This window comes from Danio rerio, chromosome 14, assembly GCF_052040795.2.
Source record: "Danio rerio strain M-AB ecotype USA chromosome 14, GRCz13ab, whole genome shotgun sequence".
Lineage (NCBI taxonomy): Eukaryota > Metazoa > Chordata > Actinopteri > Cypriniformes > Danionidae > Danio > Danio rerio.
This window is the reverse complement of record NC_141034.1, coordinates 13778494-13850582: the sequence shown is the minus strand read 5'-3', so window position 1 is coordinate 13850582 and position 72089 is coordinate 13778494. Positions and strand designations below refer to the sequence as shown.

Below are 72089 nucleotides of genomic sequence, written 5' to 3'. Positions count from 1 at the left end.
AATAGCAGGATCTGGTGGTTGACAGTGTCAAAAGCAGCTGACAAGTCCAGCAAAATGAGGACTGATGATTTAGAGTCTGCTTTAGCCAGTCTGAGATCCTCCACGACCGAGAGCAGGGCAGTCTCAGTTGAGTGGCCTTTCTTAAAGCCGGATTGCTTGTTGTCCATGAGATTGTTTTGAGTAAGAAAGTCCAGGACTTGATTGAACACTACTTTCTTCAGAATCTTGGCCATGAATGGAAGCAGGGATTGGCGTTATCATTTAAAGAGCACCTATGGTGAAAAATCTACTTTTCAAGTTGTCTGGACAGACATGTGTATAAATAAAGTGTATAGACCATTATATTGGGGTGATATAAACACATTCAGTCCTTTTTTTTAAATTTAACATAAAAACGGTGGACCAATTGGAGCTGTTTTTAGATCGACTGTAACTTTTACGTAGGAGTGCGGTCCCCGCGCCCAACAATATTGATTGACAGGCGTGTGTCACCATATCATCAGTTTGTCGTTTCACGTCCGCCATTTTCAGCGTGTGAGTCAAAGCTGTGTCGCTAGAGAAACACCCTTGCTCTATTTTTAGATGTAAGGCTCAATGGGCTCAACACAATATCAGCATCCGGTAGGTTTGCAAACGTGTACTGCGTCTACCTTAAACTTCAGCCGTTTGCATTTATGGAGGTCACAGAAGCTACCTGTGAGTGTGATTTTAACTAGGTGCAGCTGGAAGTGGGGCGCCTTTGCCTCACGTGGTGTCTCTTTGTTGCTGTGTGTGTGTGTGTGTGAGTGAGGGAGAGAGACACCTTTGTGCTGCTGTCTGTGTGTGTGTGTGTGTGAGGGAGAGAGAGAGAGAGAGAGAGAGAGACAGTGCATGCTTATGTGTGTGTGTTTATACAGACTGCTTGTTATAGGCTGTCTGGACTCTGTATAGCTGGGTGGTTTTTCGGTTTTGTTCTCCCCCCGCTCGTTAGTGGGAAACGGGCGCGGAGGGTAGAAAACGGGCAAGTCAGGCAGCGGGACAACACATGCTGAAAATGAGCGGGAGCGTTCGGATTCAGGCTAGAACCTGGCGGGATTCAATATTTAGTCCCTCGCTGATCTCTAACAGTTACCAGAGTGCCATGTGAACATGCGAATGTCCGTGTCTGGTGTGCCATGTCACGGCTCTAAGCGGGTCATCCGGTGCCTCAGTCAAAGTTAATTCAGTGTGCGTGGTTATTAGTCTGTGTACAAGCTCGGCACTTTAAACTAGCACACTGTTGTCTGAGAAACTATACAAAAACACAAATGATTGTGTACTCTCTGCTTGGCCTGTGGCCGAGGCTGAATGCTCATCTTCTCATGCAGCGTCTCTGTCTGCCTGCTTGTTTCCAAACACAGAGTGGGCGAGCTCTTGGCTCCGCCCCCTTGTTACATTGGGCGGGAATTTGAAACTAATTTTCATGTGAAGCTACACGCCCCTAAAACAGCAAACTGTGTACACGCCCCCAAAATAACACTTTTGAACACATTATAATAAAAACATCTGAACTGTGTGTTGAACTGAACCTAAACTGGCACACTCAGAAGAGCCTTAATAGTAATATTAAATCATAAAAAATGGGTAAACTATGTGCCCTTTAAATTACTATTTTAATGGTTTTGTTTGTGCCTCTTCCTCCTTAGGATTCTCCCTTTTCTTTTTCTCGATTCCCTTTTTTTCTAGCATGATTCGCTTTATTAGCTTTCATATTCCTCACTATTGCCGTGGTTATCTGAGGTCATCTGGGCGTTTGGTACTGCTGTTTATACCATGCTGCTAATGCTAACGCTGGTGTTGTTGGCTATCATACGGATGCCACCAATCCAGGTGTTTAAAGGGGACTGCCCTTTTTCACCAGTGTGCCGCTTTGTGTTCCTCTTCAGTCATTCGTTGTTTATTTGTTTTAGATGTATTGATTTGGGTTGACATTTAGTGCTCTGCTTTTGTTTTGTGAATATTATTTTTAGTTTGCTTTTTGTTGTGTCTCCAATTTATTTTAAGCATTTATTTTGTTTTTGTTACTTATATTTTCTTTTTGTGGGATTATTATTATTATTATTATCATTATTTTGATGAGTGTCAATTGTTGTCTGGATTCAGAGTGTGTATGTGAGCTGTTGTAATCACAGCTGTAGCTGTCTCTCTACCAGATCATAGAAAGTAGATTTGTAAACCTAATTGACCCACTTATTGATATGTCTTTAATTTATTTACTTCGGGAACTGAGGCTTCTCCTGGTGAATGACTGGTCTTTTTCCAACTGGTGGTGGTGTTTCTTTACCTTGTGCTGTGGGACACTGAGTGCTTGAGAGTGTGATTCGAGTGCACTGTGGTGACTGCTGTGGAAAAGTCACTCTACTTGTATACATTTAGTGGGAACTTTAATCCTGTGTTTTTTTTATTGTTGTTTATTTGTTGTTATTGTTTTTTTTTTATTTAATGATTTGAAGTGGGAGTTTGTGATGCATTTTTACAAACTAGTAAATCTTTACATTTTATCAAACTTAATATTTTTGTACTTTTTGTAATTACCCACATCCCTGTGCCTTTTCTGAGGGGAAACGAATCTGTGAGCTTTTATAATCGAGTTATTTCCTTGGGTAACTTCAATTATTTAAACATAGTTCTAGCTCATCTCCATACCCTCCTCACACTAGGATCATCAATCATCTTCAATTGTGATCAAGAAAAGTGAGTTTTACAAGTTTAAAATGTTTTAATACCATGCATGTTTGTAATAAATTACACCGATTTACTTCATCACCACAGCCGCGTATCAGAACAATTATAAAAGAAGATGCTGCAATCACGGTTTGTGGACATTAAATCAGTTTTATTTTTTATTTTATTTTGTACACACACATGCGTGTGTGCGAAAAACTTTGTAACGACATTGTGTGTGACTCATCATTGCAACAAATACTAATTGGTAAAGTTCTTACTGTAGTATTTCTCACCAACATTACTTAACATCTGCTTCCTTTATATCTGTCTGTTGTCTGACGCAGCCAAGGGAGGAGATTTAGGCACACAGAAAGGCAGGTAGAAATGGTGGGTGCCTTAAAGGCGCAGTACAACAAAACCGCCTCCTGGTGCAAAAATGTATGAAAATAGAATCTTATAAATGGTATAACAAAAGATCTGATGGGTGTTTTGAGCTGAAACTTTACAAACACATTCTGGAGACACAAAAGACTCATATTAAATCAGAAAAAAAGGGTAACCTAGGTGCCCTTAAAAATACTTTCTCTTTTTCTTCCAACAACATTACAGTGTAAATCAAACATATGAAAGTTATTTTGAAAATATTTACCTCAATGTCACTGCAAGTTTTTCATTTAGCTTAATTAGGGTCTGGTAATTTATAAACATCCATGTAATATCAGGTTCATCAATTGACAGCAGGTTTTCCATTTGCAGTGTGCTTATTCTGAAGTACTGCTTGTATTGTTCTGGGCTTGTTTGCAGCTCCTGAACAAAATAATAGTAAGCCCCAAATTGTTGTCTTTTTTTTATTAAGAGAGTGTACCCAGAAGCGGTTGACTTAAAAAAAAAAATAAAAAAAAAAATTAACAGTGCAGCAGTTTTTTTTTTTTTTTGTTTGACAAAATTTAATTTTTTCATTTGTTGTGGAAAGAACAAAGAAAACAGGACATTCAATTAAAATTTTTAAGTATTACAATAATTTATGATTTTCTTTAAAATCCATTGCAATGTGGATATATAATATAATATGCAGATTTTATAATATCAACAGTTATCAAATTTATTCATCAATTTTATATTTTCAACTTTGACAACAGATAGAACATAACCAAAACATAGTGCAGCTTATTTTAATTGACTAACGTTCAAAACTCAGCTATAAGCAATACAAAATCTAATTATTCATTATGTTAACTTACCCATCTTGAAGAACCTGCATGTAATCTTGAGCGAACGTGCGCATCTGGGGCCTCATGTATCAACGCTGCGTACGCACAAAAACTTGGCGTACGCCAGGTTTCACGCTCAGAATCGCTCACGTTTGGATTTACTAACAATGAACTGAACGTGGGAATTTGCGCAAGTTCACGGCAGGTTTCTGGCAGGCGTACGCACATTTTTTGTGCGTGTCTGTTTTATTTCCATTGGCGACTCCTAGAGGCAGTTGTGTTAAATTCTTCTCTACAAAGTGTCTGATCCTTGCAATGGCGTCTGTATGAGACGGGTTCATATAGTAGGTATGTAAGATTTCCATACCATACAGTTGACCAGCTAAACATTAAAGCACAATTTGCAGCGGTCGCCTGTTTTCCCAATGTAATCTGAGCTATCTACTGCACGCACATTGCTATAAAGACACTATGTGAAGATAAATTTGCATGCGTGAATCAGAAACATTTCCATTCAATAAATGTGCAAATAAAATATGATGCACAAACTTATTGATGATTCCTACTTGTCTTTCTCGTGATAAATAGTGGGCAAAATCTGATATGTAGCGGGGAAAAAAAGAAGAATGAATTCATTAGATGCTGGATTCGAGCCGAGTTATGCTCGAACGTGTCAGTACATGATCATATGCTTCTTATGAGGTGCGCCACTGAGACTGCGAAGGGTATTGCAACATTTTACAGATATAAACCACACTATTTCTTTTTTAAATGCACTCAGTGCGATGTTCAGACCCAACTGTGTTAACCGTATCAGCTAAACTCTCCCACTCTATTTTTTTTCTTTTGTTGTTAATTCCGCCGAACAAACTTGCAAATAACACCGCTTTTCTCCGGTCTACCTCCGAAAGCAGCACCTCCATTTCACATTCTGTTCAAAGTTTCTCTTTTTGCTTGCTTTTGCCATTGCTTTTTCGTTGGGTTTTTACATTAGCATAGTCATTAGCATATTCATACGGGGGAGGAGGCAGGGAGGGGTTTTGTGCTCGTGCATGTTGCGCTCAGTTTCACGTTCATTCGGATGTACAAAAGAATATGCGTGAGACTCGGCGTACGCAGTGTTTCATACATCTGAATTTTTTTCTGCGTACGCACATTTACAGCTTTGTGCGTACGCAATGTTTTAGTAAGATTTCCACGCAAGTCTTCGTACATGAGGCCCCTGGTGTGTGTTGCCTTCAAGCTGGCATGTACGCATGGTGTGTGACCTGCTTGACAGTCATTTTCAAGATGTCAGGAAAGTGTGGCAGCAGCTCAGGGAATAAAGCTTAAACCAAGTAAGTGTGAGTTTTTTCAAAGCTGAAGTCCGCTACCTGGGATAATGTCGGCAGAAGGAAGTAAAGTTGATTCTGTGGACACCGTAGCTGTCAGATCCTTAAGCCCAATACTGGATAGCATCAGATCACTCTTGAACAATTCACTGATTCCTTGCTTCAGCCACCTGTATTAGCTTTCCATAACTTTTCACTACCTTTCATATTGCATACAGACGCGTCAGCTCTAGGGCTAGATGTGGTATTATACCAGAAACAAAATAAGAAACTACATGTGATTGCTTATGGTTCTCAAACTTTATCTGCAAACAGTTGGTCCTGCCTGAAAAAATAAATAGAAAGTTATGAAAGAGCTACACAATAAAATTGGCCATCAAGCTACAGACCAAACTCTCATTCATGAACATTTCTTGTGGCCACATATGCAAGCAGACATTGAGTATTATGTCACAAAAACATGCATAGGTCTAATGCAGAAGAAGCCCTGTTATGAGACAAGATCTACTTTAACAAGCATTGTTATGACCCAGCCTTTATAATTGATACCCGCCGGCTATTAAAAACAGTCCACGCTTCTCAAATACGGATGTCCATGCGTTTAGTTTATTGTACACTGTGAAAATTAAGATAAACAAACCGTATGTTTTACACAAACACAATTAAAGGGACATCAAAATAAACAAATAATGTAAAACAATGTTTAGTTTACAGTGTTCGCCTAATAAACAGCTGTAGAATAAGCAGGAGCATTTAACAGGTGCCTGCATTAAGATCTCACTCTGCTATTCATACAAACTCTCGCAGGTTAAATCAATCAAGAAAGATCATGTGACCTCCAACTCAAGCCAAATGGAAACAAGGAAATTTATAACATAAACCAATATGATTTTAAATAATGAAATAAAAAAAACAATAAAAAAACAAAAATATAAGCTGACCGATCAGCATCAGCTAACTCAGGGGCCCCTGGGCACATTGTCTTGTAAGGCCCCCTACCTGGCCGCACCCCTATAGTTGAATTTAAAAAATAAGAATAATATAATAATTTTTAAATAAAATGAATATATAATTTGTTGCCCACATATTTAAATAAATGATATATAGTACATATGTATTTATAGTCTACAAAGATTTAACTTATTTTTCAAAGCATTGAATAAAAATACTAGTAAAACTATATATATATATATATATATATATATGTATATATATATATATATATATATATATATATATATATATATATATATATATATATATATATATATATATATATATATATATATAAATCTCACACACAATACCTCTTCTCTCCCGTCTCTCTCCTCTTCTGGGCCTTTCTCTTTCTTTCTCTCTCCTTTTCTGTCTGTCTCTCACACGATGAATCCAGTCTGCGATGCGCTGCCGTTAGCCTCCTCCGCCTGGTTAATGCTAGCTTCTCATCATTTAAAGTTACCATAACGTCTTCTTTTGTACCCCCATTCTCCTGATCATGGGTCTGTTTAAAGATGGTGTGTATGGAAAATGCCTCAATAAAGATGCCTCCTCTCCTCTTTCTCTCGCGTTTGCTAAATCCACTTGTCCACTCATTTTTGATCTATGACAGATATAACGTTACACTAAAGTCCGCTCAGTTTAGTGCGGGTTATTACAAAACTGACGTTTCGGCGCTTGACTAATTACAGCATTCTGTTTAGTTAACGAAAAAGGGCTGTTTAAATATAATAATAATATTAATATGTGATCACGATTTTTTTGCTCAGAGGAAATACAGTTGTCTGAGCAATATAGTTTTTGCAGAGAGGGAGGCACCTATAATAAGGCTAAACATTATTAAATACCCACGAGACACTTGTGACTTTATATCACATTTGCATTATTTTATAAAAATGTTTCCTTCCTGTTAAAAATAAATATATTTCCAAACTTATATGTAATGGGGAGAAAAAAAAGAGCACGAGTTCAGCTGATGGTGGATTCGAACCGAGTTTATGATTAATTGCGTCAAAAGATGATGCTGTGCGCCTTACAAGGTACGCCACTGCGGCTGTAACGATTAACAGCTCTTTACTCATGTTGTCTCTATCAATCAGGCATCGATGGGCGTAAACTCTGAATAGCTTATTCCAACTAGATGTGCTATTTGCAATTAGCCAAAAAAAAACACTCCGAAATTGTCTTTTTTTCTCCCCCCTCGCAGGGGCCCCTAGTGCGCACTACATACTTGTAGTGGTTAATCATTTCACCCAATTCGCCCAAGCATATGCAAGAAAATTCAAGCCAGGTAAAAAAGCTGCCGACTGCATATTTAATGGTTTTGCTATAAACTTTGGCTTCCCCTTCTGCATCCAACGTGATTAGAGTGGTAAGTTTCATAACTCGATCTTTGATTAGCTCCAAAAATAATATGGCATTACCAGCTGGAGAACAACACTGTATCACCAGCAAGACATTTGCAAGTCGAGCACTGTAATGGAAGTTTTACAAATGTTGAGAATGCCCATAGAAAATCAAATATAAGACTGCTTGAACAAGCTTGTTCATGCTTATAATTGCACCCACTCGGAAGTTACAGACTTTCCTTTTTATCTGTTATGTAGACGGTCTCAAAGACTGCCTTTTGACATGCTGATCAGGTTGAATTCAGAAAGACTCGTTTGTAATCGTAGAGAGTGAATGTGTGTTCAATCACGCTCACCTCTCCACATACCCCGACAGCGCGCCTCGGGTTTGGGGGGGTATATTGGGCTGCATGGCTACAGCCATTTGTGCACCGAGCCTGTCGATTACCTAAAAATTTAAAAGGCTGTAATGCTAGATACCGACGAGTGATCTGGGCGTTGGCATCCTTCATGGAGTGAAGCCTGCCCAGGAGGTAATTGCGGAGAGTGAGAACGGCCCACCTGATTGCCAGGCACTCCCTCTCTATGGTGCTGTACTTAGCCTCACTCTTGCTGAGTTTGTGACTAATAAACAGCACCGGCCGTTCCACTCCCCTCACCTCCTACGAGAGAACCGCCCCCAGTCCCCGATCGAACACACCCATCTGTAAATCAAAGGGGAGAGCAAAGTCAGGAGCGTGCAATAGCGGCTCCCCGCAAAGTATAGACTTTACCTTCGAGAAGTCCTGTTGGCACTGCTCCGACCATTGGACGATATCCGGTCCCTTCTTTTAGGTGATATCAGTCAATGAGCTGAGGAGCGCCGAATAATTAGGGACAAAACGCCTAAAATATCCTGCCAGAGTCTCACCTCCTTTTTGGTTTTAGGTCTCGGACAAGTTGCAATAGCTGCAGTCTTATCAATTTGGGGCTGCAGCTACCCGTGACCTAAGTGGAAGCCCAGATACCTTACCTCCACTCGCCCAATTGTGCACTTCAGTGGTTTTGCCGTGAGCCTGGTCCATCTCAGCACAGACAATACCACCCTCAGATGTTGCATATGCTGGGTGAGGGCCAAGTATTTTATCCATCAGACGCTAAAACGTCACCGGTGCCCTGAACGGAAGTGTCACAAATTAGTGTAATCCGAACGGCGTAATAAAGGCAGTTTTTTGGTGGAATATTGGAGATAAGGGGATCTGCTAATATCCCTGTGTTAAATCCAATGTCGAGTAATACCAAGCAGCACCTAACCGGTCGAGCAACTTGTCAATACGCGGCATTGGATAGGTGTCGAATTTCGACACAGCATTCACTTTGCGATAATCCACACAGAACCGAACCGAGCCGTCCGTCTTGGGTACCAAGACAATCGGACTGGCCCAGTCACTGTGGGATTGTTCTACTACTCCCATTTTCAACATAATACTCAATTCTTCCTGAATCACTTTTTTCTTGTGTTCAGGTAGGGATACGTCCAGGTCCTAATGACCACGCCCAGTTCGGTCTCGACATGGTGCTGAATCAGGTTAGTACGACCGGGCAGGGGCGAAAACATGTCAGAGTATTCACGTTGGATGTGCCGGATGTGCAAGGAGCTGGCTTGCTGAGAGATGATCGCCCCCAGTGACTAGGGTTGGGTACCGAAACCCGGTGCCATTATAGCACCAGTACCTTGGTAACCGGTATATACCAGTATTAAATCAGTGTATGAATTTTGGTGCTGCGGCATAGACGTAGGGGGTGCATGAAAAAAGGCACACATAGGCGTTGTCAAAGAGCTTAGAATGACCAAGAGGCGACACTCTAGTGTAATTTGGCAAACAGCCACTAGAGGGCACGGTGGCCATTTTGGAATGAAAACTCCAATAGAACAACAGCATATTATAAGTCTGTAAAATAAACTATTAAAAGTGCTGATGATTGTGATAACAAGTGTTGTATTGTCGTCTTTCAGGTCGTACCTAAGCTGTAATGCGCTTTTTAAATAAATAAATAAAAAACAAAGCAGCTGCTTGCTATTGCAACAGTAATGAGATCCAATGGACGGCCGATCACTTTCACTCCAAAATGGCGGAATCCGGGGCTGTTGCTGGGCACTGCTGTTGCAATGGAATGTTCTATTAAGTGTCGCCTCTACGTCATTCTAAGCTCTTTGGCGTTGTGTCACAGCATCACTAAACATTTATTTCTAAACAACCCTGAGGAATACGGAATCAGGCGATTGTTATTGTCACAAGGGAACAGACGCATGCAACGCGCGCGCAGTACAGCGCATTCAGCCTGGTTTTCCAGCGGTTTCCGGTGAGCGAGAGCGACACTCTTCAGATCAACACGCGTGATCACGTTTCATCCAATTTGCTTAAACTAAGCATTCTGAAGCTCATTTTACAAGCAAGGATTCTTACACAGCAACTGTCTTTACAAAGGTTGCGTGTAAAGCGGAAACATGTTAAACTTAATGACACATTTGGGGGCTCAAAGGCAGAGCCTCTCTCGCATCCTTTAGCTCCCTCCCTCTGTTTTCGCGGCACTTGCTATCTGTGAAGGTGCTGCGCGCATCAGTTCCATGCATTCGTCAGAAGTTGACGCCCAAATTGACACAGGTAATAAAAAGATTAAACTTCAGTTCCCCTTCGGTTGGGGAACTCCAGTGCTATAAGTGGATTTGATGTTAAAATCCACGTATGGGAGGATTCGGTTCAGAAGCCGCTTGTTTGAAAGAGTATTGAACGAGCGAATGAAAACAATGAATTGGCAGCGTAAGCTTGCACAGATGTGCTTCATTGCCAATTATCCCAGCATATAAGCACACCTGGCACCAGCAAACGCCATCCTTTTCGCTTCAGAGACTTTTCTGATCGAGTCGATGAGGGTTCCTCCTGCTGTGATCCAGCGATACCGAGTGAAAGAGAGCATTCTCCTGGTCCAAAATGTGTACAACGCAGCGGCAGACGGTCGAGCTGGGTTTTCTCCTTTGCCTGGCGATTCTTTGGGTCCGGTCCTCCAGAGCGGTGCGTATAAAGATGCAACTTCACAAAGAGAGCAACACAGTCGTGCAGCACGTCCTTTTCAGGACGGCGCTCCGACTGTGTGTTTGTGGATGCTGTGGGTTTCTGTCCTCGAGTGATGGGCACGGGCACTGCGTTACATGCTCCAGCATGTTAATGCGCTGCTCGCGAGCAGTTCATGTCATCATTGCGATGCCATGACTGTTGCGCAGTAAAGATCGTGGCTAGCCTTTGCAAAAGGGCAACCCACCCCAGTTGTCCCCTGTTCTGCAGCGGGCACTCTTGCACATCTGAGGGTTCAGCGTGAGATAATTCGTCGGCCACGGACCTCTCGCTCCTCCAAGCGGCTCCATCTAAGCTTCGGGCGGGGGAAGCGATCCATCTAACAGATGGTAGCCCTTACGCTCGATGACACCGGAGGCCAGACATCCACCGTGGCATAAGAGGGTGGGCTTTCATTGTCCGATGATGATCCAGACCCGCTCGCCCCTTCGGGCAGGTGAGCGCTGTCAAAACGTATCCTGAAACGGACATGTTAGCCCTGCTTTCCCGGGCTGCTTCGGCCGTGGGTTGGAGATGGTTTATCCCTCAGCTCCACGGCCGGACCGACTAGAGGGCGCGACCACTCTTGAAGGTGGAGCGGCCAGGGGGTACGTGGCGATTCCTCAGGTTGAGTGCGCGATGGCGGTTAATCCGTGCGGCGCCTCTTCTTGGCGGGGTCCGCCTCGTCTCCCATCCAAAGCCTGTAAGTTTTCTGCATCCCTCTGAGCCAGAGCTTACAAAGCTGCGGGCCAGCCTGCTTCCGCCTTGCATGCGATAGCCACCTACCAGCGCTAGCAAGCGCAGGCGCTGGCCGAGCTGCATAAGGGTAGGTCCAACCCAGGCTTATGAGCTTCAGACCACAGCCGACTAAGCTCTTCGGACTACTAAGTCCCCTGCATGCGCGTTGGGGAGGACGATGTCCACACTAGTGGTCCAGGAGCGCCACCCCTGACTAAAACTTGGCTGATATGCGCAAAGTCGACAAAGTCCGCTTTCTTGACTCCCCCATATCCCAAGCTGGTCGGCGACACTGTCTGCGAATTCACCCAGGAATTTGAGGCGGTGAGAGAGCAGTCTGATGGGTGATGTCTTATCGGCGGGTCCATAAGCCCGCTCCGCCCGCTGTGCCATCCATACCTGCTCCTCGCCGAAGGCGCCCACCTATGAGAGCTGCACCGCCCCTGCACACGCCTCTGGCGAAGCGAGCACGTCGAGCACCTCGGAAGCAGGCAGCCCCCCCCCCTGCCCAGAACACCGGCAACGGACTGCGAAGGGTCCCTGGGACAGGTCATCTGGAGAAGAGGGGCCCCATTTCCAAAGGCACCTTTTACTGCCATGAAATGAAAGGGCACTTTTCCACTTCCCCGAATGTGACAGCCCAAAATCTGCCAGTCTGAGACACTGTGCTCTCTAGCTCGCAGGTTCGGTGTGCTCCGCCAGTGGCTCACAAGCGCTGGGAGCCCTACCAGTCTGGGACGCGCCGCTTCTCAGCTCGCAGGGTCTACATGCTCCGCCAGTGGCTCACTCCTTTCTCCCAGCCCCCGAGCCCCCTCTACGGAGTCAGGGTGCGGAGCCAGAGCAAATCGCTCTCCTCCAGCTCTTCCGCGGGACCCTAGCGCTTCCTGGATTAGCACACCCGGTCTGTGCTGCCCCACCTCTGGTACGTCAGCGGTTGTAGCAATGCCGCCATTAGCGAGGGCTCCGCCTGCCTGGTTAGCGCGGGCCAGCCCCTCGCGGTGGCTCATACGCACAATCAGACTCGAAACGACCCCCCAAGTTCACGGGCGTGTATTTCACCAGGGTCTACCCCCTGTCCGCCCCTGTCTTGCGAGGGAGGATTGCTGCCCTCCTAGCAAAGGGTGCAATCGAGCCGGTTCCTCCAGCCGAGATGGAGAGCGGGTTCTACAGCCCGTACTTCATCGTACCCAAAAAGAGCGGTGGGTCACGGCCAATCCTAGATCTGCGCGTTTTGAACCGCTGTCTTCACAAGCTGCCGTTCAGAATGCTTTCGCAAAAGCACATCCTCCGATGCGTTGGTCCTCAGGATTGGTTTGCAGGTATAGATCTGAAGGACGCGTATTTTCATGTCTCCATTCTTCCGCGCCACCGCCAGTTTCTGCGGTTGCGTTCGAAGGTCGAGCGTGGCAATACAAGGTCCTCCCCTTCGGGCTCTCTCTGTCTCCACGGGTCTTCACCAAATTTGCGGAGGGTGCCTTAGCGCCCCTTGGGTCCGCATACTCAATTATCTCTACGCTGATTTTAGCCCACTCGCGGGAGTAATTGACTATGCACAGTGACGAGGTGCTCCGGCATCTTCGCCTATTGGGGTTGCAGGTCAACTGAGAAAAGAGCAAACTTGCCCCAGTGCAAAAGATCTCTATTCTCGGGATGGAGCTGGACTCGGTCACCATGGTAGCGCGCCTCTCCGGAGGGCGCGCTCTACTGTTGCTGAACTGTCTGAGGGATCTCGACAGCAAAATAGTGGTCCCACTGAAATACTTTCGGAGGCTCCTGGGGCAGATGGCATCCGCTGCGGCTGTCACGCCGCTCTGATGGCTCCATATGAGACCACTTCAGCACTGGCTTCTAGATCGAGTTCCAAGAGTCTTGGTTACTGCGCTGTGTCGCCGCACCCTCAGCCCCTGGAAACGACCCCTCGTTCCTGCAGGCCGGTGTGCCTCTGGGACAGGCGTCCAGTCATATTGTTGTTTCATATGCTTCCAACATGGGCTAGGGAGCCGTGTTCACTCTTGAGAATGGAGACTCCACCCCAAGTCTGTTCAGCTGATATGGGCGCGATTCAGGGAGGCCCAGATGGATCTGTTTGCTTCCCCTGAGAACGCTCATTGCCAGTTGTTCTTTTCCCTGACCGAGGGCACTCTCAGCACGGATGCACTGGCCCACAGCTGGCCTCGGGGCACACGCAAGTATGCGTTTCCCCCAGTGAGCCTACTCGCGCAGCTATTGTGCAAGGTCAGGGAGGACGAGGAGCAGGTTCTGCTAGTTGCACCCCTCTGGCCCAACCGGACCTGGATATCAGAGCTCTCCCTACTCGCGACGGCCCTCCCCTGGCAGATCCCTTTGAGAGAGGACCTACTTTCTCAGGGACAGGGCACCTACTGGCACCCTCGCCCCGATCTCTGGAACCTAGACCTCTAGAACCTAGCCCTAGATCTCTGTGGTCCCTAGACACGAGGAAGACTTAGGTAACCTGCCGTCTGCTGTGGTTGATACCATCACTCAGGCTAAAGCCCCCTCCACGAGGCGCGCCTACGCCCTGAAGTGGAGTCTATTCACTGAATGGTGTGTCTCTCGCAGAGAAGACCCCCGAACTTGCCAGATCAGTGTTGTGCTCTCTTTCCTTCTAGAGAAGCTGGAGCGCAGGCTGTCGCCCTCCACTCTCAAGGTTTAAGTTGCCGCCACCTCCGACATCACGATGCGGTAGCAGAGGCGCTAGGGGAATTATTCCTACTCGCCCCCCTCTCACGCCCTCTTGGAATCTCGTTCTCACGAGCCTGTGTTCAGATCCCTTCGAGCCACTCGATTCAGTATCCTTAAGATTACTGTCCCTGAAGCCAGCTCTGCTGGTCGCGTTGGCCTCCATTAAGAGGGTCGGGGACCTGGAGGCATGTTCGGTCAGTGACTCGTGCTTGGAATTCGGGCCGGATTTTTCTCACGTATTCCTGAGACCCCGCCCGGGTTATGTGCCTAAGGTTCCTACCACTCCCTTTAGAGATCAGGTAGTAACCCTTCAAGCGCTGCCCCCGGAGGAGGCAGACCCAGCCCTTTCCTTACTCTGTCCAGTTCGCGCTCTGCGCATTATGTGGACCGTACTCAGTACTTTAGATCCTCTGAGCAGCTCTTTGTCTGTTATGGCGGTCGGCAGCAGGGAAATGCCGTGACCAAACAAAGATTATCCCACTGGATTGTGGAGGCCATTCTTGTGCTTATTTGAGCAGAGGTCAGCCGCGTCCCCCAAGAGTGCGTGCGCACTCCACTCGGAGCGTTGCATCCTCTTGAGCGCGTGCACTTGGCGCCTCTTTAACAGACATCTGTAGAGCTGCGGGCTGGGCGACACCCAACACATTTGCAAGGTTTTACAATCTGCGAATGGAGCCGGTTTCCTCAAGGGTATTAGGTAACCCTTGGTGATTAAGGAAACAACTCGGTGGGGTGTTGTAATACGCTTGCGGTGCCCCTTTTTTCCTTGACACAGATAGATGTGCACCTTCCTGTCTATCAGTAAAGTTCCCCGTTCAGTGAGCCCTGCAGATTCCCCCGAGGCCCCCAGCACTGACTCAGCGGAGGAGTCACTTGCTGGCCCACTACGTTAGGTCTGCCCGCTGGTCAGCCGCGTTTTTGGGTATAGGTGCCAGCTATGTGCGATCCCCTCTGGCGATCCCTAATGCTTTTCCGCCACGGTTAAGTCCCCCCTCTCAGGTGGACCTGTGTCTTCCCTATCCGCTTACCACCTTCTTATGCGCACTCCCCCTTCTTAGGGCAAGTCCATATGTATTTCCATTTGTCTCCCTCATTGGGTGCAGATGGTCTCCGCAGCGTCTTCCCTACTGGGATTGCACGCTTACCAACGTACTGTCGTATTTCCTAGAATTATCTAGATGCTAGCGACTCCCAAAAAAATATACCTATTCTGTAAAGCTTCTTTTGAAGTGGGGATAAGTTAGGGCCAAGGGCATGTTGGAGGACCGCGCCTTCCATGATTTGGGGACGTCACGCTTGCTTGACTGCCCTCTCATCGGAGGCGTTGGTAAGGTGCAGTCATTATGGCATTTTCCATGGTCTCCCATACATGGATTTTAACATAAAATACACTTATAGCACTGGAGTTCCCCAACCGAAGGGGAACGTTCGAGGTTACAGAAGTAACCCTTCGTTCCCCGAGGAGGGGAACGGAAGTGCTATACTCCGTCGCCATAATGACTGTCCCTTAGCTGTTAAAAAGTCTCTTCAGCTTAAAAAGGATGGCGTTTGCTGGCGCCAGGTGTGCTTATATGCTGGGATAATTGGCAATGAAGCACACCTGCGCAAGCTTACGCTGCCAATTCATTGTTTTCATTGGCCCGTTCAATACTCTTTCAGACAATCGGCTTCTGAACCAAATCCTCCCATGCGTGGATTTTAACATCAAATGTTAACGAAGGGTTAACGAAGGGTTACTTCTGTAACCTCGAACGTTATGTTCAAGTTGTGAAATACTATCAACACTATCATGTCCACTGTTGATGATATTAGACTTCAGTTTTCAATAGCAATTTTAACAATTTATATAGGAAGTCCTCAGCTATGCAGAGACCATTTTTAATGAGAACTCAAGTGTACATATTTTAACGTAAGGAAATGCAGTCTCGAATTTACAAACAGTTGGCAAGTACTAAAAAACAGATGTAAGACATTGATTAAATGTAGTTTTCAGTCACACTCATGTAAGTCATTTTCAACTCGTTTAGTTTTGCCTTCATTCATTTTTGATTTCCCTCTTCAACACATGATTTATTTACAACACATTTTCAGGGCTGCCAACTTTTGGTTTTAGCTTGGAGTGAGAATTTTTGCCCCGCCCTTACGACTCAAGCCATGCCCCCACAAAGCCACACCCCTTTTTATTTATATACACACACATATATATATGGTAAAATTATTAGTTTAAGTTATTTAATTACCTTGTTTATGAAGACTGCAGAGTGATGCATGAAAACAAATGAATAATAAGTAACGTAATGTTCGAATAATGTTAAGTATTTTGTGATATATATGTTAAAATGTGCTCCTAAAAGTTTGTGGCCCCTGCCCGCCCCCCACAGGTTAATAGTAAGCTAATGTAATTTCATAATGCCAATCTTAAATTCATGCTAACCAACAAATGATCAAAGGAAATTTATTAAAGTATTAATGTAAGACAATATGAATTGATGTTTACTTTAAACTGTAATTATACTGTTCTATTAAAATTATGTTTAAAAGTATATAATATAATATAATATATATATATATATATATATATATATATATATATATATATATATATATATATATATATATTTGTAGAGTCATCCACCATCATTTTGTGGCTAAAAAGTATCGGTTCAGGCACCGTTTTGGCACCGGTTTTAAAAGTATCGATTTACCACCGCTACCGAAAAAAACCCAAACGATATCCAACCCTACTGGTGACTAGAGCGCTTGGCATCCTCGATAGTAACAAGCGTAGCCAGCGCCATGTCCTCTGTCTCCCTCCACTGATTCAGCAGATTAAAGCGATAGATCTGACGTGAATCGCCCTGTCCAATCGAACCACCTCATAATCAAGATCACTGACTCGTTGTGTGACCACAAACGGCCCTTGCCACTTGGTGAGTAATTTAGAGCTGGAAGTGGGTAGCAGTACAAGGACTTTTTCTCCCTGTAAAAATTTACGTAATTTAGTGCCCTTATCATATCGCCGGCGTTGGTCATCCTGGGCCTTAAGCAAATTCTCTGTAGAGAGCCGCCCCAGTGTGGGGAGTTTTGCTCTAAGGTCCAGAATATACTGAATTTCATTTTTACTATTAGAATGCTCATCCTCCCAAGACCTCTCTAACGACATACAAAACCCCTCTGGGCTGTCTGAGAGAAGCTCAAAGGGGGAAAACCCTGTGGAGGCTTGGGGAACCTCACGCACAGTGAATAATAAGGGCTCCAACTACTTATCCCAATTTTTTGTGTCCTCGTGAACTCATTTACGGATCATTGAGTTAAGCGTGCGATTAAACCTTTTCACCAGCTCGTCTGTTTGTGGCAGATAGATGCTGGTGCGTATAGATTTAAAGCCGAATAATCTGTAAAGCTTGCGTATAATGAGTGACATGAACGCTGGGCCTTGATCAGTAAGAATCTCCTTGGGGATTCCCATTCGGGAGATTATACGAAACAGAGCTTCCGCTACACTATTCGCTGAAATGTTACGGAGCGCTTCTGCTTCCGGGTAGCGGGTTGCATAATCCACTAGAACTAATGCAAACCGTGCGGATCGCTCTAATGGCACGATGAGATCCATACCAATTCTCTCAAAGGGGATCTCAATAACTGGTATGGGCGCAACGGCACTTTTGGGGATAGAATTTAAAAAAGCCGCCCGAAAAAGCATTTCCTGGCGGCCCTTTTTATACTAACAACTGGGTTGTATCTTCCTTTGTCTTAATGTCATGGGTCACTTGATACACCCTATCATTAAAAACCACAAAATACGGATAGGAGAGGGGCCGATCAGGCTGGAGGATTTGCCCATCAATGACCTGTACTTTTTCCAGTGCATGTCTGAGCGTGTCACACGATTGCTCCAGGGGAAAGTCTTTACACTGGGTAATTCCCTGCCCTTTCCCTGAGTCAGTGTGTGACGTTACCGCTTGGGATTCCCCCAGCGGAGCGACACGCCCCCTATCCAGCGATTCCTTTTTCCAAGAAACACCCGCCCATAAGACTCCTAATAATCTATTAAATCCAGGCCAATTGGTTCCCAGAATTAGAGGGAGTTGGAGGTGCGGGTTATGAGCTACCTCTACTCTATGCTTTTTACCCCGAAATTGAATATCTATTGCCATTAGCGGGTAGTGAATTACATCCCCGTGCACACACCTTACCCTTACCATGCAGCTCGTATCCAATGCCAGGTCTTGAAGCAGGCTTTGGTGGATGTAGGTCTGGTTATACCCTGAATCCACCAAAGCTTGATATGTACCCCCTTTTATACTCTGTCTTTAGATCGTCTAGCCGGTGGCACTGGACCCACTCCGATGTATGGGAGGAGAGGCCGGTGATGAACTGTTCCAGTACCACGGCATCCACCAGCTGGACAGTGTTCCGGCCATCCTGCACCAGCCATCTCCGACACAACATTCCGAGTGGTCCTCTGGCGCCATTTTCTATAAGGTGAGGGTGGGCGGCAGATGTCAGAGCGGAGCTGCCATTGCCAACTCATTGGCATTTCATTGGCCCATTTACATACTCTTTCAGATGATTGGCTTTCTGAATAAAATCCCCATAATGGAAGTTTTTTCCACATAGCATTTCCGTTCCCCCCGTCGGAGAACGAGGGTTACTTAAGTAACCAGAGCGATTTGCAGCTGACAATCAATTCGGTGAGCAGGGAAGCCACACTCCTACAAAATAGGAGGGATTTGGATCCTAGTTTAATGTCAGGAAATTACAAAAAGAGACTTATTGGGCTCTATTTTGACGGTCCATGCGTAGAGCGCAAAACGCAGGGCATAAACGCTTTCAGGGCATGTCAGTTGCTAATTTACAGATGGCAAAATCCGCTTTGCGCTATGGCGCATGATCTAAAAGGGTTGAGTTTATTTTCTTAATGAGTTTTAGGTGTGTTTTGAGAATAAACCAATTAGAGTCTCATCTCCTATTCCCTTTAAGAGCCAGCTGCGTTGCGCCATAAGCGCATTCGCTAGTTACAGGACGTAAAGTAAGTCTAAGTGGAAAAACTGAGCATTTCACTGGCAAACAGTTAACAGTTAAAAGTTTTTTTTTAACAGAAAACTGTTAAACAGAGCATCTACTAAGTGAGAATGAGAGATAATGGATCACTTTCACTTTCGCTCTTGGATAGGGAAACCTTTACGCACAGACATCAATTAGTCTATAAATAATTAATTGCGTTTGTTAAGCACAAATATTCGTTTCAAAACTATTTCTAAATTCAGTTCTAATTTCCAGCAAACTAATAAATGAACAACAATAACGAAGTTTGTTCAAAAACCTGAGTTATATCCTAAAATACATGATGTGCCCCTTATGGTCTAAAATCTGACAGGTGGGCAAATCTAGGCTTGTTTTTAATAAAACAAATATAAATATGGATATAATAAATAATACTGCTAATTAGGGCTGTAACGATACACCAAACCCACGATTTGGTTCATATCAGGATTTTTGACCCACGATTTGGTTCGTATCACGATTTTTTTTTCGTGGGGGGTGGGAAAAAAAAGATTTTTAAAACTATTTTTTATGAAATACCATTTGAAAAATCTTTATAAACTGAACATCAAAGAACAATATTAACTATGCAAATTATTAACAATATGAATAGCCATATATAAAATAAATAATTAGCCAAAGCTATATCACTTCTGTTTTCTTTGTAACAAAATACTGTTGAAAAACCAAACAGAACTAAACTCCATTGTGTAGATGGTTCAAGCATGTTGAAAATTCTTTTTCAATCAAGTTCTTACATAAAAAAAGTAAATTAAATGGCTACTAGGGATGCTCATTTTGGTTAATTTTGCTAACCGACAACCACCGCTCATTAATCGATTATTAGCGGTTAACTGGTCAGATTACTATTAATTTTATATTTAACAAATTGACGTGTCTATTTTGTGTCTGACACATTAAATATTGCATTTTAAAATAGGGGCCTACTGATTTATTTTTAAATGCTAGCATATTAATAACGGAACAGAACAACAGAGCGTCTTCACGCACCTGCAGTGTTTAGCACAGAAGAGCAGAATAATCTAAATAAAATGAATAAAATAAATAGGACTGCCCTAAATTATTTTCACTTAAATAATACATTTTTATTACAAAACGAAAATACTGACTGATTCTTTTTAATAACCGGCATGGGTTGTTTTTTCCAATCATATGTTTTTTTATTCCGTCAAACAGGGGCGTTGCTAGGGTCAAAAGGGATAAGGGGCTTAGCCCCAAAGACCCCCCCCAACCCATATTATGAGCCATATCATGCCCCTTGTGTCACAATCTCGGTCTGATCACCGGTTCGATCTTTGTGTTACTCTTTCCCTTTCACTCGTATTGTTTTGATCACTCATACCCTGCTTTGTTTACCTCTCGCTTCCCCACCCATTTGCTCTATTACTTTCCATTAGTCTATCAAACTACTTTCACTCACCTGGTTTCCTTGATTTCTCCCCCTATTTATCCCTCCGTTGATCGTAGTTCTGTGTCAGATCGTAGTTTTTCCCCTTCCGGCATGTCTGGCGATCTCCTGGTCTAGTCCTGTTCCTTGTATATCCTGTGAGTTTTGTCATGTCTGATGTCATCCTGTTGATTTTTCCTAAAGTGTTTTTTTTTCTCCGTCTGCCTTCAAGCCTGTTCCCGTCTGTTTTTGTTTTGCCGCCCATCTGACTCCCCGTCTCTATCCTGCCGGTGTAGCAGTCGATTCTGTTCCCCTCGGAATGTCTGTTCCCCTTTACGCAATTAAACTACATGGTTTGCGTTGTTGCCGAGGCACCATACGTATGATCGCAAACAACGTACCCGTGAAGCACAACTGGATGTACGGGAAGCAGAGTGGTTCTTAAAGTTCGTATTTTTCGCGAACCTGAAAATTAAGTTTCTCAACGTAATCTAGAAGGTTTTTCCTTATTCCTTAAGCGGAATTTTATTTTAGACAGCATGTTTGCCATACACAGGTTTACATTTTAGAGACAAATTTATAGCAGGTATACCATAGCAATTTCCAAAGAGATAAACAAGAAAATAAACGTTTTTACATTTCATTTTTTTATTTACAGGAAAAGCATTTGTAGTCTGCTTCTGTTGCTGGATTATTAACGCAGGCCACGTGGAACCATCGCCCACATTGGTCACAGGAAATCTAAAAATAGAGAGGGGGTATTATTAATACATCTGCCTCATAATAAAAAGGGAAGCAACGTTGTAAGCAAAATGTTCGTGTTATTCAATCATATGCTATGATTAAAAAATAAATAAATAAAACTTGCTTACAATGCATTTAAAAAAAAAAAAAAAAAAAAAAAAGACAAATGTTGTTACCCAGAGAACATTCTCAGATTCATCAAATGTCTCTGCCTCCCCACAAAAGTGACACAGGTCACTTAGATCATCTATGAGATAAAATGAGCTGTTTAAATTTCTTTTGTGAATTTTAAGTAAGTTCTGAAAATGCATAAACGCACTGAAAATTAAGTTAAACACGAATAAAAACATACCAGATTGGTCAAGAAGTGTTGATGCAATCTCTAATCGGAGTCGTTTCACTTCTTGTGGTGCACTGCAGAAGTCAATTTCCTTCTCTTTAAGGATGTATTCTGCAAACTGGACAAAAACAAATATAAATAAACAATCCAAATTTTATTAATATTTCATATGGTCAATGACACATACCTTCAACGCAAACACACCACATGATGTTCCATCTTTTTGATGTGGGTGAGGCAGTGTTTCACACACCCAATGTGAAACTGGAAGTTTCTTCATAATTGCGCTGCAAAAGGGGTTTTTTTTTGTTTGTTTTTTTTTTCTGTCTGTCTGTCAGTTAACTTCCAATATCAGATTATGCCGAATTATAATACCTTGCCGTTTCCAAACACTTCTTTTTCTTCACCTCAGTCTCTCCAAGAGAATCAAGAAGAATAGCTTTCCTTTGGGCTATATAGCCTAGATTTAACAAAAAATAAAAATAAAAAAACTTGAGAATAGGGAAAGTTTCAAGAAGAGTCCGTTTTCAAATCAGAAGCATTTACCATCAAAAACCAGTGGTGACATTCATTGACAATACCCAACAATACATCATATTTTGCTGGGTCCACCTAAATATAAATGAACACAATATTAGACAACTATATAACTATATATAATTACACAACTTGCTAAAAGCATGCAAGATCCATTTTGTTATTAAATTTTACACATGGTCAGAAAGAATAAAAACTAAAATATTTATTAATAAAAACACACAAAAAAACAAAAAAAAAAACAAACACACACCTTGAATCGCTGAGGTTTTCCTTTCCACAGCTCAGACATTGTAAATGTGTTAAAAGCATAGGCTTTACGCTTAGATTTTTCATTGTGCTCCTTCACTTTCAAGGTAAGATAAGCATTTATTACCTTGTCAAACAATAAAAAAAAAATTAAAATAAAACATTAATAGAACATTACATAAAAGATTGACGTGACAATTTTTTTTATCTTTACCTCACTCTCCAACTCCATGCCAGGTCTGAGCCTTGAAATGTCAGAATAAAATAATTTATATGGTCCCACTTTGGACAGCAATACATGGCTTTCATTGCCTTTCCAAGCACTTTTGAGGTCTATAAACAAATAAAAAGCAGCACTTTAAAAAATATAGTTTCACACCTGAAAAATAGTTTTGCTTTTATTACAGCATTTGATTCTATAGTATATCAGCACTTACAGCCATGTTTTGCATCCTTGGAGTCAGCCTGTGCAAGCACTTCCACTGTAGTGGTGTGGGATGGAGGAGAGGAGAGACTGACAGTTAAGTTCAGTGGAGACAGGGAAGAGGAAGACTTGGGGGAGACACGGGGAGAAAGTTGTGGTGCATTTGGTGAGGATGGCGGTGATGGTTGGGGCTGCAGTTTTGTGATGGTGAGGTCTAAAGGTGTAGGTGAAGGATGCTGGTCTGGTCTTTGATTTTGTTGTGCAGCAAGGATCCTGTGGGGTACATGAGGTCCATCTACTTTAAATAACTTAAGGTGGTCTGTGCTTATTTTTGGGTAAATGTGACCTTTCTCATCCCTCAGATCAGCACTTTTTTCTTTGAGTTGGATGATTTCAAAAGGTCCTAGCCAGCTCCGCTCAAGCTTGCCACCTTTTCTCTGCTGGGACCTTATGTTTTTCCGTAGGACCTTTTGACCAACAGAGAACTGTGCTTGATTTTGCACTTTCTGTCTGCGCTCCTGTTTTTTTTTTACATTTTCCTTTACCATGTGGTCAATTTTCTCTTTTAGAGAAATGGCCCCTGACACGGTGTCCTCAGTTAATATATTTTCCACTGTGCTGTTAACCTTTTAGGAAATATAGCACTTAGAAATGATTTCACTTTGTCATTTAAACCAAATTAAAGACTGAACATATACCTCAAATGTCTCAGGCACCTCTGAAGGGTATCGGGCCTCAAAGCCGAACATCAGGAAAAATGGGGAGTACCTAGTTGTCAGCTGTGGCTTAGTTCTTAGACCAAACATCACTGCATCTAGGTACTCATCCCATTTTTCAGGTCGCTCCTCCACAAGTTTACACAAGGCTCTAGAGTAATAAAAAGGAGCAGGAAGGTATTAGTAAACAATTACAAGGAAGTACAATATTACATCAATATTGCATTCCCATAATGCCAACTTACTTCTGGATGGTCCCATTTAGTTTTTCCACAAGGCCGTTAGTTTGTGGATGGTATGGGGCACAGAGGCTTCGTTCCACACCGAGGAAGTCACAGAGGTCTTTGTTGATCTATTTGCAAAACGTATGTAAGGTTTGTATAATTCTGATTTGCACAAAACATTTATTCTTATTTTCTGAATGTAATTTGATAAGTTGCAAACCTGGTTCACAAACTCTCTGCCTTGGTCGGTTAGGATCCTCTTTGGTGCCCCAAACCTATAAAAAAAGTTAATGATACAGCGTGCAACAACTGCAGCTGATTTGTTGGGTATGGGATACGCCTCTGACCATTTGGTGTAATAATCGACAATGACACAAATGTATTCGTTGCCCTTGTCGGTTTTGGTCACTTTGCCCACCAGGTCCATACCCAACAGTTCTAGTGGCCTATCCACCTTAGGAAGGAAAAACAGCACAAATAAATGTGAATGCTGTGACACCTTGTATTTGAAAATGTGAACAAGCTTACATACACATATCGGAATATACTTTGGCTCCTGTTTTATGGATGGCCTACTAAACTGGCATTGAGCACACTGCAAAACCTGAAAATCAGAAATAAGCAAATGAGAAACAATCCATTAAGATCTCATAACAAGTTTGAAAGAAATTATTTAAATCTTACCCATTTATCAATATCCACCCCCATTCCAGGCCAGTAAAATCGGGCTGAAATGGCAAGTTTTGTTTTCTCCGTTCCACAGTGTGCTCCATGGGAGCTTGCATGAAAATCTTGAAAAATTTCATTTGCTTCATTTTCCCCAACAACCACTTGTTTTTTTAACTACACGCCATTTTTTTTTGAAAGGTGGTAAAGTTTTCCATCTATTCAAACAGCATTATTGTTATTTAATTCTTTTATGAATAAATATTTTAAAATCTTAACTCAAAAGTACTTTGCTTACCATCAATTTGGAAGTTGGAAGAACGCCTGCGTATAATATATTTTTGCTCCTTCTTTATACCAACAGGGTATGTGCCTTGCTGTTTATAGTTCATAATTTGTTCATACATTTTTGGATCCATTATTGTTGTTTGAGTCAGAGAGTAACCACAAGCAATACAAATTGGTGTGACTATCAAGTGACAATGTGGTATGGCCATGTTCCCAATTTATAGCTCCACTGATAATTAATTAATTGAATAATTAATTGTAAACAATTATTATATATATATATATATATATATATATATATATATATATATATATATATATATATATATATATATATATATATATGTATGTATGTACGCACGCGCACACAAACACTGGGGCACATACTGGGACACATGTGTCTAGAGGACTAACATAACTGTAGGCCTACATGCAATATTAAATTAGGGTGCATAAACTAAGACATTAAAAAAAAGCTAAAAATGCAAACAAGAACCACAGGTAATATGTAATGGAAGTGTAAGATTGATTTTATTGCGCTACTTTGACATTGCAAGACATACAAAGCATTGCCAACACTTTTGTCCCTTTTCGCTTTCCGTACATCCAGTTGTGTTTGGGTGTGTCCGCATACGCTGTTAGCGGATACGCTTCGTAGAGAGGGAACTGGAATTCCAGAAGGGAACAGAATCGACTGCTACACCGGCCCTCAACACTCTCTCGTCGGCTTCCAAGCCTCAGTCTTCCTCGTGGCCATTCTGTCCCAGTCAGCGGCGGCCGGATTCATCGCCCCCTGTCGGGTATCAGGGTATTGCACCCTCTTGAAGACTGTTCTTCTAACCTCTCCGGAGTAGTTTTATTTAATCGTTTTTGGAGACTTTATTTCTTAGTTTTGAGTCTTTTGTGAACTTTGGGCTTTTTTGCCACTCCATTACGGAGGAATTTTTAGTTTTCTTTTTGAAGATTGTTTTGTTGGCTAGTTTTTTGCCCCTTGAGTGTGTGGGCTTCAATAAACTTTGCTGAGACCTGCATCTGTGTCTGAACCATCTTCTCTCTCACTCAGACTCCTGACACCTTGAGCCTCCTATCTCCTCTCCTGATTTGTTGTTTCTGTTTGTTTTTTGAAAATAAACATTTCTGCATGTCTTCAAATCTGAAAATATGATTTATTTTATAGACCAAGTTGTTATCCAATGTGATACAAAGCTACACACATGTTTATTTGGACAGAGTGATTAACTGAGGTGTAGTGTTGTCAAGATACTGGAATTTCTAAATTCAATACCTCGCAAAATATTGACATTCAATGGGCTTTTTTTTTAAAAACAATTGTATCAAAAATAGAACAAAAAAATAAAGATTTAAATGCTAGAAATGTGTTTACTTCAAATTTCTTTAGAGGGAGATTTTTAGTTTTCCTCAAAATAGGTTGATGTGGGCATTGTAGCACTTTGAATGCATGTAATGCCTGTTTCATTCACACTTGAGCAGAAATTCCATATATGCCTCACAAAAGTTGTAGAATATTCCAGGAAAACCCTAATATTATGGATGAAGGAATCCAGCTATTGCAGGAGTTGAATGAAAATAAGATCTGAATAAACATAAAAAAAAGGCTTAAACTGATCACTGTCCACTTATGAAACGACTAATGCCTAGTTCACACTAGAGGATTTTAAGCCTGATTTGAGCCCGATTTGGAAGTTAGCGAGCTCGCCGACAGATCGGGCTGTGATCGGGAAGAAATCTGCGGGTGCTCGGCGCTCGCCGCTCTTTATGTGTGAACTACTGAGCAACACATCAACGAGGCTCGCTGACGCGTCGCCGACACCTCGCAGACGGAAATCCAGCATTCAGCATGCTAAATATTCCAGAGCAGTCGGCCGACTCAACCCCACGTGTGGTCAGATGTAGTGACGAGCTGCAGCCAATGAGAGAGCATATCAGCATGAGCCGCGTGCCTGTGTGTTTAGGAGCTCAGCAGAAACATCTGTGATTGGTCAGAATGGGCATCAGTGCACTCGCTTCATTCTGCGTTAGCACAGACATGAGATTAGGCTATATTAACAGTGGAGCTAGAATTCTGTAACTATTAGAATTACCATACTGCTCATTCTGATCGTTCTCATATAAAACGCCATATTGTCACAACATATTTACATTCAAAGCTATTATTGAGATATTAAAATTAAGCTTTGAATGTCTGGCATCATATTTAATCACACCATTACCCTAAAAATATAATATTTTTTTGGTAATACAGCCTATAAATATGTAGTTAAGATACTAAAACACTTAAAGGCTTGGCTTTCATTTTCACTTTCAAACAGGAGCTATTTAACAGCACAGAATATGCTGTTTTGAAAGATATCTGCAGTAAATTGATGTTTTTGCCATCAGAAAGTTTTGTTTATGTTAGCAGGAAGTTGCCAGGCAAGAAAATGCACACATATTTAAAGTCACAGTGAAAAGTATCAGACATGCATGCAGTCATTTTGACCAATATGGTAATTTAAGGCAGAAATGCTCAGTTTTTTACTGTTTTGTAATAAAAAAAAATAACAATGTCAGAAAGAAATACACTGATAGTTAGAAAACGGCAGGGTGTTATAAATATGTTAGTTTTATTTCAAAGAGTTATAAAATTACAAAAATTAAAAACTCTCTGTGTATCTATCCACTCAAACCTTGCAGATGAGTGATTAATCCACTGATAAATCAGCTGATTTGAAGATGTTTTTAAATGCTTTCTCCAAAGCTTGAAACGCTGTCAGTGATGTCATCAGCACACAAGCAGCCAATAGTGTTCAGCTTTTTTCTGACGACTCCTCCCTCAAATTTTCATTGGCTGTGGTTTGGTAGCTTGAATGAGCTGATGGGGAATGAGATGTTGTCAGATCATGTGGTGTGTGACCCCCCTCTTGTGGATCGTTCACGGAGTGTTGCGTAGTGTGAACACCACAGAGATCAAAAGACACAAAGTCAAGTCATGTAGTGTGAACAGCACAGTGATCTGCTGATGTTTAAAATCCTGTAGTGTGAACTAGGCTTAAATCAGCTGGGTATTGATTGGGCAAAAGTGTTGCTGTCTGTGTTGTTACAATTGTAATATTTAATACTATTGTGATATTCAAGATTTGTACATTCATACAGCTCCGGAAAACTTAAAACAGCGATTAGACCTTCAGAGCGGCATTAATGCGTCCTGAAGTAAAGCAAAACGGCTATAAACTCCAGCAAGATATAGTGATTATATGCAGAGCCATATACCTTTTATCTATAAATAAAGTATATCTACAGAAACTGTGTTTATCTTAACTGAAAGCTTCGTCATGTTTCCTGGCCTCACGCATCGCACACCTATCAGTCAGCACTCCCAAAGGGTCAAACAGAAAGCGCACAGCAAGGTTACAGAAAAGTTTGCGCTGTTATAATTCATTTACCTTTTGGCTACTGTTTCTCACTAAGGTAACTGAGGCTTAATGTCTGTGGTGCAAACCACAAATCAAGTAAACATTACACAAATAAACAACTTATTTCTCTCAAGAAAACCAAACTTGTTTGATTTAAGGGAGTTGAAAATTCTACAGAAACACCATCATGTCAACATTGCATTGAAAAAACGTGACAACTTTCCTTACTCTGCAGAGGAGTCGGGACATCTGGTGAACGCCCATCCCTCTCTGCGCAGCCACATTAACAGTGTGAGCAAAGCATATGCGGTGAAAATCCGGCCGCTTTGACAGCATTGGCAATGTTTCTGCCGTTGTCTGTTGTCAAGCGGGGTTAAGTTGGTTTTGTTTTTGATATTCCTGACACATTCAGACGGTCCCTTACTAAGAGCTCCGTGCAAGCTCTCCCGGCTAAACGCATATTGCGAGGGCTTAAACGGAGCAGTGCTCGTAATGTCGAATGGAAAAAAGTGTTTTCTCACGTTCTTCTTCAACTAGCTTAACTTTTGCAGGCAGCATGAATGACGTTATTGGAAAGGTAGTCACGGGGTGTGTCGCGATTCTCCCTTATTTGCCTACACAGGATCATAGATCGGAGTGTCGCAATTTCGGTTTCATATCGTGTATCGTTACAGCCCTACTGCTAATAATAATAACATTGTACAAAAGCAAAGTGAATGAACTGAAAAAGCCTCCCGAGATGAGGAAGACATAAAAGCAGTGATTTTTCATATTTATGTAGGCTAGAAAATAATATGTGTTGTAATATTTTAATCCTTTATATTTATATCCTATATCTATTCTCATTATATCCTATATATATATTAACATTTAAAATTTTTCATATGTAAAGATATTTGCCTATTTCTCTCTTGTGCATATTAAGCAGTGTGTAAGTGAGGCGCAACTCTGTGCCGGAGTTTAGACCGGGTTTGTTTTGGTCTAATGAAAAATCTATTTTAGTTTTTTTAAAATAGCAACGCACCAGCCGTGCGCCTCAGAACGCCTTCCTTTTTAGACCAGAACGCCTATGGGTGCACATATGAGCGCTAATGCATTTGCTATTTAAACAGTGTAGCGCAACGCCTCAAAACGACTCTTGCGCCAAGCTGAAACTAGCTACACATTGCGCCAGGTGTATGATAGGGCCCATTTTCTTAATATATCCCCGGTATGAGAGTGGACACTACACCTACACAGAATTCTGTCCAAACAGATTAAAAAAAAGATGATTTTCATCATAGGTGCTGAAGGAATAAAATTACAGTGTAATGCTTCTTTTGAATTATATATATGTGCTCATGCTTATTTTGCATACGTATATGTGTTTGCTTGAACCATGATAATCTAATGAGTCCACGCAATGATATGAAGAGACATTCTGTTTGACCTTAGAACGAGACAGGAACTTTCCACCCCTATAATGTCAAATAACTAAATCTGTAACAAACAAGTCTTGCAGAAAGTCCGTCTGGGTTGCAGCTGTGATGTGTGGTTTTTCTACACAGAAAAGAGAACTGGAGCAGATGAGGAAAATATTGCTTTATTGTCTTACTAATCACTCTTTTCTTTTAATATATTTTTGCTATTGGAGGAATACACTCCAGTTTGCCTCACTATTCATTATTTACAATATGTGTTTTTGTCAGATATGATGATGTCTCCTGATATAGCGTACTTCTACTTAACCCCTGTTATAATGCGTTTCTAACTAACTGCTAAAACCACAAGAGCTGTGTGTGGGTGCTGGCTGGAGACAGATCTGCAAAAGGGCTTCCCCTAGATGAGTGCATACACAGGTCAAGAGTTCATAGACAGGACTATGAGGAAAAGCAGATAGGTATCTCTGTGTGCAGACCACAGACTTTTGAAAGATGATTCTGCCTGAAAACAGCTGATGGCAACAATAGAGATTGGGGGTAACTGATCAGAGGAGTGGCCAAAAAGATTGAACGCTGCTGATGGATAAAAGGAGGGAGTCGAAAGAGTTCGAGAGCTTTTGGACATCCAGACTGCTTGGCTGACGGTTCTTCAAAAGCCCAGGATCCTGATCTTCGCTTTATTCACTTATGCTCGATAAATAAATTCATTGATTTTGATTAATTGACTCCTGACCGATTATTGAATTGGGGTGGACTAAGGCAAGTGAGAAATAGTCCGACAAAATGGAGGGGCACCCGGATCGGTCAACAAAGGAGTCTGAAAGGAGGAGTTGATTGTCCGAACTCCACACTGAACTTCAGCTGCGTTTCTTCATTCAACACTTGACCGGTCACTAAAAGAAGGTAGGCAGAAGCCTGTTTCCACCAAAATTCTGCTATTGATTATTACTAAAATTGTGAGTTGAATGAGAAACTGAAACTGAAATAATTAAATATTAAAAGTGAGTTGAGATATATGAGTGAATAAAGCCTAGGCATTTTCCCCTGCCCTGGTTAAAGTCCAGGCACTTTTTCCCTGCCCTGGTTAAAGTCCAGGCATTTTTCCCCTGCCCTGGTTAAAGTCCAGGCACTTTTCCCCTGCCCTGGTTAAAGTCCAGGCACTTTTCCCCTGCCCTGATTAAAGCCCAGGCACTTTTCCCCTGCCCTGGTTAAAGTCCAGGCATTTTTCCCCTGCCCTGGTTAAAGTCCAGGCACTTTTCCCCTGCCCTGGTTAAAGTCCAGGCACTTTTCCCCTGCCCTGGTTAAAGTCCAGGCATTTTTTCCCCTGCCCTGGTTAGAATCCAGGCACTTTTCCCCTGCCCTGGTTAAAGTCCAGGCAATGTTTCCCCTGCCCTGGTTAAAGTCCAGGCGATGTTTCCCCTGCCCTGATTAAAGTCCAGGCACTTTTCCCCTGCCCTGGTTAAAGTCCAGGCGATGTTTCCCCTGCCCTGGTTATAGTCCAGGCAACGTTTCCCCTGCCCTGGTTAAAGTTCAGGCAACGTTTCCCCTGCCCTGGTTAAAGTCCAGGCAACATTTCCCCTGCCCTGGTTAAAGTCCAGGCAATGTTTCCCCTGCCCTGGTTAAAGTCCAGTCAACGTTTTCCCTGCCCTGGTTAAAGTCCAGGCATTTGCATGTTACATTTATAAGTGTTATAAACAGCTGAAATGTTATTTATTTTTATTTATTTTTTCTATTTTCTACTGATTAATTGAAAATATAAAACAGTGTGAATTTAATTGTTAATGTAAGAAATATGGCTGTCCTTCAGTTCAGTGTCAGTGGAAAGGAGTGGCGGAACTGGCCATAGCACAATCAGACTCAAAAAAAACAAAAAACAAAAAAAGCTACAGCCAGAAAGAAGGATAAAAGCAGCTGAAGTATATTTTGGGATATACAGATTAGACAGACACAAACGCAAATTTGGCCAAAAAATTGAGAGGAATGGAGGAAAGAACACATATAGCATTAAAACAACACAAAGAAAAGGTAGAAAAGATTAAGTCACAGCTGTTGAAACTACAGCTGGAAGAGGCTAAAGCTAAATTACAGAATAAGATGGCCGTAAGACAAAATACACAAATGCAACAAGTCATTGCTCCTCTGACTCATGTACCTGCTATGTCGCCTGTGCAGCCACCACAACCAAGCCCACAACCACTAATTTCTTACACACAGTCACCATTATGCCTCAGCCCAACACAGCACACAGACATACATACAGCAGCTAAACCAATATCATAGAGGGGGCGACCAGGAAAAAAAAAAAAAACTTTTGGAGTTGTTTTGTGTGTGTGAACCCAAACTACAGGAAAGATCAATGTCCAATTAGCCATTGGAGATATGGGGACACCAACAAGGGTTGTTTTGTGTGTGGAGATTTAAACCACTGGAGAGATCAGTGTCCAGTGAACAGCCAACCTGCGGGGGGTTGGGATCCCCGAAGAGGTGGGGCTGCTGGTCGAGGCAGGCGACCAGAACCAATACAAGCTCTCCCGTCATCCCCAGCCCCTAAACCCCAGGGGAACCAGGTGCCCACTCAATTCCCGGTGTGGGGCCTGGGGGATGAGACGGAGACTTGACGAGACCCACAGAGAACCAGCAGGAGGGGGACAGGCCAAACCCCTCCTGTAGATAATGGTCAACGCTAGGCCATTAACAGCCTTGATGGATACTGAGGCCACACTTTCTACAGTCACGAAGGGGGCAGTGACTGATGATATGTTGTCAAGCAAGACAATTGAAGTAATAGGTTCTCTGGGGAAGCAGAAAGATGGCCAGCTACAAAAACCAATACCCGTCACAGTGGCTAACCCGCAACTAAGCCACAGTTTTCTCTACTCAACAAATGTGCCTGCTGCCCTTCTGGGGAAAGACTTATTAGTTAAACTCGAACCCAGCATATTGTGTTCACCTGATGGGGTTATCATCACCTTCTCTAATGGCAGCTCATTTAACTGCTCAAAACATGGGGCGTCACTAGATGGACAGTGGTTACTGTCCACATGCAAGTAGTGGGAGGGTGCTGATATCTACTGGGTGGAGCTGGACAACACAGGCTAAAGCCCTGACAGTTTGGTCTCCCAATACAACCTTTGGAAACCCAGCATTAACCAATTAGGCATTCACTTACCACCATCTGACCCCCTACACTGCACACTGTTCTATGACAGAAACGATCAATTATACTATGAAGATGAATGCTTGTCACTAGTGGGCACAAAATGGGTGTTACAGGGAAAGGGTCACCCAAATTAAATTAACTGATGAACAATAAAAAAGATATGAGATGGCTGACACAGCTTTACCACATTTTTCAATTGCCATAAATCCAGTGCATGAAGCCGAGGAGTTGGGAACAATGACAAAACTGAAAGTCGCAAATTGAAAAAAATCTAATCTTACCTAAGGCTTATATTAACCATAAAAAAGCCTATAATAACACACTTAGTCATATCAGTTGTGAATTAAACCTAATTACCTTTCTGACATTTAAAAGACAATATAGAAGTTTCAATTATGAATGCCATACATATAATAAACGACTTTCCTCTGATTGTGCACCTATTACTGAATTGGGTCTAAAAAAAAATTAATTAAGGCCTGTCTTGACTGGACTATAATTGACATCTCCTCCTAGAGTTCTGAGTTTGCTGATGGCTGTTGTTTTAGAGCAGATGATGGAAGTCTGAGGACAGGTTAGGCCATATAAATTGGAAAAGTCTAAATGATACCAATGGTTGAATCACTTAAGTTAGCAAAAGATTTAAGGGTTAACATTTAATTTGAATGCGCATATGTGGGTACAGCTGTACATGTCAAATTGCCACAGTGGCGGAGGTCTGGTTTCTTTACCTCCTTGGGTCGACCTATCTCAGGAACAGAAAACTGTTGAGCATTCCTTGGGTCTGGCTCATCTTCATGGTACTGCCGGCATTAAATATAATTATAGATATGACAGAAAATTGGCTAAAATCTATGTGCACACTAAAATGAATTGACTGAATGTTTTACCTATTGCATTAATGTCTATACATTCTTCTGCAACAGGACCCGACTTCACACCTTTTGAGCTTTTGACAGGTCGACAGTATCCTGGCCAGAGTTCTGCGCTGTCCCTGGAAAGCATTTACACCATTGTCACCAAGATGTTTTCATGACAAACTAACTTCTTTGATTGCAGCTTTTGTCTTTATAGATCACTCCTGACAAACAATCTAAGGAACCAGTGGCCAATGTTGCTGATTGGGTAGACCTTTGCCTGTTTAAGAGGAAGTGGAGGAAGCCCACATGGTCTGAACCATACAAAGTCATTGCCAGAACGTCCCATTGTGTTAAGGTTGCTGGCAAGGGTGATACCTGGTACCACCTCTCATCCTGTGTTGCATGTAATAAACCTAACCATTCTCTTGCAGGAATTAGAGTGGACCTGACTTCTCAGGTCCAAAAGAGGGAGACTCAGATTATACGAGACACTGACACTAACAGACCTGCAACACACACAACCAATTACTCGCTGCCACTCTGACAAATAGAAAATTAAAAATTGAACAAAATTGAACACCTATTTCAAACACTGGACAATGAACCATTAGCTCACTGTGTAAGTGCTGACTGTGCTTTTGGGGCTGATATAGCAAAACAATTCAGAGAAAGATACAGTGTAAAAAGATTGAAATTAAATTTAAACAACCAAGACAGGATTATCTGGTGACAAAAAATTGACTACTAACAAATTAACATATGAAGACTTTAAAGCCAGTCTGATTTAGATGAAATATTAGTGTCTGTTATTCAGAGTGAGCAGTGTGTCTGTACCCCGGCTTGGGTGTTGCCTGGACAAACCGGACTTCATCACAGTTTTGCAAATAATCAATGAAGTGTTTTCTGATGTTAATATGCTGATCACAATCTACAGTTTATAAATTAACCCCTATATCCTTTAAGGGTTTGACATTTTTTAAATATTATTTTTATATTTAAATATTATTATTATTATTTTTTAAATATTATATGACATGTGATATTTCTCGTTTTAAATAGTTGCAGAATTGAAAGTGTTACTGCATCTCATCTGATTCACCCTTAGGAGTGGCCCTTGAATTGGTAAGAACTGTCACAGCCAGAGAACAACATTTGAGTTGTTGTGTAGCTCAGTGGTTCCCAAAGTGGGGTCCGTGGGACATTAACAGGAGTTATTTCCAAAATCAAATTAATTTTATTAAAATATCAGAATTACCATATTTTAACCATAACCTGCTGAAGATGAAAAAAAACAACAACATGCAAATGAAAAGTCATCAGCCTTTCAATTATTATCATCATTTTTTTCATAGGGTTGGTTTGTTTACATTAGATTAACACTAAAATAACGTCAGCTGCAGCATATTGATTTTATAGCACCAGGTTAAACGTTCTGACACCTTTATAGCAGTCAATTACATTAAAAATAAAAAACAAGATACTAATCATACTACTTTAGCATCGTTACTACTTTAGCATCACCTAAAACTGGTTCGTTTACCCCTAGAGAGGGAGCATACAACTGTTTCAATTTTAATATGTGAAAAAAAAAAAAAAAAAAGTTTTTCTTATATAACATGGCCCTGGACGAATCGGTGACTAGGGCCCTGGAAGGACTGAGGGCTTTGTCTAATGAGATGCAGGAACACTGAGGCATTAATAACCCCATTGATAAGTTGTTTACTGATATGTTTGGGAATTAAAAGGGGGTAATAATATTGATCATGCATTCTCTGGAGATATTTTTGGGGATGTTGGTTAATTTTGGTTGTTGTTGCATACCATGTTTTAGGTCAGGGGTTTTCAAACTGGGGTCCGCGGACCCCCAGTGGGCCGCGAGAGGGCACTAGGGGGTGCGCGAAAACTTGGCAGAAACAAAACATATTATTTTTTAAAATAATATAAAAAAAAATTTCTAAAATTATTAATGACTAAATTAATAATCTATGTTTTGTTTTAGTATTTATATAAGTTTATTATTAATTGCAATGTGTTTATCCCGAAATCCTTTGCGCTCTTTAACATTTTGCATAACGTAACGTTACAGTTGAATGGAGCAATTAGCGGCTGTGCAGTAGCTACAGATGATGGAAAGATTTTTAAAGAACCCCGCTCCTGCAAGCCACTTATGCAAATCTGACTTGGCGAATGCTAAGGCAAAAAGCAGAAAATATGACAAATCTTACATTGCGTTTGGTTTTACCTGTACTTTAAAGCAGGGAGTCGATAGACCCCAGTGTGTTCTTTGTCAAGAGATTCTCTCCAATGAATGCATGAAACCATCCAAGCTCAAACGTCATCTACAGCAAAAACATCCCAATGAGGCAGAAAAATCGACAGACTATTTCAAACATCAGGAGTTGTGTTTGGCCCGGCAGGCCAGTCTTTTTCGGCAGCAAGCATCAGTCCCTGAGAGGTGTTTAAAAGCGTCATATTTGGCATCACTTCACATCGCGCGTGCTAAGAAGCCGCACACAGTAGGCGAAGCATTGCTATTATCAGGTACCAAAGACATCGTCAAAGAGTTATTTGGAGAGGAAGCGGCACGGAAGATAGATTGTGTGCCTTTGTCAGATAACACAGTAAGCAGACGCATAAGTGAGATGGCCGATGATATTTCGTCACAACTTTTAGAACAGCTGCAAGCCAGTGAATACTTTTCACTGCAGTTGGACGAAAGTACTGATATAGCAAATCAAGCGCAGCTAATGGTCTACGTGCATTTGCTCGGTAAGGACACATTTATAGAGGAACTTCTCTTCTGTAAACCCCTTGAAGGCAGAACCACAGGTCAGGACATATTTAATATGATGGATCAGTTCATAACGGACAATTCTGTAGACTGGTCTCGGTGTATTGGAGTGTGTACTGACGGTGCTGCCGCTATGACCGGGAAGCACAGCGGCGTCGTGACTCTGATCAAAGAGAAAGCTCCCAACGCCGTTGGCACACACTGCATGCTTCACCGTGAGGCTCTCGTGGCCAAGCGCATTGAAAATGACTTGCATCAAGTGTTGAAGGATGTAATAAGAACTGTGAACTATGTAAAATCGCGCCCATTGAAACACAGACTCTTCCGTTTACTCTGCAAAGAAATGGGTGCAGATTACAAGGGTTTGCTGCTCCACTCAGAGGTGCGCTGGCTTTCCCGCGGCGCCGTGTTAAATCGCGTGTACGCGCTGCGCAAAGAGCTGAGAGAGTTTCTCTCTGATGAAAACCTAGAACTTGCCAAATGTTTTGAAGATGACACTTCGATACTGAAGTTGTCATACATGGCAGATTTTTTCCAGCATCTTAGTTTCCTCAAACAGAGCATGCAAGGGCACAATGTTCACATACTGAACGCACAAGACAAGGTGCGTGCATTCACGCAAAAATTGTCACTGTGGGAAAGCAAACTGGAAGGAGGAGTAGCAGAAATGTTTCCTCTCTACAACCAGGAGCGCATCTCCACCACTGCAGACAACATAACACCCATAATTCAGTCTCACCTGTCACATCTTCAGGGCTATTTTAAACAGTATTTCCCTGATTTGAACAATAACCACCTTGACTTTGTCAGGGACCCGTTTGCACCAGGGGTTGGCACTTATCTGGATCTGGCTTCTCATTTCTTATTTGTGCATCCTCGTTTCCTTTCATTGCTTTCTTTCCTCGTGTTTCCACCCCACCGGGATACGAGGGAAGGACGCAAGGAAAAGACTTAAGGACCGAGGAATCGAATCAAGTGAAAAGACACGTCCTCGTATCTTTAGCGTCACTTCAAAGCATCGTCAATTAATGACTTGCACGTTTGGATTAACTGCATGTCTACATTAAAGTCATTCTCTATAATGAGCAATAAAGAAACATTCATTTAATAATAAAAAGGAATAAGCCATTCAAATTAAGAGCCCAATCAGCAGATGGCGGGCGGGTGCGGTTTTAAAAATTGGTCAAAAATGTTACTGCGGATGGATGGCGGATGGATGATGAATTTTGTCATGCGGTTGCGGATGATATAATAGCCCATCCGCGCATCTCTATCCTGCACTTCAAATTTATTTTGTATTGCTTAAAAGACTTACCAGTCGAAAGCTTAAATGTTAAGGCACCTTGTTGATTCAACATTATAAATAAAACAGTGTCACATGGCGAAAAAACAGAAAGAGAAAGAGTAAAGTCAGAGTCAGATAAAAGATTAACGCCATAAAGAAACCGATTGCAAAAGGTAGGAATAAAGACGACGAAATGGAGACTTGATGCTCTGATGTTCAAACAATGTACTCATACGTCATGCAAGGTGATGCCATTGACCCACCAGATTCCACCCCAAGCACACCTGACCCAAAAAAATATATAAAAATGAGCTGTCACTCTCTGAAATGCAAGGAAATATCATGCAATGCATACATGAAAGAGTAAACGGATTAGAGGAGCTCTTAAGGGCAAATACGATGAGCATCGAAGCGTTGAAGAACAGAATTTCTTTTCAACGTAGTAAAAGATGGTTAAGATAACATGAAAAATGTGAAGAAGGACATGAAGACAATCCATGAGGTCGGTGACCTAAATGTTAAGAAAATGTTGCAGGTTGATTCCAGGGTCGGTGAAATTGAGAGGTATGAACGGAGGTGGAATTTAAGATTGGATGGTTTAAGATCTAAAGGCACAGGTGGTGGATATCTGTTGTGGAGTTCACCTGGAGTTCAGCAGCAAAATAAAACAAGACGTCAATGTCGTACACCGTCTTGGACGGAAACTTGAAGGAAACGCCATGAGAGGGTAAACCGTCATCATCCAAATTATATCCAGATCCATACGTAATATGCTGTGGAAATTGGCCAAATTCCGGCGCCTTCTTGAAGACACAAGAACTGCAATTTGGAGAGGATTTAACAGCTATGGACAGAGCCATAAGTAAACAACTGTGGTCAAAAGTGGAGGCTGCTCGGCAGGTGGGAAAGAAAGCTTACTTTGTCGGAGTGCGTGCATTTATCGATGGAAAGGAAATATATAATGATTAGAGATCAATAATATACCCATTATATATCCCTTTCAAGAACTAAACGTAAACGGACATGTTTTTTTTACTCTCTCTGATTATGATAAATGCAGTTGTTATTTGCGTTACACATTTAACACAAGTTTAGTAAAAAATATTAATCTTTATTTTTAGTATTTGATTATCTATATTAAGAGTTCATTTCAGTGTTAACTAGTTTGAGGATTTGTAATCTTATGAGGTGTTGTAAACATGGTTGCTTTATTTGGTAAGTCTTAAGTGTTGTTAATAAAGCACATTGGTAGCTTTATCAGTTTAATCTTTAAATGTCAGGGGAATAAGTGAATTGCAAAGGAAAGCAATTTTTTTGTCTTTTCAGAAATTTAAATGTGATTTTTATTTTATTCAAGAAACTCATGCATCCTTATCAAACTATAACATTTGGAAAAGCCAGTGGGAGGATCATTTATGGATGTCATATGGGAGTAATCGAGCACCAGGTGTTGCAATTTTGAGAGGTTCATTTAAAGGGAAAATTATTCAGACAGAAATACACAATTCAGGTCGATGGATAATATTGGTAATTGAAAAGAATGCTGAATTATTTGTGTTAGAAAATATTTATGCAAGTAATAGTAAAACACAAAACAAGTCTTTATTTTTGAATTTTGAAGACCAATTTGAAAAAGTAGTGGAACAATATAATAACACAATATGGGATTCTGTTAAAGATTGTTCGCCACCTCCTCGTATTATTTTCCAAATCTCAGAAAAATGGGATGTCATGTGATGTCCATTGTAATGGACGCAGGGTCTGAAGGTATTAAAATGTCTTAAATTTGCTTTTCTAGGTCTTAAATATTTTTGCACAAGTCTTATTTTTGCGATGTCCATGTAACGCTACATCTAATGCTCATTTAAATTCTTTTTGTTGATGTTGCTAGGTTTTTGGGGTGTTGTAGTTCTTTATTTCACTAGTACAGTTGTAATTTGCGGTATTACAACTACAAAAAGGTCAACTTGCAATAGCCAATCAGCTTTCTGATATTAAACTCAGTGCGCGCGACGAATGTGACATCATCGCTGTGTTTGCGGAAGTTCACTTTGAGTGCGCGCGACATGATTTCGGCTGGCAGAGTATGCTGTTATTTCACTGACAAATGTCGCAAGCACAGTTTTATAAGTCGGAAGCGATGTAATGCGAGAGAGTGAATCTCTGCTCACGCGCCAGTTTCCTTTGTTCATGGACAAAAATGCTTTCGAGCTCTCAAAACACTGGCTGCTCACGTGTGAATGATCTGCTCTCGCTCCGTCTGACTCCTTTCGTGCTTTTACTCTCCAGAGATGCTTAGCATACTGTAGTATTAAGAATAGTGAACTGATAAAATGAAATGCAGTGTAGTTTTACTACAGTAAAGTGTGTTGAATTGTAGAAAAATATACCCTATATTGTAAAAAAAAAAACTAAAGCACTAGGTAGTGTTTTTTAATACACTTGTTGTGTTACCATAGCAACTATAGTATTACCACAACAGAGTCATTGAAGTACTTTACTGTACTTTACAAAACACTGTACAGCAGACACTAGTTCACTTTATTTTAGTGATAAAATAGGATTGATAGTGGGATTTATTTGAAGAGTGAATAGTACAGTAGGCTATAATACCTAATCAAGTTTTTACCTATTTTCTATCACAGTTACATTTCTGCTTGCCAGAATGACCAATAATTATTAGCTAGAAATTGCAACTGCCATGGGAAAGGGGGAAAGTTTGAAACTTTGGAAAAACCTGAGGGATAAGTTTGTTAAAACAACAAAAAAGAGGCCCCCAAAAACATCTTCAATGATAATGATTATCTTTTTATACGTCTGATTTTACTTTCTGTTTTTTAGACCGCCTCCTGTCATTTAAAAAAAAACATCTCACTGGTGAACGTGTCAAGTATAAAAGCCTTAATCTGTTTTGTGAGTTGTACGATGCAGTGCCAGGTGAAAGTATAAATCTGCATTAAGATGTTTGTTTTTTCTGTAGTTTAATGGTGCATTTAACCTGAATTTAGTAGTTCAATTTAAATAACTTTATTTTACCCCTAATTTTGTGCTTTTACATATCTCTTGCGTGTTTTTGATATTATAAATTTAATATAAATTTAATACCTAATGGTCTTAAAAAGGTCGTAAAAGGTCTTAAATTTGACATTATGATATCTGCAGAGACCCTGTAATAGCTCTGTTCTTCCAGAATTGAACAGCTTATGTTCTACCTTTGACCTGATTGATAAATGGAGACAACAGTATCCTAAAAAAATTCAGTTTACTTGGTGTAATAAAAGTATCTCAGCAGTTGCGTATCGACTATTGGCTAATTTCAAGAAATTTAATAGATTCTGTGAATGAGGTCTCTATATTGTCCTCTGCTCTAACAGACCACAAAGCTATTTTTCTTTCATTAACCACTTAAACTCTGCGGACCCGGTACCGGGTCCATGACGTCATTGACTTTTACTTTCAGATTTAAAGGGCTAGCTTTGCACCAGACCCCCATAAGTGGTGTCGTTTGAAAGTGTAGAATCTATAATTTATGCACATATGCATCACTTTGGTTTTTATTCAACTGTATAAAAGTTATTTACACTTAAATACACAGTATTTTGGATACCCGAGCTAGGTATTTTACATTGGTTCATTTTCATATTTTTTTATATGACACATGTACAAGTTATAGCTCAAATGAAAGCTCTTGCCATTGCTCATACAGTTCTAGCATTCTTTTTACTGAATTATATTCATATGCCAAACTGTTGTTGAATGAATTGTGGTGTTTCCATGGCACAGAAATGTAAACAATACATTCATGATCAAAAAGCAGCCCCAGACAGCACAGACAGCTGTCATCTCTTACCTTATGCTGTGCACACTGTTAAAAATTGTCTCGTTAAAAAACAGTAAAATACTGGCAGCTGCAGTTGCCAGCAATGTACTGTTATTTTACAGTATGTTGCTGTAAAAATACATGGACTACATTGATTTACACAATACTCAAGTGAACTCATTTTGTTCACTGAAAGCAACTGCCTCAAATTGGTCAACTGCTGAATGAGTTTATGAAGTAATGTGCTATACATGCTTAGAAGTATACTTATAACGATAACTTATTTTAGTTAATTAGAAAAGTTCGGTTTAACTCTAATGTCTTATATTTCACAACAGCACACATACATGTAAATCTGGAATCACCAGAGAGATTCTGACTGCATCAGCAACTAAACAGCCGCTATCTTTAAATAGAGAAAAATGCAGAATAACATCAGCAGTTCATTGTTCATCTTTAACTCATACACTGGCTCTAATCTCCTACACAACGGTGACACACAGAAGAAATTAGCTTCAGGTTTTACAGTAAAATACTGTTTTTTCCTTTATTTAACAGTAAACTACTGGCAGCTATGGTTGCCAGCAATCTACTGTTTTTTTACAGTCTACTTCCATAGTTTAAATTAACAGTATATTACTGTTAAAATACATTTTATACTGTGATTTTTACCTCTCACACTTTTAACCCTTTAAACCCCAGAGCATATACTTCAGTTTTTATTGAAGTGTCCACACTACTGAGTGTTCAAGAAACGTGTAGCAAAGCTGAAGTAAATGAATTAATCAAACGACTAATTAAATGATAATTGAGGATTAACAATGAATAAATGAAGAAATACTGAAGGGAAAAAACAAGAACAGAACATACAAAACTACAACTTTAGTCACAGCTTTATAATAAAATAACCTGAAGGTCAACAAATGATTAAATCATCTAAATGATCAGCGGATGATTAAACAACTCTACAAACATCATCACCAGCTACACTTATTACTGAAACGTTTATTTTTGTATAACATCTACTAAAGTTCTTCTTGAGAGAAATGGTAACATTTTACGTCACCATCATGGAGAACAGAGTTTGCTTTAGTTGGGCTCTTAGTCCTGACATCATTATCAATAATATATTTTGGCTGCTGCAATTGTTAAGAGCTTTGTTTAAAAAACTAATTTGATGTGGCAAGCCAGCCAAAAACCTAAACAATATCTGGTAATGTTCATGTTGCTAATAAATGGCAGAATCTGTTCTGATTTAATGTAATATTATTTACTGCTCTTATTCAATGTTTATTCTAATGTTTCACATTATATGTGGCAATGATTTTTGGAAGTTTTTAAAAATATCATGGACAAAAACACTTTGCTCTATGATGTAAGTCGCACCATCAATAATCAGCATATGAACCTCAACTATGGTGACAAGTAACAAAATTAACAGTTTATTTCACAAACAGGCAACTAAAAGTCTAAACATAAACAACAGCAGAATAAAACGCAAATAAAGAAAACTGTAAGACCATTATACTACTTTTATTCATGGTGCAATGCATGCTGGGAAATTTGTACTGTTCCACAACCAGCATGCATTGCAGTATGAAACATTTTAATTGTTACCATTGTTGAGGTACAAGGTCTGATTCATGAGGTCTGAGTGTGTCTTTATCTTAACTGAACTCTGTTTGAATGTTATTTCTTAACTGTAAAGTAATTATAAAAGTATATTTTATGTTTACACTTATTAATTAAATTAATATCAGCAACTAAGCATAAAACTTATTGCATGAGACTCTTCATCCAAATTTATATCTAAACATTTATCAGAACCAATTTCAGACAAATAGGTTAATCTAGCTATTGACTTCCCACATTATTGCTATATTAAAAGTATTTTGTAAATTCTGTTTTACAGCAGTAGGAAAGTCTAATTAAATAAGTTCAAGGGTGAAGACACCAACTAAACCAGCCCCTCACTCTATTACGGTGACACAAAATCACCTAAATTTCTGTTGGATCTCAATGTGAATAGTATGGAAGTCAAATTAGTGAGTAATAAGTGTGTCTGCTGTTGTTTGTGGAGTTTTTTAATGATCCTCTGCTGAGACTGAAGGTGTTTTATTTTACTTGATTTTATTTAATGCTGTAACTGACATCACTGTTTGTGTTTCTTTCCTTCAGTACATGTGATTATTAACAGCAGGTGTTCATCAGTGTCTGAATTCTCTCATTAATGTTTATTAAAACTGTCAGGTGAACTATATTGGTGAACTAGTTGATGGAATAGTGAACAAAGGCACAAAGTGTGATTTTAAACACAGACTTCAAAAAAAACGTCGAATCTGAACTCTGTTAGTTCACAGTTTTCTTCAGTTGGTTACTTTCTCGAAAGAAAAAAATGTTACCCAGAATGCACTTTTTTTAACAGAATATTACTGTTTTAGTGAAAAAACATTATTTTACTGTGGAATCTGACCGTTTTTTAACAGCAATTTTTTACAGTGTGCCCTTCAGAGCCATTCTAATCTGTTTTTGAGGTGATGTGCATAAGTAATCCTTTTTAAAAAAATACAAAAAGCGCCTCTTTTTTAAGTGTTTATTATAACACAGACGTCATATACAGTTATTTTAAACACTTTCAATAGTGTTTAATGAAATATAATTGAAAATTAGTTTTGCATTTACACCTCTGCATGTGGATTTGGGAAGCTTTTAAATTTGGTTAGGCAAAATCCAGGCGGAAATCCCCAAATAGCAGCAGAGTTTAAGTGGTTAAATACAACAACACACAACAATGAAAAAAGTTTTCATACTGGAAAATGAACAAAAATATATTGACAGATGTAAGTTTTACAGAGGAAGCAAAATATATTATTATAAATATCTGGAATGAGGCAAATGTAACTAATAATTTTGGTAATAATTTGGAACTAATGAAGTTTAACATTAGAACTCTTGCTGTAAGGAAAAGAAAAGAAATAAAAAACAAATTAATGCAAATACAATTAGAATTAGATAAAATATATGAATATAAAGCAAAGGGTGCCTTCATTTGATCAAGGAGAAAATGGTTAGAGGAAGGAGAAAAGAATACAAAATATATATATTTTTATATCATAAAAAGAAATGCGGAATTTACTCGCTGTGGTTAAATTAAATATAAATGGAAAGTTAATGAAATATTACAGAAATATCAAAATATGTGGCAGACTTTTATGAGAAATTATATTAAAATAGTAACCAATTAAGCAATGCTGAATCATTTCTAGAATATATTAAAGAATACATTCAAAAGATAGTCAGTTCAAATGTGTGACCAAAATATTACTTTAGATGTAGCACTAAATTGTATCTACAAACTCAAAGAAAATAAGTCACCTGGGAACGATGGTTTAATTTGTGAATGTTATAAATATTTTCAAAAGTAAAAATATTTGCTTGTATATTTGCAGAAAGAATAAAAGTGTCTTAAACCTATTATTGATAGATGTCAATCAGGATTTATGAAAGGGCAACACATTTCCAATAATATAAGACTCATTTTAGATTTGATTGATTACAATGAATTAATTCTGGATAATAGTTTTTTTTTGTTGATTTTTTTTAAAGCATTTGATACAATTGATCATAGTTTTATGTTAGAGACTCCTATTTTTTTGGCTTTGGAGATTATTTTAAAAAGGCTATTAAAACAAAACTTTGGAGCAGAATTTGTTTATTAATTTAATGATAATATATGGGAAGTACCATATACACAAACGGTCCAATGATTAGCCTAATATTAATTTGTTTAAAATTGATTTTAAGTATTATATAGAAACCCCAACAGACACAAAAATTAAAAAGCTATAAGAATGTATGCAATTTTGGAATCCTTTTCTCATACATTTTTTTTTAAATGTTTATATCGCCTGTAATTTTATTTTTATTAAAAAAAATTATATATATATATATATATATATATATATATATATATATATATATATATATATATATATATATATATATATATATATATAAAATTTTTGAGACCGCAGTGCATGCCCACGTGAGTGAGCGAGAACTGAAACTTTTTTAAAAAAGTAAGTAAGAAAGTAAGAAGATTTTTGTACCTTGCCTGGGTTCCAGAGGCAGTTTATAAACTTGTAGTGAAGTTGAAGCGGAGTTTGTTCGGGATATTCTATTACGCTGCATTATTGATGTCTGCAATCGGGTGCTCTCTGTACATTGCAGACAGCAATGTATTTGCTATAGGCTAGTTAACCTTAGCATAGCTTCCCGTCATTTATTAACTTGAAACTCCTCAAATACATTTGGGCACAGAAATAGAAAAGTGTGAGACTGCTGCTGAGCCATTTCTTGGTCCTCCACCAGTCAAAAAAAAAAATAAATAAATAAATAAAAAACTTGTTTAAGTTCATTTTACAGTCGGTGGTGCTGCAGATTAAACAAAGTGATACTGTATGTAATGTGTGCAAAAGTTAAATCAGCAGAGACAGAGATATCAAACGTCTGTTAACATCTTCTGTGCATATTCATTCATTTTCTTTTTGGCTTAGTCCCTTTATTAATCTGGGGTTGCCACAGTGGAATGAACCACCAATTTATCCAGCATATGTTTTACACAGTGGATGCCCTTCCAGCTGCTACCCAGCACTTGGAAACATCCATACACTCTCTTTCACACACATACAATAGGGACAATTTAGCTTACCCAATTTACCTATATTGCATGTGTTTGGACTGTGGGGGAAATCGGAGCACCCAGAGGAAACCTACGCCAACATGGGCAGAACATGCAAATTCCACATAGAAATGCCAACTAACTCAGCTGAGGCTCGAACCAGCAACCTTCTTGCTGTGAGGCGACAGCGTTACTCACTGTGCCACCGCGCAACCCTCTATGTAATTTATTATCACATGCACTTAAAGCATCCTCGCCTGATACTGTCTGCCAACCCCCACAAGCATTAGTCCCCTCAACAGCACAGCCATGTTCTGCTAAATTTTCCACAAGCACCAAACCACCAACACAGCCACATTCTGCCCCAGCAAGTCAGTTTACTTTTACTTTTGTTCTGCCAGACGTCCCAGTCAGGGGTTTATTTAGTTTTATTGAGTTAATTTTAGTTTTTGGTATTCTGTGAATTAGAAAGAAGTTCTTTCAGAGAATGAACAGTTATTTGAAGTATTGTTTGTTTTTATTCTGTTCAGCATCCTTCAACAAGAACGGTGGTGGTGGGGTTCATAATATTCACAATGGTAGTTTAGTTATTGGTTTAACCATGGATGAGGTAATGGCTTATATGTTTTCAATGACGTTTCTTGTTACATGTTCAAAAACATCAACCAATATTGCATATCCATAATTATTATAGTGGGTATAATTAAACAATACTTACACTATATTTTTACGCCATTTTGAATTTTACTCGAATACAAATACAAATACTTTTCCCCTCTCAACAAATACAGATACAAATATCGGCTGCTCCGCACATCCCTAATATATGTATATATATATATATATATATATATATATATATATATATATATATATATATATATATATATATATATATATAGTGCTGTCAATCGATTAAAATAAATTAACTAATTAATCCCACCGTTTTAAAAAAAATTAATCGCGATTAATCGCATTTAAAATACTGAAACTGTAATTTTGTAATTTAAATGTAAAATTAATGTAAACGCAAGACAAAAATATTTAAATTCAAAATATAATTGTTTAATAGAATTTTTGTTTAACTTGTAACACAGATTTCTTCATGTAAACAATATACCCACAATAAACCATCAATATCCTGGCTTGACAGCCATACTTATTAAAGAAATTAAAACACAGGCATGTTAATGACATTTAAATTTCAAAACAATCAATGCCATTAAAGAAAACATTGATTTCCATGTTGGATTTCTAAGTGGACTGCAAAATAATGCCAAAATACAGGAATTGCAGATATGGAAAATAAAAAATTATAATAATAAACTATAGAATACAAACTGTTGCACTCATTGTAAAGTGTTATTGCTGTGAGTTGAGAACATTAGTTATACAGTAGAAACAATTTTGCTCAATCCTGCTTTACATTCATCCAGTTGCTAAGACTAGGAGTATCCCGCAAGTGCACAGAGACTCCCAAATGCCCGCAAATGAATGATATTTTCTTGTAAACCGGTCGTTAAATACATTGCACACCCCTCTCGGCCCTACTCAGATACGTCGCTCACTCCACCCCTGACACCCCTCAACGGGCCTGACACAGACACACACAAGACAGACACACACACAACGCGCTGCAGACGTTTTGGCCCCAACGGCCTTCCATACTGGAGCGACTCCCCTCAGATTCAACACGCATGATCACGTTCATCAAATTTGCTTAAACTAAGCGTCCTAAAGTATTACTGTATTTCACAAGGATTCTGACACAACAACGCGAAGCATACGCTTTCGTTGCGTTTAATGAGGAAACACGCTAAACTTGGAGGGCTTATGCTGAAAGGCAGAGTAATGCCCTGTCTTTGACAGCTCGCGACTTCACCAGATGTTCTGAGTACATTTACAGAAGACACCAATACTCCGATTTTAATATGATTAAGTTAATACTCATTAAAATTTTACCGTGTAGCCTTAAAAGGAACGTTACCTTTAAGGAACACCTTAAATATATATATATATATATATATATATATATATATATATATATATATATATATATATATATATATATTTTTTTTTTTTTTTTTTTTTTTTTCTCTCTACTGATTTGTTCCATTGATGTTAAAAATGTAACCATTGTATCCCTCATTTTTTGTATGTAATTGTTCTTGTTATGCAATAAAAAATAAAAAAAATAAAGCATATAATAAAGTCTTTTTTTGCAATTTGGGTCACAGTAACTTATTTTGCTAGACAATTAGTATTTTATCAGTATTACCTAGTAACTCAGAAATAAAATCACAAAACTCTTTCAGAAATTGGCATCTGGAACTTGGGGTCTATACACAGTGATTAAGAAAACATGGATTTTTCTAAATATTTCTGAATGTGTACCAACATTGAAATTTCATAAAAATATATTGTTTCATTGTTTATTGAATTAATAATTATTTGTTTATTTAACTTTCAAATTCTGTCTAAAGCGTAGCATCCTCTGTGCTCATTAATGGAAGTACACAATGAAGCATCCCCCTGGTCAAGACTTTTTAAACTTAGACATGCAATTAAAATATGACAATAGTGTCTGCAACCATACCATGATAACTGCAGTCAATTTGCCAATAAACAGATCTGAGGTGAATGGAGGCAGCATTATCAGCAGTGGAGCAGCCTCTTTTTATAACTATGAGTTGTGGAGTTTAGGGAGACTAATGGAGGAGTGCTGAGACAACAGAAGGATTACTGAGCACTGCTCCGCCAGCACCAAGGACATTTGCCAATAACAACTTTATCAGCCTTCTGCATGTGCCCAGGGTGCTGGCACTCCATTGCTTACAAATATCAGAAAATAAGTAGGCTAGTTTCCTGCTCCAACTTGTAGCATTAATTTGTTAAGAATAAATAAAAAGTCTTAATGCCGACCACAGTGACATTCATTTGTTTGTTGGTCATTCATTAATTAAAATAATAAATTTTTTTTTTGCTTATTTTTTTGTTAATATTTTTTTCCTTTAGCAAAAGCAGGATAAAAAATGCAGACTTAATGTATAGCTTTTTCATGATATTAAAAATAAAAACTGGTCATTGCTAGAACATTATTGAAATAATGTTATCAGTGTTAATAAAATATCTACTGAAGAATGTCTAAATCACTTTTTTTTTTAATAAATTAATTTTACTTATATTTAGCTTAGGGGAATGAAATGGCTTGCATACTTTAAGGCCCAATCCCAATTCTATTTTTTACCCCTACCCCTTCCCCTAGACCCTTACAACCGAGGATGAAGACGAAGGGCTTCAAAATGTACTCCTAAGAAATGGGACAGCACTACAGCACCTGCACACATGATCATTTGTCATCGCCATCTAGACAATACTGACAGGGTATTCGAGTGTCATCAAGTGTCAGAATGTTGTGTGACTGCTATGCAGGAGGTATAGCAGGATGATAAAACATGAACGCGGTTATGAATATATAGAAACATATGATTGTTGTAAAAATTTGTAATAATGACAAAAAATACTGATTTGTAGATCTCCTTACTTCCGGGTGCAGTGATTTTGCTGTTGTGGCTGGTGTATATTGGGGAATTTTCTTACCCCTTGATTTCGAGTGTGGTCCTGAAAAATCTTTGTTCCTTCACTGGAGCCCTACGCCTTCAAGCTTAAGAGAATTGGGACACCCCTACATGAAAGCACAAAACGAGGGGTAAGGGGAAGGGCTAAGGGGATTGGGCCTAAAATTTCCCTGCTTAGTTTTCCTTTGATCAAGGTTCATAGAGCAAGCGGGTGGGTTCCATAGATTGTTTTTAGATCAGAGCAAGCTCAGTTAAAATGTCACTTTATATGTTTTGTTGCCTTGCTTCCATCCAAATAGCACTGATTTACAGTTTGTGACATTAGGGGGACTGTAATTTAAAGCACTATATTTTGGAACATAGTCTTACATTTCCCTGACAGCATAAAATCAAAGGCTTAATTAGCAATGCATGCTACTATTTTGTATGTATTTATTTAGTTACACTCTAAAAAATGCTAGGTTGCTTCTACCGATATGTTGGGGCAAATGAGGACAAATTAACGTTTGTTGGGTCTTTTTTTTAGCAATTAAATTTAAATGACACTTTTTACCCAATTTTAGGGTTTTTCCATATTTGACCCAAGATTGGGTTTCAAAAATTTATAATTTTTCGAGTGTAATGTTTGACTTTTGGGGCAATAAGGTGCAAGATGTGTTTGGCATGATGTGTTGCTATTTTCAGACCAGTGCAACAGTAATTTTCCTGCTTAGCACCACATTGTTTAGTTTAAATAGCAAATACTGTACATTTGTGCCATTTTGAGGACTCATGGATGTGTTGGTCTAGAAAAGAGATGTTTTGAGAACTAAAATAGACTGTGCAATAGACCGCTAAAATTAAAATATTACAAAAAATATTATTTTCTGCATGAATATAAAAACCACTACCTTCTTCATCTCATTTTTTTTCAAGTTTATTTATGACAATTTGCATTTGTATAATGTCATTATTATTATTATTATTATTAGTAGTAGTAGTAGTGTTTATTATATGCATATTTATATTAGTTTTAATAAAAAGAATCTTAGATTTGTCCATTTGTCAGGTTTTGGACCATATGGTACATAGGAAGTGTGTTTGGATATAACTTTTTTATGACTGGCTAACGCGTCAGAAAAAAAAAAAACTGCTGAATCTCTGCAAATATTTGGTTAACTTATAAAATAAATGTATGGTTTAGTGATGTTACGATGTAATGCATAGAAAAATGCAAAACAGAATTATTAAAGTTATTATTTCATTGACCTGAACATAACCATTTATAATATAATTACTAACCCGTCGTCCGAAATATTAAAATAATAAAATAGTCTATTATTTTATTTGTGGCTAGAGCTTGATTAAATTGATTAACAAGACATGTGCTTTTGTTTGTTTGTTCTCGGTACTGGGTATACGCAAAACATTTTCTAAAATGTCAAGCAGTATTTGTCCATAGTCTTAATTAATTCAAAATATTAAAAATAACAAAAATAAAATAAAAAAAATACAAAGATAAATAGAGCAGCATTTTGCTAATTATTATAGTCCTTTATATTTATATCCATGTGTTTTTGCATATTCGTTATTTCTCTTGATGCATTCGTTATTTAATGTTTGATTACTGAAATAAAAAGCCATCGTTTAAAAGGTTATTTCACCATTAAAATGTAGCCTGTTATAACGTTTTATATAAATCTGCTGTGCAGTGTAAATGGGACCTTAATACAGTTTAAAGCAAAGTTGTCTGTAAGGATGATGGGCATGGCATGTCTATTATTGTGGCTCGCGTTGTGAATATTTGAAAATAACTGTCGGGTGAAAGCTTTATGGTCGTGCGGAATTGTCTGCTGCTGTCATGGCTCAGCAGGCAACACCCTATTCAGCTAGGCTATGTTCGGTGTTTTTATGTACAAATATATTCGTTTTGGCGAATGCTAGAGAGTAATACAGATATTTTAAATAACAAGTAGTTCAGTCCAGAAGTTGCTGTGCATAAAAACATTCATTTTCATAAGGCCCCATATTTAATGCGGTTTGGTTTTAAAACGCATAGGTTTTGCTACGGTTACGCCATCCGTCCTCGGAGTTTTGGAATTTGTGTAACCATGTTTGTGAAAAACACTTGAGGGTGGAGACATACCCCTTCCCCCATCTCATAACCAAAAGCTTGTCTTTCAGGTGTTAATGGGCATCAGTAGTGAGACCGAAATCATGTCGCATTTCCACTGTCTGGCTAGAAGCTCGCAGCGCGTAACGCAAACCCAGCCCGCAGAACGTCCTCCGACTGTTGGCATCGTGCATCCAGTGGTCTCCGTTAATAACTCGGTAGAAAATGTATTTTATAACATCCTCATTTAGACACAGTCAAACATTTAGCCCAAATGCACTGGAGAGACCTGAAACGTGTTAATTTTTCCTTATAGGCTATATGACACTTAGATGTTGCATATTATTCTGTGGTCTTAAGGAAAGTGTTAAGTATTTCAGCACATAAGAGCAAGTAATAAAATATAGCTTATAGCCTATTTCGTTGCGCTCGGCAGCTTTTCACTAATAAAGCTCTTCATGTAAATTTCATTTTTCAATTTTAGCACGTCATATAAAAACATTAACACAATTGTTTGGGGACACAGAACACTTTTTTTTTTTTGTAGTTTTCCCCGATGCTTTTTTAAAGTGGCACTGCGCAGCTGGATAACAAAAAAAAAAGGTCCCATTCTGCTTTCACTCTCCCCAATAATGCTCTGTTTGCACGATTTGATTAATATCATCATATCCAAATACTTTATAAATAATATTCTAAACCTTCTCTGGTGTTTATTGTTTTTAGAAAATATCTAAAATCTTTTAAAAGAAAATATCTTGTAAAATGAAAGTTTGATTTGGCTTTAATGGTTTTATTTATGTAGGCTATATAGGCCTACCAAAACTGTTATAGCTTGCTTTTGCTTGTTTTATATTGGTTTATTTATTTAATGCGATTTTATTAAATCCAATAATGTAATTCTTTAAATTATATTTCAATGTGGCTTAGGCTTATCAAGATATGACACTTGTTTTGAGTCTACAAAAGGTAATTTGTAAAGTTTTATGTCTTTCTGTTGTATTCATATGGTGTATTATCTGCAAAATAAATAACAAAAAGAAAGAAGCCGCTAGCAGCATCAACAGAGCTGTGAAGAGAGCGCTTTTTTGCTCGGGCTCTCACACACAACCTTTATGTCTGCTGTGTCTTTAATATGGTGTGTAGATTATTATGCGTTATTGAAACATCAAGGGGGATGCAGCAAAGTCACTTATAAATTAAAATTGTATTATTTTATGCAACAGCCTTACATTTAAAACAGAAACATAAGGGCGATTATAAGCAAAAAGACCTCAGCCTATAAGGCTAGATGTTTTCTTTCCCTTTTTTATTTATTTGTTTATGTGTTTGGCGCATGTGTGAGATAGGAAAACTATAGTGTAATTAAGGCAAGCCATCTTTCCCAGACTCGGGGCAAATTCCGCCTTTCCTTTTACTCCGTCCCGAAGCCCCAGCTGGCCCTCCTGCCATCCACTGCGTAAAACATATGCTGTATAAGTTGACGGTTCATTCCACTGTGGCAATCACAGACTAATAAAGGGACTAAACCGAAAAGAAAATGAATGAACGAATGAATGAATAAATTAATAATAATAAAATAAAAATAAGGTAATAATCTTTAAACACAAATGCCGTGTAAGCGGGCTTTTTTATTTTTAGAGATGGTACATTTGAATTGCCTCTTCCCACTTTCCCCACCTCGAAATTGACGACCTTGATGCCTTAGCCTCAATAGCAAAGATCATAGCCCATTTACACATCAACACAGTGCAAGTTTAGCGGAAGAATGTCAAATCAGAATCACGCAGATGAAGCACACCAGCTACTACTATCATGAAACTATTAAAATTGTATTGTCATAAATTTGCTTATTTGCAGCAGCTTTTTTGCGGCGTTGGGAAGCCGTCAATGAATAAAAACAGGGTCAATAGTGAAATCGGCTTTTCATTGTATCCCTATTACCTATATCAGTGCATTGAAGGCCTTTTATGGTGTCATCTCGATAGAATAGCCTAAGTTATATTGAAATAATTTAAAGAACAAAGTTATAAAAACTCACATTACATAAATAAACAATTAAAAATATGTTTAGGTTGTCTTTATTTAATTGCCCTCGTGATGATGGTGTGCTTTATCATTATGTGCGTTTTACTTATAACTAACGTGATTCAAATGATGGATCTGCGACAGAGAAACTAGGGGTTTTGGGAAACATGCATCACTATATCCTTTTTTTCCCCAAACTGTGCATAGTTAAGCCGCAAGTTACTGTACGTCTTTTTTTGGAAAAGCACCCCATGTCCGCTGGTGCCGCGCGCCTCTTTCTCTGGGCAAAAAGGAGTTGATTTTTAAAATATTAAATATATAAATTAATTAAATATTCAGCAAAAGAGACATTTATTTCATATTTCACTATGCATTTAATCTGATAGGCAAATCTTTATAGCTTAATTAAACACATATTGTCAAAACCCACACATAGGCCTATTGTATGAAAATGAAAAGGGCATTCTTTGTTATTATTAGACTACTATTTGTTATTTGTTGCCTAGGCTATTTTCACATTTTCACATTTGAGGTGCTTTATTGGCATGACAAGTAACTGTACATTCGTTTTGCCAAAGCAAAAAAGGGCAGTAATGCAAACAAATATGAAAATAACATATAATAAAAAAAATGATTAATAAAAATAAAAATAGAATAAAAAATTAAAATATAATAATAAAAATAAAAATAGATTTTTGATAACATTAAACAGGATAAAGGTAATTATAGTAGCCTATTATCAAAAGTAAGTCCACATAAAGAGTTCCAGTATTTGTGTGTTGGAGACAGGAGCGGGTATTGTTGGTTGAACACACAGCAGCACACACACTTCCCCAGTAAGATGGGTTCTGTTCGACAGGGACTCAAAGTTGTTTTGTATGTGTTGGATTATCGGGTAGAATTTCTCCCGGACCTCGGAGTATTCAGTGCACTCAGTCAGTTAGGATATGCAGCTCCGTCTCAATCAGCTGCTGAGGGCACAGCCGCTTCTCCACCAGCAGCCATGTTTTTTTTGTGCCGGCCCGTCTCTACGGCTGGCTGATGTCCGCTGCCCGCTTCTAACATGTTAGAAAATACTGAAAATCAAGCTGTCGGTATCTCCCCGCGGTTGAAATTGTTCATTCGAAAAAAAAAAGAATAAATATCAGCGCGCAGTAGTTGCTTTCTAGATTTATTTTAGGCCTATATTCAGCTGTTTTAGAGATAATGTCTGTTTTTATCAACTTGTCTGTCATTTATTTCTCATTTGCTACTTATTTTATTAATTTGTTGATATTAATATACTACATAGGCTTGTATATGCATATCTAGAATCCTTTGGCATTCAAATTTGCTTTGAACTTGAAAGAGAGAAAGAATCGGATTTTACCTGTCAGAGCACATTGCATATGCTTTTTTTGAAATAACATTTATTTAACAAATATTTTAGCACATCGAAAGTAATTAAATTACCTGTCTTTTGATTAAAACCTTTATGCAAAAAGATCAGAAAAAAGGCAATATATGCGACACACGACATGCATCGCTCTCATGCCATGTTTTGAGGATAAATTTGCTTTTAGGTGCTGCTTTGAATAAAATAAAACTATTAAAAAGCACATTAAAGACTACTCATAAAATAAAACATTCATAAAGGAGTATCTTATGAAAAAACACCAATTGACGGGCTCTGCTTTCTAAAAAGCACATTAAAGACTACTCATAAAATAAAACATTCATAAAGGAGTATCTTATGAAAAAACACCAATTGACGGGCTCTGCTTTCGGTTTTAAAAGAATCAATCAGCTTTAAAAATATAATTTGCTGAAGAGAAATGACAGTGAAAAAAGATTAAACATATCGGGACTGTTAAAAGAACATTCCTCTTTGATATATTCTTTCGACTCAGACACATCAGCTAGATTATGAACGACGGAGTGTCTCTCCTGCTTCAGTAGCGTGTCCCGCTGGTTATAAACGAGGAGGAGGAGAGAATGCGCTGCTTAGTTTCGGCTCGATATAATAAAATAAAAACTAACAACGAGCTGCTTATAACGCTCAAAAAGTTAAACTAAAATGCACAACTCTTGTTGGTTGCACCTGCGGGATGCAACCTGAACCTAACGCGCCATTATTTTAATTCTATATTCGTGAAGAATGAGCCAACCGCATATGCTTAGTCCTGTTGGTCGGGACTCTCTGCTTTATAACTTATTAGTTTATTACAATAATCACACTTAGCTATGCCATCGTTCATCACCACATATAGCCACTCAACACATCTTGCGGTCCATCTTTAATGTTTAGATTATTGAAGGTGCTATTGACGTTTTGAGAAAAAAAAATAGTACTGAAACTAAATTATTAAATATAAACTTGCGGGACTTCATTTATGTCCTGTGGCAACTTTATTTTTATTATACTTTACGTGATCTGCTTGAGGTAGGTCACGTTTATCAATGGTAAGTTTTAGCCTAAGTTTACATCAATAACATAATGTGCATTGTCCTTTACCATACAAAAAAAGAAAAAAAAAACATTATTATACACCATAGTAGCCTGTAGCCTATAGGCCGCAAATATTTTTAAATGCATTAAAAGGCAAGCGCATATCTTAGCCTTGAGTTTGTTCACACTCTGCCTGTATTAACATAAATGCTGTATTTTAATATAGCTAATTTTGATTAATTAGCTTTAACTGACAGCCTTTTCTTATTTTTCTGCGGTTATGCGGCATTATATTTCACACGCATATGCAAGGTGACTGAATATGAAATTAAAATACAAAACATACTGAGCCATTAAGTAAAAAAAACAAGACAAAACAACAGTTATACTTTAAAGCAAAACATTGACGTTTTGAAACAAAAAAACAGAACTGAAACTTAATTATTAAAAATAAACCTGCCAATTTAATTTATGTCCTATTTTCATTATTCATTTATTTTCATTATTCGTTTATTATTATGTACTATAATTGAAACATAAAATGAGATAGTAAAATATAATTAACAACGAAAATGTAAATAAAAACGTTAATTAAAAACATAAATGAAAATGTCTTGTCTTAGTCCTATCAAAATAGCAAACACTACATCTCTCTATATTTAGACTAAAAGACTGCTTTATTTATTTATTTATTTAAGACTACTTATTTGTACTGAATGTTTGTGCTTTCATTTTAGTTGTCTTTCATTTCTTCAATTCTATTTTCCAAAACGAATCCTCTTTGTACTAAAAAAGTTTACAATAAACCAGGTAAACAAATTTAAAATGTAAGTTGAGGTGATCGCAAGTTCACAACTGTGAGGTGATGTGCTCTACCGGCAGGATAATCTATATTATTTTGCTGTTTTTCATATGCGCATGTTTAAGATTTGAGATAATAACATTGCCATGATAGTCAAAGGAATCAAAACATTATTTTCACCCCAACACAATTTCATCGGGCACTGAAGGCTAATAACTTAATTCTTATATTTGCTTTTTGACTTCTCACCATGTATCTTTTCTACAGCATAGTATAGTGTAAGAGCATGTCTATTACCAGAAAAACTAAATTAAAATTATATTTTGATTGAACACATCACATTACATACAGTAAGCTACACCTATAGAACAGTCTGTTTAGCATTGTGAAAAGGCAAAGCTGAATATCTGTGGTTAAAGTGCCACCCAGCGGTCAAATGCTGCTGGCACATCAAGTACCGCCGTCGCCGCGGTATGAATGGCGGCACAAGGAACACATTGAAGTAGTAACATCTGTATATATATATATGTATTAGTGGTGGCCTGTTATCGGCGTTAACATGCTGCGTTAACACAAGACTCTTATCGGGGAATAAAACAATTATCATCGTTAATATATTCACAAAGTTGTGTTGGGAGCAGTGGTGGAAAGAGTACTGAAAAAGCTTACCTACATAAAAGTACCATTGACTTGCCTAAAAATGTAGTGTGAGTAGAGTAAAAGTAACTGTTGTAAATATTACTCAAAGTAGGAGTAAAAAGTAGCCCATTTAAAAGTACTCATGAGTAGTAAATATTATGCTGCTGAAAGTCGATGCATACATGTAATTTGTGGATGTGTGTTAGCCTAACATTCTCTAGTGCATTTAGTTATTGCCCAGCAGGCACACAATGTAATAAGATGTTAATATTAGGTTTGATTTAGGTTAGGTGTCCAAAATTCAATGTCTAGCCAGCATCAGGGCCGCCCCGTGGCATAGGCAAATGCTAAGGGCGCAGTACATCCAGTGGGGCGCCAGAAACAGGGGAAGAAAAAAAAGTTAATTCCACTATACTTAAAACTAGTTATTATGACTTCAAAAAAGAATAAGTTCACATTAATTTAACTGCATAGTGCATAGCCTACTAAGTAGTAGTAGTAGTATAATAATAATAAAGACAACTCGCCCTAGACGCCCCCCTCCAAATGATTAGACTGTACCTGCTACGGTGTTCATTTTTTATTTTACTTTTTTCATGGGTCAACATGCTCAATATGTCAAAACGTCCCAAACTGTCTAGTGTGCAGGGAAGGCAAAAAAAGAAAAGGAAGAGGAGGAAAAACGCAACAAAGACAGAGGTAATGTTACAACAAAGATGATTATTTTACTGTATCTGTGATCGATAACGCCATTAATTAGCTTGACACATTGTCAACTTTTCCCCGCTATCATCGCGTTTAAGTATTTTCCCGTATTAGCCCCGTATGTTAAACTTTCTATAAATAGTGAAAGTACGTCAAAACAGAGCCGATCTCAAATGTGATATAATTGCAAGAGCTGTTCAAGAGAGTTGTGCTTTCGCTTTATTTTGGCTTGAAAACACGTTGATAAAAATGTCTGCATTCACTTTTTTCCCATTAAAGCTGTGTGTTGATCGACGCAACCCCTGAATCAGTGTATGCATGCAGTCTGGACGTGCTCTGTATGATAAACTGTATGATAAACTGTTCCTAGATCCGCTTCTGTACACGCAATTTAAAGAGGAACGAAAGTTTGTCATACTTTGGGGATTTAGGTGTGTTTAAACAGACACATACATATAATAATATGTAAACAAATTTTTTCTTAAATGAGCACAAACAGTTACTAAACTAATCAAATGCTTTATAATTAGTCTATAGATCTGTGCATTCTTACAGTGACACCTCTGTTATCAAAAAACAAAATGAGAGATTGCTGCTCTTCACTAAATAACTGTAGTAATGCTAATCAATATTTAAATACAGTAAAAAAAGAATGGGGTTTTATAACTTGAATTATTTTCTGTATAGGCCATTGATTTTAATAGGCAAAATATTTTATGTTATTGTCAATATTTTCTAATGTTTGCTATGTCTTCTTTTTGAAGCTAATTGTTGTCTCATATTTTTACATCCCAGTGTTGACAGGTATGGCATAACATGGTTTGCTAATCAATAAATAGCTAGCTATATCTGTTAGTTTTAACCTCAGCTTATGTTATGGAGGGGCATGTTATGGAAAATAGTAACTGTAATGTAACTACCCCCATCATTCCTTTCCCAGGCAAATGTGTAAATATTAGATCTGTTATAACTGTTATCTGATGTTTTCCCAGCTTGTAGTAGTCAATCAAAATGCTCTCGATTTTAACCATAGTCGTAAGCCGTTTGTTTTGTTACAGTTCATAGTGTATAAATTGCATTTATCAAAAACTTTACATCAGTGTTAAAGTGCACATCATTGTTGTTAGAGCATAGCTTAGCATTACCTAATGGTATATTATACTGCAATTTACTCATTTTTTGCATTCTGCTAATTAGCATTTCACTGTAATGACAATAAAATTTAAATTGTTACTTATATGAATTACTAATATAATTGTAAATCAGAAAAAGTACATAGTGTATTACACAGTAGTCTACATCTTGCTTGTATCTTTAGGTTTTTCATTTATATTATTTCATTTTACTTTTTTCTTGAAATCCTATGTTTATTATTAAACTGGTGTGGCATACTCCTCTTCTGTCTTCAGATGCGCTGCTAAGGTTTCTCAGTCCCATCGGTGCAAATCCTTTTTTTGTAAGTATTTTGAATGTGCAATTGCTTTATTTATATAAAAGAAAGTCCAAGACAAAGCTTTTTAATTTCTTATGAGTATATGAATGTACTGTGATGCGACAGGGCGCCACCTGAAATCTTGCCTAGGGCGCCAAATTGCTTGGGGCTAGGCCTGGCCAGCATCTAGGACAACATTATTTTAATGTCCAATAATGACATCAAATGATGTTGGTATTTGATTTATTTTAGGTTGTTAGAAAGTGACTAAAATCCAATGTCGGGCCAACATCTTAAACCAACATCCTATTGATGTAAAACACTGACATTTGTTCATTAGTTATGGCAACCAAAATTCAACATCTGATAGATGTCATAGTGGTAACGTTGACACAACATCAAGCTGTAACATCATTAGATGTTGATATTTGGTTGGTTTTAGGTTGGATGTTGGACATTGACATCAGGCTGATGTTGAGTTCTGATGTAAACCCGATTTTCATTTCCAAACAAAATGCAGCGTCTCCACGACAATAGAGTACAATTTCAATCTGACGGCATGTTGACGTCTTGTGCCTGCTGGGTGTTAAAGGCCATTTTGGTTATCATACAGTAAATATCCTTCATCTTCTCATTAGTGAAATGCATCTAAACCAGGGGTGCCCATACTCGGTCCTGGAGGGCCAGTGTCCTTCAAAGTTTAGTTCCAATCACAATTAGACGCACATGGGCTAGCTAATCAATCTCATACTAGGCTTTCTAGAAACATCCGTGCAGGTGTGTTAAGACAAGTTGGAGCTAGTCTGCAGGACATCGGCCCTCTAGGACTGTGGCTGTTTCTCAATATGCATTCTTCAGCGGTCTTGCATCCTCGTGTTCTCGTGTAATGTCATTATCAGCGGCCAAAGTTCAGTTCCAATACTCAAGACCGCAAGTACAAAGGATGCATGAAACTTCCCAGATGTGATCTTGATATCGAGGACGCATCAATGCAGACTTGAGCACCAAACTTGCTCTAAAAGTCCCAGAAGTCATTGCGAGTGGAGGTGGGAAGCGCATCATTTTATCTAGATTTATTATTAAAGTTCAGAGATTTAACTTATTTACCTCAGGAGTTTTCCTAAATGAAACAGTGAAGGTAAACATTACCATGGACATCTTAATAAAGGAATAAACACATTAAGGGTGTTTGCTGAAATTCATATTAAAATCAGTTTTATTTATATTGTGCAGAGTATATTGATAATGTTTTTATGCAAAATATATATTTTTAAAGAGGGGAAAACAACAAATCTTTTCATGAATGCTATAATGTTTAAATAATTTAAAATTTAAAACGCTTGAAGGTCATGTGACCCTCAGGAAGAACGCAGCATCTCGTTTCCCAAAGGACGCGTTCTATGCCCTCGTGGTCTCTCAAGTTAGTTCTAGTGATGGAAAGTTCGGTTTATTTTACTGACTCTGATCTTTGAGTCTCGTTCATCAAGATGAATGAATGTTTTTTCAAATCATTTCGTTCATTTGGTTCAATTTGCCAAAATAATATTAAAATGTTATGTATTGCTTCCAAACACATCTACAACTAACCCAAAAGGTTGACTGCACGACAACTATGTTATAACTAGAATACTTTAAGAAGGAGAAAATAATAATTCAATGTTTACCTGCTCTTTTGTCTATGAAGGCATGTTGTCTCTTTGCTCAGCTCACCTCTTCATGTCTTTAAATGTCAGGGGTTCATTCACGTTACACTGACAGTCACATATAATCTTAATCAATGCACAGTCTGAGCCGATAGGAGCCGTGATCGTTCATTGTTTATGTGACAGAATGACTAAAACCCGAGGAGCCGAGTGATGAGCGGTTCAATTCTTTTTCCAGCATATGATTGGCCCGTGATGAAGGAGTAGTGACTCCGGCTCTAAACGCATATGTGATAAAGACTTGAAATTAACGATACTACCTGCACAAATGTGCGCACGAGGAAATCGTTCATGAACGACCAATCACTAGTTAGTTCTTCTGAGGACTACTGGCAAGACCAGTCTCCACAAGAATACAAGTCTGTTCTCTGCGTTCTTAGATTTTGAACATCTTATTGGACACTTAATGCTTCCAAACTGTTTGCAATGTAAAGTGCACTTGTCTTGAAGTAGTTCATTCTGATGCAATTTACGTTCTATGTGTGATTTGATTGGGCAGGAATTACAGGACTGATTCTTCTAATTCCCATGAACAAGAAGAAAAATTAAGTAGAAACTGCAGGTTGAAGGAAAGTAGTGAGAGTAAAAGTACACATTTTTAAAACTACTCAGTAAATTACAATTCCTGAAAAAAAGTAATTAATTACAGTAATTTGAGTATTTGTAATTAGTTACTTTACACCTTTGACTTTAACCTTGATATTTTAGCACAGATGTATACCAGACCAGTGAGCCATTTGACAAAAAAGTGGCCTTCAGAATTAAATCAGCAGGATGCCCTTCTGGACCTACTTCAGAGACACTACTGACTATGTTTACTTGGACATCAGTAATGTAGTTATTTGCCTAAAGTAGACAATAATTAAGATGTTGACGTGAAGTGCTTTCAAGTTTCCTGCAATTTTGGGTGACTTTAACTGCAGTTCGGCAGTTTTACTTTAACTCACAAACATTTCAATCATGCCTCTATGACAAACTTGGGTGTTAGACGCAAATAAGGAGTAACGACTGGTGAGAGTGTTGTGGAATTTAATAAAGCATGCCAAATGGAAACAAAAAAAAAAATCAGCATTTTGCGATGTGTGTGTGGTCTTTTACTGACAGCTGCATATGTGAATCTTGTCGGAAAACATGGTGATAAATTTCCTACATGAAGGAAATAATTTGATTGCGGTGTTTACTTCAATAATGCCAGTAATATTTGCATACTTCACATGTCTTAATTCCATTTCTGTTTAGTTCAGTTATGACTTTAGTTGGATTCAGGTTATCAAAAATCACTGCTTTGAGCTTATTTAATAATAAGCTCAAAACACAAGTACATCTTATTGAACAATTTATTTTCATCACCAATTATCATAGTAGAACAGTTTTTCAAGCTGTTTGTGATGCATTTTGGAAACAGGAGATGAGCACCTGGGCGAAGCAGTGGTGCAGTAGGTAGTGCGGTCGCCTCACAGCAAGAAGGTTGCTGGTTTGAGGCTCGGCTCAGTTGGCGTTTCTGTGTAGAGTTTGCATCTCCCTGCGTTCGCAAGGGTTTCCTCTGGGTGCTCCAGTTTCCTCCACAGTCCAAAGACATGCGGTACAGGTGATTTGGGTACTATAAATTGTCCATAGTGTATAAGTGTGTGTGTGAATGTGTGTCTGGATGTTTCCCAGAGATGGGTTGCGGCTGGAAGGGCATCCACTGCTTAAAAACTAGCTGGAAAAGTTAGCAGTTCATTCCACTGTGGCGACCCCGGATTAATAAAGGGACTAAGCCGACAAGAAAATGAATGCAAGAATGAGATGAGCACCTGGTCTAACCCTTTCTTAAAGGCTTACTTTGTCATTATTTGGCTAGTACACATATTTTGAATGCCTTCGGCAGAATTCAAATGAGCCATTTTAATCTAGATTAATTCCAAGATTACAGTGAGATTAATCTAAATTTAAAAAATAATCTATGCCCACCAATATATATATATATATATATATATATATATATATATATATATATATATATATATATAATTAATTTTCTTAATTTTGGCTAAGTCCATTAATCTGGGGTAGCCACAGCGGAATGAATCGCCAAAGACATGTGGTACAGGTGAATTGGGTAAGCCTAAATTGTCCATAGTGTGTGTGAATAAGAGTGTATGGGTATTTCCCAGTGATGAGTTGCAGCTGGAAGGGCATCCGCTGCGTTAAACATATGCTGGATAAATTGGTTATTTCCGCGGTGTAACCCCTGTAAACGTACTTAATAACCTAATAAAGTTATTAGCTGTCATTTAAAGCTGTAAATGACCCGCAGGCAGACAGTTTGAAACCCGTTAGAAATCATGATTAGCAATAAATTGATTAGCCGACAGCGCAGCAGCACAATGACATCTAAATGTTATTCAATTAGCCATGTGAAAATTCATGTTAAATATGATATACAATGACTTTCCACAATTTTTTGTTGGCTGGAGGCCTTAAACTTTCATGTGTCAAGAATATTTATTAATTTATTTAGTTTTACTTTTAGAGCAGATTTCCTTTAGGATTGTAACATCTCTGACCTCTGTGGTTCCCCCGATCGCCACCAGAGGTCATCACCATCAGTTTCACTACATATCCCAGCATCCCTTCCGTTTGATAAGCCTGCCAGCTGAAAGCCATCCCATTGACTATTTATTCTCCTTCTCCGCTACTACTCTTTGCGAAGTCTTGTTTTGCCCCGCATACAATTCAGAGCGTTTTCTCTGTTTGCGATCTGATTCTGTGTTTTGACCCTGGACTGTTTCCCCGTTTCTATGATTGTTGATGCTGCCTGCCTTCTGTGACCCTCTGCTCAGTTTAACGGAACATTCTCTCTGCTGTATGCCGCCTGTCTCGACCAATCGCCTGCCCACGGACTCTGAGTTAAGTTTCTCCTTCGCCATCGTTGTTTGTTGTTACCTGATCCTGCCTGTACGACTATTCTATTGTGATTTAATAAAGCTGCAAATGGATCCTCAATCTCCCGACACTCCTTTGCAAGGATAGTATTTAAGCGTATTGGAATGATATGGTCAACTTTTTTAAAACATCAAAACATTGGCATATTAGCTGTTAAAATTTATGCGTGACTCCTATGAACTAAAATTTCTAAAAAGACAATACTGGCCATGTCTATTATCATACAACAATATTACTTGAATTGTTTCAGTACCTTTAAAAAAATTATTTATTTTTTTAAAAATATAAAATGTACATATTGATATCTTAATAATAGCCTATTTGTCAAGTTTGGGGGTTGAAGAAGATGAGGTGAGGATCCAATTGCAAGAAATGATGGCTCTTATTTACTAAAAACAAAACAAAAAGACAACAAAAACCACCCAAAAGGGGAAAAACATAACTAAACACAAAAAGTGGACTGACAAGACAGGACTGGAGCAAGAACATAGGGGAGTATAGATGACAAACTGGCACAGGACAGCAAACATGAGGAGAAAATAAGCAGAAATAATTAACAAACAAACAGGTGAACCTAAATTAATAATGGTTTGACAATAGACGAGAGAGGGCATGACAAAAAAACAACAGAAGCCATGTGCTTATAAAATGAGACTAGAACATGCAGCCAATGAGGGAATTCATTACCCACGTGTTCACAAAGCACATGGCACATGTAAATGTTTGCCACGTGCTGAACATAACACCAACAAAAGACATGCGTAAGACATAAGTACACGATAAAATGAAAACACTCACAATGCACTCACACGTGCAATGTGCATTTTTCATCCCAACACCAACCAAAACCAACTAGACTGAGACGCTGGGAATGAAACACCAAGCTACAGACAGAACAAACACCATGACAAGAGTGCGCGTCCAAAGCATGGAATGCGCATGGCCCGATCACGTTCGAGATAGCACTTATACAAATGACACAATGACAAAAAACATGTGCTCAACCCAGGACAACTCAAGCCAAGCACAATTTACAAGACAAGACCAGACAAGTGTCTGGACTCTTCCCCCAAAACAAGAATGAACAAGACTGGAGTGGCAGAATCCTGACACTATAGGCTTACCTAGTCACTAATAAATGTTCTCTTTGACTGCATTTACACTGCATGGTTCAAGTGACTCAATTCTGTTTTTTTTCTGTGGCATTATGTGGCACAGATCGGATATGGCCCATGTACATGTAAGCAGCAAAATATCACATGGATTCTGATTTACTAAAATCAGTTTCAAGCCTAGTTCATATGTGAAAATTTAACCGTTATGAATCAGATCTGTGCCCTCGTTTCGGCAGAGTAAGCTGGTAGATCAGATTTTTACCTGGCAATGCGAGTCGCCCGTCATTAAAAACCATAGCAAATGATGTTAACCGAGGCTTTCATTCAGAACAGACTTCAGCAGTCAAAGAGAGAGAGTTAGAGCATAACATCCGCCACGTAACCAGTAAAAACTATTATAAAACTGTTGCATAAATCACAGGAATAAATCACACTATAGACATTACATTAAGATGTCTACTGGTTTAAAAAGTCCTAGATTAAAAGAACATGGCCAAATTAGAACTGTTTTGTTATAAAATATAGTAAAACAAAAACTTGTCAAAAAGAATTAAAAACATAAACCCAGTAAACACATTAAATACAGAAATGGAGAAAAGGGCGGACTTTTATTATCAGCTGCTAGTCAGTGCCCGCTCTTTTTTCCTGGTCATTGCGTCTTTGCCATGTGTTGTCTAGTTTAGTTTATTTATTTATATAGCACATTTTTTACAACACAACATTGCCCAAAGTGCTGAACACAATCAATACTGAAAATAAAATCTACATCACATAAATAACTATTAAAACATAAGGCAAACCCCTCAACAATAAAAAGGCTTAAATACTAAAGAACAAAGATGGCGTTTCAAACGCTTTTTAAAACAGGTAGAGTTGGAGCATGTCTGATGTGGGGCGGAAGCCCGTTCCAGAGTTTTGGGGCGACAACAGCAAAAGCCCGATCCCCACTTCGCTTACACCGGGACCTTGGTATAGATAGAATAAATTCATCAGAAGACCTCAGTGACCTACTAGGATTGTATACATGTAGCAGGTCTGATAAGTAAGATTGTTTAAGGATTTAAAAACAAAGATTAATAGTTTAAAATCAATCCGTGACCTAACAGGCAGCCAGCCCAGGGAGGAAAGAACTGGGGATATGTGCTCGAACTTGCGAGTCCCTGTCAGAATTCTCGCAGTCGCATTTTGTACTAATTGCAATCTATTTAGGGCAGGACTAATACCCACATACAGAGAATCGCAATAGTCAAGTCTTCCCAAAATAAAAGCATGGATCACCTTCTCAAGGTCATTAAAAGAGAGAAACGACTTTACTTTTGCCACAAGTCGTAAATGGAAAAAACTGTATTTAACAACTGTATTTACTTGTTTGTTAAATTTCAGACCACTGTCGAATTGAAATACTAAGTTTCTAACAACAGGTTTTTAATAAGTGGAAAGCTCACCAAAACCTGATAAATGCAGAGGGTTAGGATCGCCAAACCAGACCAGCTCAGTTTTTTCTTCATTGAAATTTTAAAAATTTGACGAAAGCCAGCTCTTAACCTCGACTAGACATCTCATAAGGGAGTCAAGCCTCTTTTTATCCCTACTTTTAAAAGGGACATAAATCTGAGTGTCGTCAGCATAAAAATGAAAAGCCACCCCATATTTACGAAAAATAGATCCTAAAGGTAAAATATATAAAGAAAATAAAATAGGTCCAAGTATAGACCCTTGTGGAACTCCACATGTCAGGGGTCTGGAGGATGAAAAGGTCTGACCAACGTTAATACAAAAGCTTCTGTCTGACAAATAAGATCTAAACCACTGAAGAGTAGAGCCCTGAATGCCCACTAAATTCTCAAGACGAGAAATAAGGATTTCATGGTCTACGGTGTCTAAATATATAGTGTCTATAGTAAATACAGACAGTCGGATACGAGTCACTTTTAAAAAATTATGTTCGCAGGTAAGCAAAAAAATCAGATACAGTCACAAAATCGAAATTGACCATCAAGATCTGCAGTGTAAATGCAGCCTTTGATCGCCTTGGGGAGGGGACCACCTCCATGACATTTTTTGCACTGTACCTTTATTTCAGAGTTTAGGCTGCATAATATTTATACTTCCGATTATATTTATTTTTTTTTATATATTTTTACTGTTTTGCTTTGCTATTTTCTCAAAGTTATTACACTATATATATATATATATATATATATATATATATATATATATATATATATATATATATATATATATATACATATATTTATATATATACCTTTCTTCACTTGCACATTCTCAGTAGCCATATCTGTACATTAAATTAAAAATGAAAAACATCGACAAGTTGAAATAAAATGTTTAGATTGTCTGTAATTTTATATTTATTTATAATACAACAAATGATACGTACTTAATAATTGTTTGTAACTGTAATACATCTCCTGGAACTTTGTCATGTTGCATTGGGTGATTGTTCAGCTTTCAAAAAATAAGCACAGTTAAGTGCAGTTTTCCACACCTTGGGCACATTAGCTTAAAGAGAAATTGTGAGGACTGAGCCCACAAGCAGTAAATGGTATATAAAAGGAAAGGGTTTGAAAAGAGTCATCTTTAAAATGAAGTCGTTAAAGTTTACAGAAAATTTACAAATAATTAATTTTAACAACTAGGCATACTATAAAAGCATATTAACCAATCCATACTTGAAACAATACAGCCTACAACTATATGGACACCTATTCATTGTACATATCGCTGTCAATTTTACATTGCTCTGTTTTTTTTTTTTTTTCGGGGGGGGGTATGCTGTTGTACTTAGCACTGTTGTTTTTGTCTGTATGTTGCACTGTCTGTATTTTACACTGTCATTTTAGTTGCACTGACTGTATTTTGTACAGTCTGGAGCCATCACCTAAGCTTTTCACTCATCATGGCACACGTGCTGCTGATGATGTGACAATAAAAGTGATTTGATTTTAAACAAAAGCAAAAAACTAAACAAAACAGACTGGGTTCAAAACAACTAAACCATATGCAAACCAAAACAGAACTTACTAAATGACACACCAGTGAGGTATTCCAGAAATCAGGTTATGTGACAACATAAGTAAAAGAGTAAGTGAATAACCTCAGCTTTCAGTTCCAAAAATGTAGCTCACTTTTTGTGCCAAGTAACCATAGCAACTTACTCTCTGAAGATGAACCTGGTCTCTGTTTCAGAGGTTACTAGCTTTGGAGACCCTTTTTAATAAGAATCTTGTGTGGAAGCAGAGATAGACACGATTTTTTTTCTTCTGAGAGAAGGCCATAAGGTCACATGATTGTTTTCATAGCCAAATGAAAATCTTAATGAGTGTTATCGTTTTTCATAATAATCTTTCATTTATTTGACAAACTTTTTGAAATCAAATGTGACAAGAGCGGTTTTGGCCTCTGTGTGTTCTTAATAGCTCATTTTAGTCATGTAAATAGTAAATAGAGTAGAGGTCAGTGTGCCATTAGACAACACAACAGTGCTCATGGTGAAGCGAGTTCATATTTGTTTCCAAATGTTACTGGGTGGAATAATTGCACCCACTTTTAAAGCTCCTTCAGTCAGTAAAGGAGACTATTATAATAAGAAATATGTCCATAGTATAAATGTGCAGGTTACAACTTTTCTTTCCTAATCTTTTGGTGTTACAACTATTAAACTCATTACTGCTTCCATTTACTAGCTAATATGTGACACTTTATCATTATGCCACATTTCAACAGATACATTTTGCTTTACATAATTTCTTTTTACTACATTTGTATTATACTGTTCAATAATTTTACTACAATGGTTACTTGCAGTGGAACAGAGGATACCCTATTCTGCTTTATATGATGTTACCCTACCCTGGACCACAGACATTAATCTTAAGCCTGACCCTCAATGACCCAAGTAGACCGCAGAGACAGAAGAGTGCTAAGTTACATGATTTGTCATAAATATGTTAAATAAAATTGTTTGGATTGAAGCACTGTTCATTTCTTTATTTCCTGAAATGATTTATTTACATTGCTTTATACACACACCTTTATACACACTTTATATATTCTTCCCATACATGTATAACCTTAAGGTGATGCTACATTATTTCTATTTCAAGTTTTGCTCTTTTTAATGGCTAGTGTCATAACTGTGGTCTGATCTGTCCCACTCTTGTTTACGTGTTGTTGTTATGTGTCAGAGCTTGTGATCTTTGTATTGACAGCTCAACATGTCCTCATTTGTCATTAATTTCCCCACCATCTCATTCACCCATTACCATTAATTCCACACCTGTTTTATTCACCCAATAATCAGTATGCCTTTATATGTTCCTCATGCCCTTTGTCTTGTGCCAGATTGTTGTGTTCGCAAGCATCCTTGTCTAGTTAAGCTAGTTTACCTCTCCTGTCTAGTATGTTTATATCTAGTCTTGTCTTGTTTTGAGGCTCCAGTGCTGTTTTTGCTTTACCTCTTTTAGTTTTTTTTTTTTTTTGCCTTTGCTATCACTGCTGACAGTGATCATCTCTATGCTCACTGTCTAAGGCTCCTGCACTCTGGCTGGTTTCGTTGTATCATCCGATATCCGTGGCTTTCCCCACTCACGGTTCCCGTTGCTCGCTCCATCTCTACCTGTCCCAGTCTCCAACCTTCTCTGTCAACTGATCAAGAAATCATCCAATATCATGCCAACCAGAGCCCCATGCCAATAACCCACCAAAGTACGATGGGGATCTAATTCCTGCCGGCCCTTTCTCGTCCAGTGCTCTCATGTTTTTGCCCTGCAGCCCTGTCGCTATGCCACTGAGAAGTCAAGGGTGGTATTTGTTCTGACCCTGCTCACGGGGAGAGCTTGTGAATGGGGGACTGCTGTTTGGGAGACAAAAGCTCCCTTTTGTCAACAGTTTAAAGACTTTCGTCAAGAGATGATCCAACTATTCCACCAATCAGCACAAGAGGAAGAAGGTGCCTCTTGTCTGTGTCACTGACTTCTCCATTCAGTATAAAACCCTGTCAGCCAGTTGTGGCTAGAATGACGGGGCCTTGCGTTCAAGATACTTGGAGGGGTTGGACGATAAGATCCAAGACAAGATTGCCTCCCAAGAGTTACCTAAGGATCTTGATAAATTGATTAATTTGGCCCTCTGTATTGAGAGCAGGATTCTGCATCAATGCCATTGTCGGTCAGGCCACCTAACCCGGAGGATGGAGGAGAGTCCTCCTGTCACAGTCCCTTTACCTTAACATTCATCTGCAGATCCAGATCCTATGCAGCTGACTTGTATGCGTCTCTCCACCCAAGAGAGGCAACTAAGACTTACTCAAGGCCTCTGTTTGCATTACGGAAGGCCTGGCAGTTTTGCTTTGAAATGCCCATTAAAAGACAAGGCCCGCCAATAGACCAGAGTATCCAGGTAGGGGCTTACCCCTGTTTTAACCCCACTTCATCACGCACTCAGATATCTATTTCCCTGCTCTACAAGGAACTATCTAATTCCTGCCTTGCCCTCTTAGACTTTGGTGCAGAAGGCAGCTTTTTGGATACTGCCCTGGTGGGGCATTCCTGCTGTTCCCCTTTCTCGTCTCATTTTTGTTTGGTCACCTGATGTCATCACATCCATTACTCACTCCACCCCTCCTGTAAGCCTTGTTGTCTCTGGCTATCAGCATGAGGTTACCAGGTTGTACCTCCTTGATTCTCCTAGTGCACCAGTAGTTTTTGGACACTCCTGGTTGGTACAGCATGGCCCTCATGTGGATTGGTCTAGTAATTTGTGTTAGCCTGAAGCCAGTCATGTATAGTGTCTTATTTGAGATACTGCTGTTTGTGTGTCTCCTCTGTTGCAGGTGAAGGCAGATGACATGACCAAGGTCCTGGCGAAATACCAAAATCTTCATCGGGTCTTTTGTATGTCCCGGGCCATGTCTATGCTTCCTCATTCACTTTATGACTGTACCATTGATCTCCTTCCAGGTACTTCTCTGCCCAAGGGGCACCTTTGTTCCATTTCTGGTCCTGAAAGGCAATGGACAAGTATGTTCAGAAATCCCTCCATGCTGGCCTCATCCGCCCCTCTTCATCTCCTGTTGGCTTGTGTTTTTTGTTGAAAAGAAGGATGGCTCCCTGCGTCTCTGTATTGACTACAGGGGCCTTAACAACATCACAGTCAAGAACAGGCCTTTTCCTATCATGTTGTCTGCCTTTGAATTGTTGCAGAAAGCCAAGGTCTTTGCCAAGTTAGGCTTCCGCAATGTCTACTATCTGGCACTGATCTATGAAGGGGATGAATGGAAGACCGCCTTTAACACACCCACTGGACACTATAAATACCTGGTCCTTCCTTTTGGTCTGACCAACACCCCTACTGTCTTCCAGGCTGTGGTCAGGTCTACTGAGAGACATGGTTAATAAGTTTGTCTTTGTGTACCTGGACAATATTTAATTTTTTTTCTCCGT

At 38.9% G+C, this 72089-nt stretch overlaps 1 protein-coding gene and 1 long non-coding RNA gene across 3 annotated transcripts; both read right to left on the bottom strand.

Annotated features, from left to right (window-relative positions):
- Nucleotides 1–18330: 18330 nt before the first annotated feature.
- Nucleotides 18331–28883, bottom strand: LOC147833887 (uncharacterized). Its single transcript, XR_015507201.1, has 3 exons — nt 26049–28883; nt 25449–25700; nt 18331–20843 (listed from the first exon to the last, which is right to left on the bottom strand). It is a non-coding gene; the product is annotated as an uncharacterized LOC147833887 (long non-coding RNA).
- LOC147833889 (lysine-specific demethylase 5B-B-like) lies at nt 20846–24293 on the bottom strand. Of its 2 annotated transcripts, XM_087281129.1 has the most exons (12): nt 24014–24293; nt 23815–23921; nt 23552–23720; nt 22867–23479; nt 22644–22762; nt 22434–22556; nt 22190–22255; nt 22019–22103; nt 21831–21930; nt 21656–21761; nt 21480–21550; nt 20846–21300 (listed from the first exon to the last, which is right to left on the bottom strand). In XM_087281129.1, the coding sequence occupies exons 1-8, from the start codon at nt 24218–24220 to the stop codon at nt 22095–22097; spliced, it is 1413 nt and encodes a 470-aa protein (XP_087137255.1). In that variant the 5' UTR covers nt 24221–24293; the 3' UTR covers nt 20846–21300; nt 21480–21550; nt 21656–21761; nt 21831–21930; nt 22019–22094. The 2 variants fall into 2 exon arrangements, with proteins under 2 accessions (XP_087137255.1, XP_087137254.1); XM_087281128.1 differs by having other exon boundaries at nt 21831–22103.
- Nucleotides 28884–72089: the final 43206 nt, after the last annotated feature.

What these genes read in the sequence shown, in the direction of transcription:
- LOC147833889 (XM_087281128.1), bottom strand. Translation starts at nt 24,220, where the DNA reads ATGGACCTGGTGGGCAAAGTGACCAAAACCGACAAGGGCAACGAATAC. An exon ending in CTAAATGGGACCATCCAGAA is followed by an intron (nt 23,721 to 23,814) that starts GTAAGTTGGCAT and finishes TTATTACTCTAG; the next exon opens with AGCCTTGTGTAAACTTGTGG. An exon ending in GCATGGAGTTGGAGAGTGAG is followed by an intron (nt 22,557 to 22,643) that starts GTAAAGATAAAA and finishes TTGTTTGACAAG; the next exon opens with GTAATAAATGCTTATCTTAC.